Raw genomic sequence first — 69,982 nt, 5'->3', positions numbered from 1 at the left:
TTTATTAACTTGAAAATTAGAGAAGGCATTGATATACATGGAAAGTATGCGAATCAGCCAATAGAAATGGGATATATGGACTTAAAGCTTATTACTTTAATAGTATAGTTAGATGAGTTTGAATAAGCTTTTTGGTAGAACAAGTTTAGGTCTAGTATCATGTAATGTTTAGGGGTTGTTTCTTTTGTTAATAATGGTTTTCTGTTTTTTGCTAAAGTGTAATGTCCGATATTAAACTACTCCCATTTGTGATCCTAGATTGCAATCCTAATAATTAAGAAAAAAAAAAGAAGAAAAAATGGCATAAATGGGGCAAACGGATCGGTCCACCAATTGTGATTGCAATCCCATATTTTCTCCATAATGGCCACGTGTCACCATATCTTTGGATGTGCTTTTATTTTATTTTTTCTTTTTAATTCATAACAATTATTTATATATATATATTTTGGTTTTTGTTTTATAACTTATTATATTTGACTTTTTAAAAAAATCTAAAAACACAGTCTTACTTAGTTTTTTTTGTGAGCATTCTGGTATAAATTTCGTTAAAAATGGAGTTTGTTTAAAAAATCGTATTTTTTATATAAAATTTTAGTTTTAACCATTATTGAATTATCTTATTTGAACCACTAGTTTTATTGAATTTATTTAATAAAAAAAGGATGAGATTGGGTTGTTAATGGGAGTAAAAGATTGGAGTGAGTTAAATTTTGTAAATTGAAGAGAGAGAAATTAATTTTATAATGTGAGATTGAGATTGTGAGATTGTTGATAGGGGTAATCTTAATAGACCATGTGTAGTGGAACATTTTCCCACCTAAAAAGCCCTCACAGCCCCCGGGGCGTTTTGGAGGGGGGAACGTTTCCTACACAGCCGGGTGGGGGGAATGTGGGGGGAAATAGTGGAATGTGATTGATGGGTTTGTTTTTTTTCTTCTTTTTATAACAAAATATAATAATAAAATAATAATAATAGAGTAATGATTTGAAGAAACTTTATCTATCACACCTATTTTAGCCATAGAGCCCCTATGATGACGTGGCGTATATAACGTCCTCATATGGGCTCCATCCACTACACACGGTCTTAAACAAATTAATATATTGTAGAAACCGGTTGAACATTAATGACTAATCATAATAACCAAAACTTTGAACAGATATTTATTTAATTATAAATGCTATAATAATATAGAAAACCTTTGATCCTCAAGGACCATTTCTCTGCGTTTTATTATTTTGCTACATTTTAGTCATTTCACATTCAATGTCTTTACCGTTAAAAATTAAATAAAAATTCTGAATATTTAGGAAATATATTTGAATTGTCACATTTGTTGATAATATGTTTGATAAGAAGTAGACATTCTAAACAAACTTTGACATCCTGTAGTTTACTTTATGTGAAATGGAAGAAATCCTATGAACCAATAATTCTAATTAACAATATTATAATATAGGGATTTACATCAAATTAACTTGCTTTCAATTAAAGAAATAAATCAAAGTACTACCAGCACTTATCCGACCTCTGCTGGTTTGCACACACACCTAACCATAACCAACCAAAAATGACATCTTAGCAATCAAGCAGGTCACAACCCATATAAAAGCTTGCTCTATGATCTTATCTAGTCATCTCTCATCACTCATTTCTAGTAATTAACCAACAACGACGTATCGAACCAAGTTAATTAACCAACATGGAAACTTGGTTTCGAGCTTTAGTTCTAGTCATGTTTCTTTTCCCGTTGTTAGTTCAAGCTCGCATTCGTCACTACAAATTCAATGTGAGTAATCAGTTTCTCGAGCTTTCAACCTTTCCTTTATTACACAACTAACAAACAAAAAGTTTTCTAGTTATTATCGGATAAGTACACATATAAAAGCGACTGATTTGGTTATGAAGTGGCATGCCACTGAGCCTGAATATACTGTCGCTTAAAAAAATGTATGCTTGCATATATGCATGCATGCATGATAATGGCTTATTTTTATTATGTAATATATGTAGGTAGTTACAAAGAACGCCAATCGTTTATGCTCAAGCAAGCCCATTGTGACGGTTAATGGTGCATTTCCTGGACCGACACTTTACGCTAGAGAGGGTGATACCGTCCACGTAAAGGTTGTCAACCATGTCAAGTATAACGTCTCCATCCACTGGTACAATATACAAAATATTTACTAAATCATGCAATTCTAAGGTGATATATTTTACCTAAAAAGGAGACTTATTAGTTTCGATTTTGTTGGCAGGCATGGAATAAGACAACTGCGCACTGGTTGGGGGGACGGACCTGCATACATAACACAATGCCCAATCCAGCCTGGGCAAAACTATGTGTACAAGTTCACCATCACAGGACAACGCGGCACGCTATTATGGCATGCTCATATCCTATGGCTAAGAGCTACCGTCCATGGTGCAATAGTCATCTTGCCTAAACTTGGTGTTCCATATCCCTTTCCTAAGCCACATATGGAACAAGTTGTCATTTTAGGCAAGTATTTTTAATTAGTACTCCACTTAACTTCATTCAATTATTGTATGAATTAGTTACAGTTAGTTATAAATGATATGAAAGATGGTTCATGATTAATTTTGAGTACATTGTTGTCACGTATGTAGGTGAATGGTGGAAATCAGATACCGAAGCGGTGATCAATCAAGCATTGAAATCAGGGTTGGCACCAAACGTCTCGGATGCCCATACTATTAATGGTCATCCGGGACGAGCTCATGGTTGTCAAACACAAGGTAAGGAAGAAAACAATACTTAAAAACTATATATATATATATATATATTAAGGAATTATGTCTTGAATAACTAAAAATTACCAAGTTTTTTTATAGAGCTAACCAACTAATAATAATAATAATAACCATAGTAGTTAATAAACTCTTTTAACATAAACATGTGTATTTTTTTTTTCTTTTGCCATGCAGGAGGGTTTCAACTAAGTGTGGAAAAAGGAAAATCATACATGCTTCGTATAATTAACGCTGCACTCAATGAAGAACTGTTCTTTAAGATCGCTGGCCACAAGCTCACGGTGGTTGAAGTCGATGCAGTCTACGTGAAACCCTTTAAAACCGACACGATTGTCATAGCACCGGGTCAAACCACCAATGTCATCATCACCGCCAACAAGAAGCCCGGGAAGTACAAGATGATTGCCTCTCCATTCATGGACTCCCCCATTGCCGTCGACAACAAGACCGCCAGTGCAACCATCCACTATACTGGCTCCATTTCTCATTCTGCCACCCTAACCACCCCACCGCCACAAAATGCCACCGCTGTAGCCAACAGCTTTATAGATTCCCTCCGTAGTTTAAATTCAAAAAGATTTCCTGCCAAAGTGCCCATAAAAATTGATCATTCATTGTATTTCACAGTCGGGCTGGGTATCAACTCATGCCCGACTTGTAAAGTAGGCAATGGAAGTAGAGTTGTGGCAGGCATAAACAATGTTACTTTTGTTATGCCCACCACAGCTCTTCTCCAAGCCCATTACCTTAAAAAGAAAGGGGTCTTTACTACTGATTTCCCGGCTAATCCTCCCATTGTGTTCAATTACACCGGGACCCCACCCGCAAACTTGGCTACATCCAATGGGACTAAGCTCTATCGGCTAAAATACAACTCGACGGTTGAGTTGGTGCTTCAAGACACAAGTATCATTGCTGCTGAGAATCACCCGATTCATCTACACGGCTTCAATTTCTTTGGTGTTGGCAAGGGAATTGGCAACTATAACCCGAAGAAAGATACAAAGAAATTTAACCTTGTTGATCCGGTAGAGAGGAATACGATTGGTGTGCCTTCGGGTGGTTGGGTTGCTATTCGATTTCGAGCTGATAATCCGGGTGTGTGGTTCTTGCATTGTCATTTGGAAGTGCACACAACTTGGGGCTTAAAAATGGCCTTTTTGGTTGAAAATGGAAATGGACCAAATGAGTCACTTCTACCACCTCCAAAGGATCTTCCTAAATGTTAAAGAGGAAGATAAAACATTAAATGACTATAGGGATAATTTGTTTGTTGAAGATCTATAGTAAGTTTTTCAAGTGATCGATTTTTTTGTTGTTGTTACGCGGTGAATCTATATTCAATTTTCGATATATATTAATAGATAAATTCTTTTGTTTGTTATTTTTTGTCATTCTTTTGCTATGTCGTTAAAATCTTTTATTTGCTATTTTTTTTCATTCTTCTACTAGGTCGTTAAAAATAACAACAATTTGCAATGTCCTTAGGTTTATAGAGCGGTTGCGAGCCGTTGGAATTAACTCTGACACATTTGAAACCATATATCCCAACATGACTAATGTAACAATTTTATGTATCATGAGTAACCGAATGACATATGACCTACCGGTGTCAAGGTGTGTAAAATGATGTCTTTCAATGAGATGACGGACAAAGTTCTGTGGACAATGATGTATATAACCTAACATTAAAATGTGTTAGCAGTTAAACAAAAAAAATGTATGAGTTAAAACGGGTAGACTAAGTTTAAAAGGTTTAAACATTGTGTAAGTGTTTTAACAATTTAATTTGGGATTTTGGTCACAGTCCAATTCTTTAAACTCTTGTTTTGGACCCATTATAACATTATCCAGCCTACTTTAAAGAATAGTACACCATGTGACCATGGCCCATAATAAATCTGATCATTTTTAGTGACATATATATTGAAAGTTCTGTTTTTATAAAAAGGCAGAACTTTTAAGATTAGGTTTTATGGATACTTGTTAAAAATTATTCTTGCTGTTTAAACATCTTGATAAGGGTAGTAGGCACATAATATCTTATAAAGCAAACATGCCTTTTGAAGCTCTGCATCTGTATAAGGAAAGTGACTTTTTAACTCGAAGTGATCTCGATATATTGTAAACAAAGAGTTACGGAGACTGTAAACGCCATAAACAACCCGTTAGAAAGAGTCCGTGGCCAAGGCTCTAAGATCACATTTCGATAGTTAAATCGACGCAAAACGCCTCGTAATACTTTTTTTGTTATGTGTTACCTAGCACTTAGACGCATGTTATATGAAAAAGGAATTTGGAAATATAATGAATGGAATAAAACCATGGGTAGGGAATGATATGATATGTATTGTGATAATATTAGTATAGTGGAGGGAGGGGAATTCAATCCACTAATGACTTGTTGCAAATTGCAATGACGCTTCTTTAGTAGTGTCTGCCACCACAACAACCCTACCCATTCGGCAAACTGCATAAAACCAGAAACAACTTTTTCTTTTTCTTTATTTTATAATATAATAAAAGGAATGGAAAAGGAAGAGACACTCGTAGGTATTACTCTTGACAGTGCTGAAGCTTGGACAAGAACGCGAAAGTGGGAGGGAGCGGACTCAAAATGTATCAAAGGATTCATAAACGAGGAGGTCCGGGCTCAAAATTTTGTTCGAAAATGGGAAATTTACACTACGTATAAACATTTTCGGGCAAAAAAACAATTAAATTTACACTATTGTGCGAAAAAACATGTGGGGTCAGGCCACCCCTGGCCAGGCTACGCCCCTGCACTATGCATCGCTCAATCCTGAACTGTCATCTCATTTCTACCCTCAAGTACCCATAAAGTATAAAACCACTGGCAATACTTACACACAAGTATCTTAGAACTTTTTGTTTGTTTTTTTGTTCTCTAAATACAATAAATGCCAAAAATGAACCAACTTTATGTAGCAAATATTTGTCAAGAATGAAGTCATATACCCTACCCATGGCAGCGATGTTGCCATGTGATTTGAAAGCTATACACCTTTTCCATAATACTGTCTCGTCCTCTCTCATACCATCCAATTTAATGGTGTTAGATTAGGTGTGTGCAGAGTACTGAATTAGCTGATTTATAATCAAATTAATTTATGAAACCAAACCGTACCAAAAATTTCCTGTGGGCCGGTTATATGGTTAACAAGGTTTCCATTATTATACCCACCAAACCGAACCGATTTGTATTTTTATAATGCTATGCAACATAATGATATATACAAATGCTAGTTTTTGAAACCGTGTATTACATGAGATTTGTCAAATGATAAAATAAATAAGTTTCGTTACTTTAATTGTGATTATCAAAATACTTTTAATTTAAATTTAATGTAGATTCAATAGAATACAAACGGGGTTAAATAAAAGTACTAAAATAGCATGATATTAATGGAAATGTCGGATATTGATTTGCAAGAAATTAAACAAATGTATCAAAGTTGTATAGTTGGTCAAACTTCAGGTATGAAAATGAAACTTAATTCAATAATGACTAAAATCTACACTATTTTATGACCCAATTAACAAAATGGTTTTGACCCATGACCCATGGATAACTAGAATGAATGAGATAGAAGATTAGGAATTAGGAGAAATATAGACTTGACACCTAGGCTTCAACATTTTTTTTATTAGTATAGTAAGATAAGATATGTAATAACAATCACTGCTTGAAAATTCAGATACGGTGACACAGAATGTCACTGTATCCATTTCGTCACACATATCCCTTTCAGTCCAAGTGACACCAAAGCCGCCGCCACCATAGATACCATACGGTGACCTTGAAGTTTTGTGACCGTAGATCTTAAAAAAGCGTGACTAAAAGGTTTCAATATTTTTGCTGGAATCAAGCTTTCGTCTATTAAGTGTGACTAAACGTAGCAGCGGTCACATGAATCTATTTTCAATGTGACCGTTTCTACTGTATAGTCACAAACATTTATGTTTTAGCGACAACAATTTAATACAACAGTGACAAAGTTCAACATGATGTTCTTATAAGTGTGGCTGTTTCTTATATATAGTGACGTGAAAGCTTGTTATTGTCACATTGAATTAAAATTACATTGACAAAAGGTTTTAAGTAGTCACTTTAAGTGTGACTATTGTCTATCTTTGGTGACACATATTGTATATGCCCAAGTTTCAACTTTAAGTGTGGCTATTGTCTATCTTTTTTGACACATAACGTTTTTGCCCACTTTTAACTATAAATGTGACTAAAAACAAAATTCAATTAATATATTGTAATTCTAATTAAAAAATCATTAAATTGACATGAAACCCCTGGCTAATGGAAATCCAAATCATATCATATATTAATAATAATATATATCCATACATAAGATTGTTCATCACACTAAACATTGAAGTACAATATATATTATTCATCTGTAGGCCGTCTTTGTTGATCGATCATCCTTGTGTCAGGATCATCATGCAGATCTTCGTCCCTTAAACCAAGTTTTGCTTTTTTCTCTTCTTCTTTGGTGGCGGTGACTCTGGTGGTAGCTGGAGGAACAAAACATGGAAAAAAGTTAATATATATGAAACAGATTAAAACCAAAGTGGATCGAACTTACTGCATATATGATCAATGTAAATATAATTCACTGCATAATAATTCCCAGCCAAATGGAAACAAATAAACTGGATGTTCACTGCGCACATCATCAAATGAATTCACAGCCAAATGGATGCGGAATATACCAATACCGAAATAGAAAATAAATTAATTAAGCTCATTAAGTTACTTACTTATTCAAATATATGGAAACCAAAGAAGAACTGAGAGCAGAGAGGAAACCAAACCTGTAACTCGGGACATTTGATTAGTCTATTTGGCCAGGCAACAAAGCCACCTAATGCCTGTTCAACTGTTGTAGCTTCGTCTGTTGGAATTGGTAAAAATGCACAAGGTTTTTCAGCTGTATCAACAGAAACTTTCAGGTCATCCTTTTGAATTGGTATTTCATGAACTTTTATGACTTTTGTTTGATCCTGATGAATGTGGACTGTACCCATTGCCACAATATCCCTCATGCCCAGATGATACAGCTTACACTTGTACATATTCTAAAAAAATTAATGGCATATATATATATATATATATATATATATATATATATATATTAATTAGCATCATATATAAAGTCAAAGTCAATACTTTGGCCCGTTTGACTAACATTCAATTTCAATATAAAAATGGCAAGCAGTTGACCAGAATAAAGTCAACACAACACTGCAATATACGCTGAGTAGCAACTGGGTATTTGGGATGATTTGAATCCCAACAGTTTGTTATGTTCCTAGCAGATAACATGTAGCATAGATACGAATTGACGGATACTCTCAGATTGTGTACCTGTTTACAAATGTAACACGTACAAGAACCACATAGCCCGGTTGCATCCGAAGCCAAAACACCGGTCACGAATGCAGGCTGCCTCGTTAAGAGCTACCGAAACAGCTTGGCGTAACTGTATGTACATTAGCAACTTACAAACCCTTCATTAAAATTTGCACAACTACACTTATCCTACTGTAACTAACTTAAATGTAAAACTAACATAACAAAAAGTGGCAAAGTAAATAAACAAAAAAATTGCAGCAAACAATGGCAAAATAAATAAACAAAAAAATTGCCCATAAATTAAATGGGCCTCGAACTTGAGTGGCAAGCAATATGAAATCACAAGAGAATCAAAAGAAACTTAACCGAATCCACAACCACCAGTTTAACACCAAATGGAAACGTAACTTCATACAAAAAACAAATATTAAATCCAAAAAGCATAAAAAGCATACTATGTGGCGCCAAACAAACATAACAGATTATGTGGGATGGAGGCACGAGATGACGGAGGTGTGGTGATGTGTGAAGGTGATGTGAAGGTTAAGCCGTTACGGTAACTGAGAAGAGAGTTGGTGTATGGAATATGGATAAGGGTCTGTACTTACTTGGTTGCTTATTGTTTTCATCCTATGAAGGGACTGTACTTACTTCCATTTGAAAGATAGTCTTCATAGTTACTTCATAGCTCTCAACATCCACAAAATTAAAAACTTGAATAGGTCAATGACAAAGAGCAAAACAAGAGGAATGTATATCTTACAATTTCTCCAACTTTCAGTCTCAAACGTTTTTTTTATAAATACTTAGGTTAAATATAAAGACTACAATTTGCAACTTACCAAGTCAACTGGGAAATATGTATGCAGCTTCTTTTGGATTTCTTCTCCCTTGCCCATGGCTCAAACTCGTTCCTGGTTAACTCTTCAAACATTTAAATTTAATTAACTGAAGACACTATATCAGTAACAATATAGACACTTTGTAACTAGCTAAAGATAACTGTTTGTTAAAAATAAAACAAACACATAAAAGATAAGTTTGTAACCTGTTTGACCCCATATGAATCAGATCCAACACTCTGCAGTCTTTTGCCTCATTTCCATATATAAGAGCTGGTCAATAACTTTTAAGTTTCTGAACACGTTAAGTTTACAAGACTGTACGTGGTTATTACAGTTAAGATATTAAACTGAAAACTAAAATAACAACTTATGTATCTACAAACTAAATTACACTATATAAAATTAAACGCAATTAACATATATCTTAAATCATCATAAAACCCTAAATCTGAATACATGAAATAAAATAAATAAACTAGAAAGAACTGGCATACCACTGATGTCGAACCCACGGGTCAGCAGCATCAATGTCAAATCTGGCCAATTGCAACAAGTCTCGCTAGAAAGTGCATATGCACACATAAACAAACACAAAATTAACATGAATTATACCTAAAATCCCCAAAATTAACATATATTATATCTAAAATCCTCAAAATCAACATATAATATACCTAAAATCCCCAACATTAACATATATTATACCTAAAATCCCCAAATTAGTATGATTATACCTAAAATCTCCTAAATTAACATGTATTATGCCTAAAATCTCTTAAATTACATGTATTATGCCTAAATCACAAAAACTAACAAATATTACCTAGAATCCCGACTTACAAGAAATATGGTGACAGAAGCGGTGGTAAGCGGTGGTCGTCGAAATTAAGCGGCACCGAAGATGGTTGTGGTTTGGAGTGAAGAAAGTGGTGCTCGACGGTGGTGTTTGGCTGTGGTGGCGAGGTATAAGACAACGGTGGTGGGGGCTATGTGTACTGGTGGTGGCTATTCGGAGGTTCAGTGGTTAATCGGAGGGTTGAATGGTATGAGGATGAGATGGTAGAACTAGGGTTTGTAATGGTCAGGGAGTTTTGGTAGGCAAAAGGAAAATATCTGAGGGTTTTAGGAGGGACAGAGTGATCGACGGAAGGAAAAACCACCGCCCAAATTTTTAGAGGTCATTAGTCACACAAAAGAAGTTTAACCATGACCATAATAAACTAGTGTATGGTCACACCTAGTAACTCATGTAAGTGACCAAATCCAAAACCATTCAGTCACAAAAATAAAAAACTACAATGACGGTTGGTAACAACTGGCCACACACATCCAGTGTGGATATGTTACCTATGTTTTTGGTCACATGAATAAAAAATCAATCAATTCCATGGCAGTTGGTAATATTTGGTCACTCTTTTGTTTAGTGTGGCTAGCAACTAGCACGTTATTTTATTGAAGTGTGGCTAAAATGTGAGTTTATGGTCACGTTCTTTTTGAAAACATGACCAAAGGTATCGTAACGTGCTTTTATTGTCACACGAAATTGAAGTGTGTGTCTAAAAGATGTGTTTATGGTCACGTTCATTAAGAAAGCGTGACCAAAGGCCTCGTAACTGGGCTGTTTCGTCACACGAATGCTCAAATGTGTGGCTGAAACTAAGATTAGCCACAGATTTTTTCAAAAGTGTGACAAGACGGTTTTTGAAAAAGTGTGACTATAGCCTAGATCTGACATAGTGAATACCCTTTATGATTTTATTCCATGGTAAAAAATAAATAAATTTCAAATCTAGGCCCAAATTTCCAATTTTGTGGGTTGGCTATTTTTAGCAAGATTCAAATTCACAGTTTTACGACGCCCTATGACATGCATAGACTATACTCAAACATTGCTCTTTACTTTTTATATGCCCCTATTAAAGTCATGTAAGCCACAATCATCGTTTCCCCACCTTAATAATTGTAATCTTAGCAGGATAAATGAGTCACGTCAATTTATCAAAACCAGCCAAATCATTTTTTATGAATGGACCACACGTACAAGCCTAATATATATGTCACTATTCCACCACCTTTATTGACATTTTAACTACATATATGATAACTTTATCAAGTGTTGATGTGGTGGAATCCGGGTCAGGTCTTGTTGTCGGGTTTCTTTGAGTTTAACATTACCTAGCTTTGATACGAACTACGATATGTAAAAAAATTATTTAAAAGTGACCCTAGATAAGTATATACGCGCACACACACATATGTCATGCATACACTCATAGACATGTAAATATAAAACAAGTAACATAATAGTGTTGTTTGGTTGAAAAAGAGGGGGGGGGGGGGGGTTTCGGAGATGATGAGCGCCTCTTTATTTATGAGAAGTAAGTTTCTTTTATAAGAGTAAATTTAAATGGCCTGTAAGTTAGCCTGCCTGAAAAAACAAAGATGGGTGATAATTCAGTCGATGATCCCTTGGTAAAATATGTCATTGATCTATTTGAATTGTTTTGCTCACATACACTTTTTTTAAAATCCACCATCAAATATTACTAACCACCGGTAACTTCCTCATGGGACCATCGACAACATACTCCGTTGATGGTCTATAATTTGTAGTGTGCATTGTTTACATAATTATTATTTGTAGCTAGCATACGAGTAACAATTAGAACCGGAAACAAGGTCGCAAAAGTTTATAAATAAAATTTTGATGATGGTGAGATTGGCAGTGGGAGCTCCACGCCAAGTAAACATAAAGCCAAACAGCTCTCAATTGTTCACTCAATACCAAACATCCTTATTACCTCTTTTCATATACCTTTATGCTCATTTACAAACATAATAATTAATCAAAATGCAGGTTAATTAGAGTAAACATGCATTTTCCACCTAGTCAGCATGCTATAAAAGATACCAGCAACCTCAACTAAGACAAGGACGTCTCATTATAACCACTGCTAACAAAAGGTTATACTCTTTAGTGAGTGACGAGACAATACCCAATTTCACAACGGAAAAAAGAACGTAAACGCCTACATATGCACGCCTATGGGTTACTCGTTATGGTATGTTCACCTTTTGTATATGGAGTCAAAACCTTAATTTTGTAATAACCAATAGTTTTCGCTTTACTCATAAACAACGTTAAGACTTAAATCATATAAAGCTAATAAAATATAATTAATATTTAAAATAAACAAAAGTTATTGTTTTATGGCATTTTGTATTTATTCTTAACATTAACAAATTAGTGCGAGTTCGAGTTTAATTAAAACAACGATAAGTGGATTTTAAAAATAGGTTTTAGGGGTTAGAACAAGTTAATTTACACAAGAGATTAAGAAACTATATACTAATAACTGGAAAGTCAACATACTATATTTTCATGAAGTAAAATAACTAAAGTTTGACCATGATTCCAAATTAGATGGTCAACGGTAAATCAAAGGGTTGCGTGTTGCCGGTTTTGGTGATAGCCATGTGGTTTTGGTCAGCAGAACCGTAGTCTAAGGTGTCGGATGCTTTAGCTTAAAATAATAATACTAAAAATTGTGATCCTCATAATTTTGGCTTTTTAAATGTTCTGTTGTTAACTCATTTAAATGTTTGTTTAGCATATCTTTCTAGATCTCATCAAAATTGTTAGAATTAAAAAGATGTGATTTTATATATTGCCAAAAAAAATCTTAGAAGTAAATAAAAAAAAATAAAAGTTAGGTTGTCAAAAAGTGTGTTTCTTAATGTGAAACACAATGTTGGTGAAAGTTTCGTTAGGCCTTTACCATAATGAAGGATTGAATAACGAGAAACGCGTACTTTCACGTGGATTTGTACTAAAGTAAACTCATTCCATACACTATAAAGACTAACGTCATGTAATATATCGACAAAACTATGAATATACCTAAATGTCTGAAAGAAAATCAACTTTTTACATGGTCCCAAAGTGTTAATTTGTCCTGATTATTTCATCGAATTTTGACATGCATAAAGAAATAAAGTTTAGGTTAGAATTGTAAGTATTTAGAAAGTATAGTTTACAGTGAAAGTATTTGTTTGTATGAAAGGTCAATATGTCAAGATTGTAAATTAGAAACTGATTACATAGAACATAGGGATGTGTTGCTCTTTGAACGTCGTGTCGATGTGAACACATCGATATATAGATCGATCAATAGTAGAACCCTAATAAGCAATTATAGTTGCTATTGTTTTCCTTTTACAATTCATTGTTATTGTCTTATGGTTGAATCATGATCTCCTACGATCTACAAAAAGATCATTTTTTTTATCTAATAAAAAAAGTCATTTTTTTAGACAACTTATCTTGTCAAAGATCTGCCAATGACTTTGACTTTAGTTTAGGCTTAAATTTATCTGTTAATTAACTTACCATGACTTTAGGGATTACCAAAGACACGTATGGTCTTAATGTTGCTTTGATGTTGGCATGTTGTGCTATCGACACTTGATACAAACTAAAGACAAGTAGCATGGCTTGCAATACCTATGCCCAATACTATGCGCCAATCGTGCATTTCGACATGATAATCTTTTGTAAGCTGATAACATGTCGGAAATATATGTCGAACAAGGTAGTGTTTGTTATGGAGGAATGTAAGGTAGAATGTAATGGGTCATTTCAAATGAATGAAAAAAATAATCTTGTTTGGTTAATATGCATGAATAGAATGGGTCATTTCACAATGAATGAAACTCATTTCTTTTTTTAGAATTTTCATTCTTTTGGGTATGAGTGTTTTTTTTTCCATTGATTCAAGAAATAAAAGAGTCAAAAGAGTCAACAATCATTATTACTATTATATACTGTAATTATAATGATATTATAATTATTATTATTTTTCAATTATAGTTATTATATTATAATTATATAATTATTCATTATTGTTTTGTATATTATAATATAACTATTATTATACTAGAACTCTTACTACCTTATCAATATTATTTTTTTAAATTTAACGAGTTAACATTTCACAACGCACATATGTGATTCAACATTGTTACGATTATTTTTATTCGGTTTAATGATCTCGTTGCATCACGAGGGTCCTAAAAATTAGTTATTATGAATATTCATATTATTATTAATATTATTTATTTTTATTTTATTATTATTACTAATAATAATAATAATAATAAATGATTATAATTCCATTCTTACATGGTAACCAAACATGACAATTAAATGGTAATTATCTATTTCATTTCTTTGTCCATCCCTCGTCTATTCCATTACCTCATACTAAACATACCCTAGCTATTGATGCTTGTGTTGATGACGAGGCCGGTCTTTTGTATGAATGTATGTCTTACAACCCACCGTACGCTTATACGACTTGTTGTGTATGAAATATATGAATTAAAAAGAATAATCAAAATGTATTACACATGTGCTCCTATTTAGGAGTAAGCTAATATGATGAGATCGATCCATCTTTGACAATATGGCTGCTAGTTTTTTCAAAAAGAGTTGAAAATTTAATATTCACACCTGGTCGATCTCTATGTGATTTTGAATAATTGAATATTTTAAATTTAAGCTCAAATTGCTTTTCTTTTTTTCTTTTCTTTTTTTTTAACGGCTTTAAGCTCCAATTGGTGCCTTGTTCTTAGAATCTTTTTTATTAAATAATCATTTTCTCGAATAATGTTAGGAGGCGGTGTTGATGCTGTGAACTGTTACTTGATCAAGGAGTAATTAACTTAATTAGAACCATGTTAGGCTGAGGGGTCTGGGGCTTCAACGGGGGCGCTAGAGCCCCTCCGCTCGCGCCCCCAGGCGCTAACACCACACCATCGGGGCGCTAACGGGGCGCTGGCACGAAAAAACATGCAGGCGTGAGCCTGTTAGCGGGAGAAGAGAGAGATAAAGTTGCATAGGAAGTCGGAAAAGAGCCGTTGATGGTTTTGATTAAATTAAAAAAAAAATATTTTATTAAACTATAAATATATACCTTTATAAAATATACTTCATTTCACAATTATACACCTTTCCTCCTAAAATCCTCTCAAAACTAACACAAAAAAAATGTCGTGGTACTCGTCTGATTCCGACTGCTCCGAAGAGGATGATTTGCTTCTTCATGTAGGGGGAGTTTTGACCGCAACCGTGGTGGATCTCTTGCAAAATCAAGCCCATCAACCTCGAGTCCCGAGAGTTAGAGCACCACCTCGTGATCGTGATCGATTGGGTGCTAACGATACTTTGATTAGGCATTATTTTAGCCCTCAACTGGTATACGAGGAGTCGGATTTTCGAACTCGTTTCCGAATGAGCAGACAATTGTTCATGTATAGCAAGTGATTTAGAGGCACGGTATCCCTTTTTTCAACAAAGGGAGGATGCTAGGGGTCTCCCGGTTTTACCCCTCTTCAAAAATGCATGGCTGCTATCCGTCAATTAGCGTACGGCATCTCGTCGGACGCTTTGGATGAGTATTTACAGATGTCGAAAAGGGTTGCACGTGAATCCCTTCATTTTTTCTACCAAGGTAAAAAACATTAATTTTAGTTTTTATTAAATATTTATTACATTTTGTAATATATATTATATGTTTATAGATTATTTTATATACGTAGGAGTCATATCGATTTACTCTCGGAGATATCTGCGTAAACCTACAATGTATGACATCCAACGCATATATGAGGTGCACGCAGAAAAACATGGTTTTCCTGGGATGCTAGGTAGCATCGATTGTACGCATGTTGAATGGGCTATGTGTCCAACGGCCTGGCGAGGTCAGTTCCACCGTGGTGATCATGAAGGGCCGACCCTTATACTTGAGGCGGTGGTGTCACAGGATCTTTGGTTTTGGCATGCTTTTTTTGGTGTTGCTGGGTCAAATAACGACCTTAATGTTATCGATCAGTCACATTTGATCAACGACCTTATCGACGGGGTTGAACCACCTCAATCTTTTGTTGCAAATGGATAACTCTTCAAGTACGGGTACTATCTGGTCGATGGTATTTACAACGAATGGGCTTTGTTAGTTCAAGCTTTTACAGATCCAATCGCCGACAAACGGAAGTATTTTACGAAGAAGCAAGAGTCTGCTAGAAAAGATATTGAAAAAGCTTTTGGAGCTCTGAAAAAACAATATTATGTACTGGCGAACCCGATACGTTATTGGACTCGGGAGAGGATAACGGACGTCGTCTACACGTGTCTGATCCTACACAACATGACGTTAGAAGACGAGGGCAAAGCTATCTGCCAAAACTACCAAGGTGACATTCCGCCACAACCGTCCACAATCAGTGATCAACAAAGATTTCATAACATAGCAAATATCAAGAGCCGTGAGACACACGGGAATATTCGACATGAGTTGGTTGAACATTTGTGGGCGAGGCGACCCGATGATCTTGTATTAGATTAGTGTTATTATTAAGTATTATTGTTTGTTTAATTTTTAGTATGTTTTTTTTTGTAATTTGAATTTTAGATATTAATGTGTTTTTTTTATTAATGTGTGTTTTTTTAATAATTTATGAGTTTTTTTAATAATACGTTGTTTGAATATATTTATAAAAAAATAAAAAAAAAATTTCGCTGGAGCCCCTGTTGGAGCCCCTCCACATCAGGGGTCAGGGCTCCAACGGGGGCTCCAACAACCCCCTTATCCAGTTTCTCTCTCTGCCACACGTCATAATATTATTGGTTAGAGCCCCCACTAAAGCCCCCATTAGAGCCACCCACACCCCTCAGCCTTATGTCGTACTATAAGATTTAATTAATGTAAAATTATGGGATTAAAGCAGACCCCACCCTCCGCATAAATAGAAACAGACGAATTCAATATGTCATTATGATGTAGTAATGTTTTAGGAATTAATTCATATGCTTATTCTTTCATTTAAACATTCATTACTTGTTAGAAATTTTGGTCATCCACTAATTCACACTCACATGGCATTATATGTTGTCCCAGTACATATGCATATGCGTGTATACATATACTGAGAGAGACACAAAGGTTTTGAATTCTGATTAGCGTCACGTAGGCATCACATCGTGATACCACATAGGCAATGGATTTTAACTAATCAACTCAAAGAACACTTGTAATGGAAAGGGATTAGTTAACCCATATTAGAAAAAGCTAATTGGTTGAAATGGGGGTAGACCCCACAAAATGAGCTCTCTTGAGTGTGAATGGTTTGGCGAGAGAGGAGCCGCCTCCTAGGTTGTTATGGCAACTGAGGTTGGATTGTGGTAAGGTGGCAGGGAGTGGCTAGATTTAGTTTTAAGAAAAAAAGTATTCACAATTTCTACGCATGTTACTTGTATATGTACTCGTTAATCTTGAAGTTAGTAACGTGTTGTGTATATTTATTACTGTGTAACGAATTTTTGCTGTTTTTAGTGGATGTATATGTGAGAACAAGTTTTAAGTGCGAGAATGCATGCAGGAAATATATATATATATATATATATATATATATATATATATATATATATGTAAAACTATATAAACATTATTAAATAACATACTGAAGAAACATAAAATCCCCCTATAGTGTAATTGCTTAGTCTAAGGGTGATGATTCGGTATTTCCCATGGATTAAATATTCTTTGGCACAAATGAGCAGTTCAACAACAAAACAAAACACTGTGAATCCTCTCATAACCACCATCTGACATGAGAATCAGTACCGATATATAGACAATACTTTTCCAGAGAGTAATAATAAGTAAAAGTCTCCCTCCTTTACCATTTGGAGGTAGTTTGATATTTATAGCCATTGGAGATGAGAGATAGGGTATGACCACCTGTCTTGTCAGGTTATCCACCAATCAGGATCCTTGGATGTGCATTAAGGATAGTCGGTGAACATCATGGTCGTCTGATGTTGACATGCCGTACTATGTAATATTGTTTGACTATGTGTTGCCAATTCCCCATTGGCTATGTGTTCTTTACGATGAATATACCTCCTTTTTGCACCATGCTCATGGAGATCTTTGGCGCTCTCATTCCCGATGTGTCAGTGAATGTTTGGCGCCTGGAGATATAACATCTAGCGTCATGACTTTTGCGGCTTTGCATGGCGCATGACCCAATAGCCAACGGAGGTACGCTATGCTTATGGGTGGGTTTAGTACCGTTACATACGTGCATTTAGGAAAAAAAAACAAATATATGTTACCTACATGTGCATACATACACACACAATACCAAATAATATCCATATGCTTCTCGTCGGTAAATATGTCAAATCTTGTAACATATGAGATATGAAAGCAGAGAGATATATAATCAAGTATAAACGATGGCTTATTTTCTTGTGTAAACCCGAGACATGTTATTTTATCTAAACATGAAGAGTCATAATGCACTAAAATCTAATTCAACTCGTATCGTTTAAGAAAATGTCGAACCAAAATGACTAGTTTGATAAAGATTTGACGTCTAAATCAATAAAAATGAATAATGCACCTCTAGTCTAAGATCGAATATTGGTACAATAATATAAGAGACAGTTTAAATTATTAAAGATGGTCGATTTCATGGGGTCCACGCCACCACTATTATTTGATTCGGACTTATTCGCAGTAGTAGTCTTGTCATTTATTAACCGATCACGATTCATTGGTCAAATTGTTGAACCAATATATTTAAATACGAATGTTTAAGGTAACAGGGTCACAAATCTGGTTACAAGAATTGTATTTTAAGTTTACGAATAAATATTAGTTCTATTACTAACAAGGTATCTTTATATGGATGGATATACGTACATATATTCTATTGAACTAGACGGGACATAATTTATGAAAGAAAATATGGTAAATGCGTATTTTATTTATAGTGTAAGGATTTAAAATTAAAAAAAAAAAGAGTAAAAGAAACCATGTTTCTCCAATATAATAAATATATGGTACTGCAGTTATGATTGCAATTCAACAAGTGATATTACCACGTGAGAAGGCTTTTACAATATGTACGTTATGTTTCGACCACTTATATTTTACGACCAATAACTTGATTATAAATAAAGCTTTATCGAGATGAAAATAAAAATTAAAAATATAACAACACCATACTCAGAATTCTATAAACTTGGGTTATGTTACTTTAACGGTTGGACTCCATAAATATACCTAGATTAATTTTTCGGCTTATATTAACTGTTGTAAAGTAGTTTAACTTAATAAAACAAAATATTAATAATCAAATTTAATCTATAAAAGTTTTTAAAATTTAAACAAAGTGTAGCAACTCCATTGTTTTTATTGGAAATTTAGTTATAGCTAGGTAGGATATTATGTTGATTTATGAATATTAAGAAGAAGAAAGATAAAGTTGTGGAGCCGTTTAGAATGGTTTATGATTGATTGTGTTATAAAGAAAGAAGCATATATCCAGCATACAGCTAGCTATGACATGATCCACTATAATATATACATCAATTCTCTCTCTCTCTCTTTAGATTTTAACTCCAAACAGTAGTAATAAGTCTTTGATCCAATCAGGTTACACACACACAAAGTCACAAACATACATACAGTGAATCCGACTGCTTCTCAGTTTCACACTCAATAAAATAATAGTAATAATAATAATAATAATCCAAGAAATAAAAAGGTTGAAATTGGTTTCTATATATGTCCATATCCACCTTCTTTCTTTTCTCTCTCTGCTAAGTGAACACTCTCACCAGTACTACCTGCTTGCTTCATCCACATACATACAACACAGGTCACATATATATCAACTGTACCTTCTAACATCTGGGATAGCTTTTCAGATGAAGACTTGATATATGTAAAAGCTAAAAAGTACTGTTTGTTTCTTTTGTTTGTTTAGTTTTTTTTTAAATACTCACTAGCTGCCATTGATTTCTGGGTCATTTGTTTTTGTTAATTCTTGACAGATCTGTTTAGAAAAAAGGAGTAAGCTAGTTAAATATTTATCAAAGCTAGAAAATGTCGGCAGCTCAGAAGCAAGCAGAAGACTCCATCATTTCATCAAATGATCATGAATCAGAAGGTAAAGAAGTGAATAATATTCAAGATGAAGAAGAAGACCACTCACTTTTCTCCATGAAAAATATTCTTTGGCATGGTGGTTCTTCTTGGGATGCTTGGTTTAGTTGTTCTTCAAATCAAGTAATTAGTTAATAATTATTACATTAGACAAAAACAATTAATCCCATCCTTTATTAATTAATAATATCATGAATCTTGAATGTATGTATGTATGTAGGTTGCTCAAGTGCTGTTAACACTGCCATACTCATTCTCCCAACTAGGCATGCTCTCAGGAATTGTGCTCCAAGTATTCTATGGTCTTCTTGGCAGCTGGACAGCTTATCTCATCAGTGTGCTTTACATTGAGTACAGAAGCAGAAAAGAAAAAGAAGGTGTCAGCTTCAAGAACCATGTCATTCAGGTAAGTAATTCCATCATTATTTTTTTTATTTATGTTAAAAAATGATAATATATACATACCCAAATATTAATTAAAAAAAATGGTATTTTGAATGAAGTGGTTTGAAGTTCTTGATGGATTATTGGGACCTTACTGGAAAGCAATAGGTTTGGCGTTCAACTGCACTTTTCTTCTATTTGGATCTGTCATACAACTTATAGCTTGTGCAAGGTTTGTTTTTTTAGTTCTTCCAAATTATACAAATATATATACAGTTCAATTCATGTTTAAAACTGACACTTTTGTTGTGTATATATATATATATATATATAAACTTGGTGCAGTAATATATACTACATAAATGACCATTTGGACAAAAGGACTTGGACATACATATTTGGAGCATGTTGTGCAACCACTGTGTTTATTCCTTCTTTCCACAACTACAGAATTTGGTCTTTTCTTGGTCTTGGGATGACCACTTATACTGCATGGTACATGACTATTGCAGCCCTAATTCATAGACAGGTATGCTATTTTTAGAAACAAAATTCAAGATTTCACATTTCATTCATTAAGTAGTACTGTGTAACAAGCCGTCCCCGCACAGTTGGCCGTTTATTATTAGCAAAACTAAGTCGGTTAAAAATTACAGGTTGAAGGGGTTCAACATTCTGGTCCCAAGAAACTGGTTCTTTATTTCACCGGAGCTACCAATATACTTTACACGTTCGGTGGACACGCTGTCACTGTGTAAGTAAACTTCCATTTGCAGCTTTAGCAACCTCTAAAGGTCTTAATACACGGATATATGTATTAATTTATATAATAAATCAAATGCTTTTTAATTTTTTTTATCTATAATTAAAGAAAAGGTGAACGACGGTGTCTATTATATTATTTATATTATATATTCATATTTATACTATATGATATGATATGATTGATTAACAAGTATATATTAATAACTAAATCTTTTAATCATTAACGAATTAAGTTATAATATAAAGACGTGCACATGGGAGTTTTAATAATAGATCTCATTTTATGGAGGTGAGGGTATTATGGTCATTTACTTTTTTTTGTATGATCCAATGCCCATACCCCCAAAATCTTTACATGTTCTTGGCATTTGAATCATAGATTTGCTTGTCTCACAAAATGACCCCTCTACAAACTATAAATACTTTACTTTTGTCTATATATAGTTATTGTTATTATTTTAATAAATAAATTTATTTTTTTGTTATAGGGAAATTATGCACGCTATGTGGAAACCCCGAAAGTTCAAGTATATTTACTTACTTGCCACTCTGTATGTTTTCACATTAACTCTTCCGTCTGCTACCGCGGTTTATTGGGCGTTTGGTGATGCGCTTCTTACCCACTCCAATGCATTCTCCCTATTACCCAAGACCCGTTGGCGTGACACCGCAGTCATTCTAATGCTTATTCATCAGGTCAGACAATGCATTAAAAGTGAGCAGTCCATTCTAGGGCTTTTTTTAGAAATAACTTGCTATTGGTTAAAAACACAATTCGTACATTTATCACTACTAAATATTTTTATATTTATGTTTGTATACTACACAAAGCGAATGATTTATATGGTTTTTTTCTTTACAAATAATAGTTTATTACATTTGGATTTGCGTGTACACCGTTGTATTTTGTGTGGGAGAAAGTGATCGGAATGCACGACACAAAGAGCATATTTTTACGGGCACTAGCAAGGCTACCGGTTGTGATACCAATTTGGTTCTTGGCTATAATATTTCCTTTCTTCGGGCCCATCAATTCGGCAGTGGGTGCGCTCTTGGTTAGCTTCACGGTCTACATCATTCCTGCTCTTGCACATATGCTAACCTATAGAACGGCCTCTGCTCGTCAGGTTGGTTACATACATAAATACATACACATATACTAAGTGTTATTTTATTTTTCATGACATCAAAGTGTGTTAGGTTTCACATGAAGTGTAATTATGATTTGCATTTACTTTCATTCTTTAGTGGGCATGTCAAAGGCCATAAAGTGGCAGTGGTGGTATGGTAACCAAAATTCTGATAGGGACATGACTCTATACATATAATAATACACTGTGTATATTATTTTTAAATAGTTACATTTATAACATTATAAAAGTGGTTATGTATCAAGATATAAAATAATTTATTTAAATGGAAATAAGATATAGAATGTTAGTATTTAATTTGGTTACAAAGAAAGAAAATGGTACAATTGCATTTAAAGCTAGAGATATGGAAATATTGGTAACAGAAGGACTATATATCTTTAAAGCTAGAGATATGGAAATATTGGTAGCAAGTCTTTTTCCATTTAGTTATATACTGCCATACTTTGGGTGTTCTATTATGTCTGAAATGAGCTGGCCAAGTGTTGACATACCAATATCACAGTCCTTCAACTACACTTAAGTAGCAAAAGTAGCCCCTCAACTATATTCGATTACTCAATGTTTGAAACTTTTGTACGCAGAATGCGGCAGAGAAACCTCCTCGCCTCCTACCAAGTTGGTCAGCCATGTACGTGATCAACATGTTTATAGTCGTCTGGGTTCTAGTGGTCGGGTTTGGATTTGGTGGATGGGCCAGTATGACCAACTTTATCAGACAAATTGACACGTTCGGGCTATTTGCCAAGTGCTACCAATGTAAACCTGCAAAGCCGCCTTTGGTACACCATTGAGTTGAGTCAATATCACAAGGATCCGGTTTTTCTCTATCGATCCATATTGTATTGTATATGGGAGCATCAAAGATTACCCACCCCTACATGTGATGTGTGTTGGCTTGCTTCTTTTATCGATTTTTGGTTTATATTTTCTTGTAATATGTTAGTAGATTGAAAAAAAGAAAAACTAGTGTGAATTGTGATGATTCCTTGGCTAGAAAAGCTTAGGCTCATTTGAAACCACATATGCTTAGTACTTTATCCCACCTTTGTTGGTTAGCTATCAATTGAATATATTAATTAAGGTGCTTGTTGCTATTAATGTAATCATTACTTTCCATGTCTCCGAAGTGAAATATTTATTTTTATATGTATTCTCATATGGACCCAAAACATCTTTATCTATACACATTCTACATTTATTATCATACAAGTTCTAAATTATAAACTGTAATGATTTATTATCATACAAGTTCTAAATTATAGCAGTAAATTAACTTTGCACTTGTAATGATTTGAACTTATTACCTTACATTTGGAGTGACAAACGCTCTCCAAGACTAACTCAATCCGACTGTTTTTCGAAGATGATAGAAAATAACAATATTATACGTTACAAAATTTTGTTCCAGAATAAATTAACAAGTATGTATATATGATAGCACAAAATATGAGAAGGAAGGGTGGGCATGTAGACCAAGTTAATAAATGCGATATGGAAAGGAAAATAAGTCTTAAATTTTGACCTTGATCTAATTCTAAATGTGGAGCCCAGCCCAAGTTGTCACATGGGTGCACGTTTGATCAGCTCCTTGTCACGTGCCATGCTTCTCTTATCTGTTTGGTGACTGACTGACTGACTGACTGTTGTTGGATATGTGAATGGAATATTCACACCTTAATTTCTTTTTGCTCTTAATTTGCTTCACTTTCCTTTGTCAGTCTTCTAATTGTCGTACTATAATTCAATAATCAGTTTTTTACTTTGTTTGAACAAAATATATATCCCTATAATACAAGAAATCAAACAACTTATAATATTATATACGCGTAAAACGTATCTTAAATATAATATTATTATGTGCATTAGTTAAATCAAGTTAAGCTTGATGTAGCACAAATCGATTGATTCATTAAGAAACAGACCAATCTATGTTATACTTTTACCTATAACGTGTCAGGTAAATAAAGTTATAAATTTAACCAAAGCTGAAATTGTGTTGTATATGTAAAATAAAAAAGACATGAGGTGTATCAAATGCTTATACACAACCTTCCAAACTACTTTATTTAAAAATAAAAAATAAAAATTATTGTTTTATAATACTTTTTGTTGAAAATTTGTGTGTGGTATTTGCTATGGGTAGGATAAAAAAATCTTATTGGGTCAACCAATTTGTTCTCACATATTATACTTCATTTCAATTCATACATGTTTAACACCTATCCCATCCCTTACTCCTACAATGTATAATCTATGCATGTTTATCCAAATTAACAACAGAAACAAGAAACAAAACAACACAACACAAAAAAACATAATAAGCCATATAGTATTAATATGAGATTTTTAGCAGGCTTAGTGTTGGGGTTTCTTATTGGGTCAGTGCATCAATAATTGGGCCACAACCCAAGTACAGAGTCCTGCATAGAGGAGGTGAGCATAGAGGTGAACAAAAAACCCGAACCCCGAACCGGACCCGAAATAAAAACCCGGAACCGGTTTTTCTAAAACCCGGGTTTTTAATACCCGAACCCGAAGCCGACCCTACCCGTAGGGTACGGATAGGTATGACTTTCAGTCTTGAAACCCGAACCCGTATCCAATCTAAACCCGATAATACCCGAAACCCGGTTCTAGGTATACCCGAAACCCGAAACCCGGTTTAAACTATACCCGAAACCCGGTTCTAGTTATACCCGAAACCCGGGTTTTTTGCATACCTGAACCGGATTTTTTGCATGATAGGATATTAGTGTTTGTGCACATGTTTTTGTGTGGCTGTCCACAGGTCTATAGTCGTTCTCCAACGGATCTATTTTGAAGCACGTATATGATATAAATACTTGATAAGAGCATCACCTTTTGATATACCAAACAACAACTTAAAACACATAAAATATATGTTGTTTATGTATGTTTGAATGAACTTTGAAGTTTGTATGCAAAAAAATGGAGTTAGGATAAAAAAAATGAAGCAGACCCGTTAATAGAAGAAAACTGTAGAAAATGGGTATTTTTTAATACTCGGAAAATAGGGTATTCAAAACCCATAAAACGGGTCTTCAAATACCCGGGTATTGAAGACCCGGTTCAATACCCTACCCGAACCCGGTACACAGGGTATGGTTTTTCAGGCCAATACCCGACCCGAACCCGACCCAATTATTGTTAATACTTGATTTTTCAATACCCGATCATACTTGAACCCGGTTCCATACCCGAACCCGGTTTTTCATAATACCCGATTTGTGCACCTCTAGGTGAGCAAATCGGTTTCTTTTAGGAACCGCATAGGAACCAGTTATGGGTTTGGTAAACAAAATCAAGAACCGAGCCGGGTGGGAACCGGTTCCGGGTATGGTCAGCTTTTTAACCGGGTTTTGGCCGGATTGGGACAAGGTTTTGACCAAGTAGAGGTGGAACCGGTTCTGTTCTGGGTCCAGCCGCCCAGGTACAGTTTCTCTGAGAAACTTAAACCTGGATCGTACCTGTAGCCATGGGGCATCCAAATCTCAGAGACAGCCCTGAAACATACACATACATCCTTTCCCAAGTTGTTCACTTTATTGAGCCAGTCGCTGGAATATGTGAATTATTACTTAGAAGCTGCAATAATCTCAATGTTTTCAAGATTGCCAACATCTGGTGTTTCCAACAGCATCTAGTTTCACTCAAGCAAAGGAAGTCTTCTGGTTAAAAGAAAAAAAACATAGCATAAAGAAAGGCTACAAGAGAAAACAAATAGAACTTGTTGTATAGATAAGCAGTTTCTTCATACAAACACTTATTAAAAGTGTGATTTCTACTACAGTAGGAGTATAAGCTATCTAAATAAGCAACCCTTGCACCCCTGCATTTAGTTTGCCTATGACAAAATCCATATGCCATCAATACATATTGTATCAACCAAACACCATGAAACCAGACAATAGTTAGATAGCATACAGTTCACCAACTTAACCAAACAACCATGCACAACTCACAATCCAAGATGGTTTGATCATCATATACACACTACAAACATATCAGGTTATTAAATGCCAAAAATGCTGAGAAATTTTTGCATGACGTTATTGCTCCATTGAATGTCATTATGAAGCAAACTTGTCATTGGCTGAGTAGCTTCATGATCTTGTTCTTCGGTTACTTGCATTTCTTGATGTTTAATCTCACAAGATTCTTGATTTTCATTTAAGGATGATATCTCGGGTCTTGGATTCAAATCAGAGGCATTTGCAATATCATCTTTCGATTCTAACTGAGATCGATTCAATTGGTTTATTCAGTACCAAATTAAAAACTATAACATTTTAAAAAGTCATTCTTTTCTTGTAATCGACAAATTTAACATAATGTACAGCTTTCACTGCAGAAGATGCAAGTTATTACAACATATTTCTCGACTTGTGAGATATTGCCCCTTAAATATTAATAGAAAGAGATCACTCAATATTGAATGTAACCGGAGACTGCTGCATTCGAGGGTGATTTTGTACAGTTATATTATTAAACTAACATAAAGACGGGAACAAAATAATCTTTTTGGTTCGAAAAGAATGCAAGAAGCTTCGGCTGAGCGGTTCAAGAATCATTAACCGCCCTTTTGGGCCTTTTCTTGATTAAAACCAATCATAAATTCTAATCTTACAGCAATATGATGACTTTACTACCAAGGATTAACAACTACTAGTTGTGATTAAGGCATTAAGCTAATGATCAACACATGGCTTATAAAACAAACCTCAAAACATATTATTGATACCAAGAAACAACACTGAAACAAAGAGACAAGAAAAAGCCTTCATCTATTATTATTACTATTATTCTGAACTCTCATGAAACTAAACTAGCCGAAAAGAAAGATAACATTTAAGCATTTACCTCAGGCAATGTAAGATCCTGAGTCATATCAGGTCCCGCAGCCACAACAGCGGCTCCATTCATGGGCTCAGGTTCATCCTCTAGACCTTCATCGACCGAAAGTGGACTCAAACCAGGTACTAAAACAGGCACCACTTCATCGGACACCAATTCTTCCTCCATACATATTGCATACTCTTCCGGTTCTTGAGACGGTTCAACAAACTGGATTTCTTGATTTGTTGCGGGGTCGGTTTCCAATATTATCCTAGCATCGGGGTTTTCCCAATCCTCGCATAAAGTAATAATCTTTTCGGTTTGAAAGCAGCATTCAAGAACACGATCAGGACCGGGCTGCCACACGAATTTATCGTCGCTTTCTTGCATTATGAGCTTGAATTTGATGCATTGTCCTACAGGTATGTCCTAATTAAGCGAAACCAATATCATGATTAATTAATTAATTAATAATATTCTTGTTAATTAAAGTTGTGAAAATAATTTGAAAACTTACAATATCTGCAGTCCATATATGACCATCGGACCAAGTTAACGAGATGGCATTGTTTGGATCCCATGAACCCAAGATAGGATGATCTCCGGTTATTAGAAAGTTCTGTCCAAACGAGCATTCTCTCTGTAACCGAAACTGCACGCGAACTGTTTGTGTTTCTGCTTCAACTGAAACATTGACATCTTGAATTAAACAAAAAAAGGATATGTTGAATTTTTTAAACAACAGTGGTAAAACTAAAAACAAGGATTCGCTTACACGTATATCCGTTTGGCGATTCTTGTATCAGCAGCTCGTGATCATCGACCTCTGCCTGCATATATTTAATTTCACCGGTAAATTAACGGGTTATGCTATAGCTACACCACCCGCCATTTGATTGCACACCATAAAAAACGCTAAACAAACGTATTGACCAAAAAAAGTAAAACTTTGAAAATTATTGGCTAGACGGCAAGGGGATCAGACTATTGTCTATTGGTCAATATCTAAACGACGACCATTCTGACCATAGACGGGCAAAGTAAACTTTTGGTGTATCAAATATTTGAGAGTGTGGGAATATTAAATGTTAATTATTAAACAAAATCTTCCAACTTTTAATACCTGAGCGTGTGCGTGAGATGATGATGAGAGAAGAAGACCTTGGGCTTGGGCTTGGGCTTGGGTGGGTGATGAAGAGATTGAGAGCTTGAAATCAACAGCAAGTACTACTTTGTTGTTTTTGTGATGTTTGAAAGAATGATGAACAAGGGGGTGTGATTTGAATTTGAAATTACATATGTTGTTGTTATTATTATTATAAGAAATCAGTGAAGAAGAAGATGAACCACCCATCATCATCATCATCACTGCTGCTTCCATTAGTTTTCCTCCAATCTAATGGGATTGTACTGTACGTGTGTGTATGTATAGATGGAGTGTCTGTACTGTAGGGAGTAACGGATCAAGTAACAGGTGGGTGGTTGGAATCTCGAGCCTTATTTTTTTATTTTTATTTTTATTTTTATTTTTTTGCCAACCATGTGATTTCTTTCGGAATTTGTAAAATTAGTAGCGTATACCTTTAACATAACTACAAAATCATTAATTCAAAACACGACTCGATAACATTTTTTTTGTTTGAGTTAAAACACTACATATATCTTCAGGAGTGAACGTTGTTAACTCCTCCGGGTATACTTTAATGTCCAGGGCGTTAAAACTGAGTTGGCAAAGGTTAGTGAGTTGCATAACACTCCCTTCATGGATTAAGGGGTGTTAAATGCAACGTGGGTTAAAATGTTACCGAACTTTAAAATTCTCTACACACGCAAAATCATTTAAGAATCAATTTTACATTAAATAAAGAGAAGTAAATAGAGGTTAAACAATTTCCTTATGGTTAGTTGGAGTGAAATGAGGTAAAGTATGTGATGTGCCTACGTAAAGTTAAGGAGCGTAAATGCATACGCTATGGTCTTAATTTGTCAAAGATTATGTGATTGATTGGTAAGACCAAGTAATCGAATTGGTTCCAGGTATGGTTAACAAAAGTCAAAACTAGGTCAAGTAGGAACCGGTTCCGGGTATAGTCGGGTATTTGACCGGGTTTTCCAGGTTTTTCTCTGGTTTTAAGTAGGATCTGGTCGGGTTTTGACTTGGTAAAGGTGAAACCTAATTCATATCCTGACTGGTTTGCTGTTTTATTTGAACATATCCTGTTTTTATGTGTACAGTGTATATGTATGTAATATATATACATGTGTTTTGGACGTGTTGGCTTATTGCGTGTTTTCCTCTAAACCCGCGTTCTAATCCAACACACATAATACAACAACGTAGAAACATCATTCCATTAACAAATTACCAATATGTGAGAAGTTCCCACTAACAAGCATTACAAAAATTCTCCCATACACCATCCAAAACACTAGTAAACTGAATTTCATTCAGATAAAGGTCTTCAAATCTATTAATAGAATCACGACTTACAAATGGTCGGGAAATTATTCATAAATGGATAGTCATTTGCTTTCCTGCACTCAAGGCGACTCTATGCTTTTGACAAACTTCTTAGCCTGTCCAACACAAAAAATTATTTACTAAGTCACTTATGCATTACGACAATGGTGTTTAGCAAAGTCTTATTATCAACGCCGACCTGTTCAAGGGTTAGAAACATGATAACATTCCAAGAACCTAACCGTCCAAAATTTGGAATGAACCCCTTGTAGAATGCCAAAGGTCCCTGGTACGACAGTGAACATTTCTTTCAGGTTAAACTATCATTTTATATCTAATAGCTCCTATAAATTGGACAAAAAAACTTACGTCATTTTTTAAAGTCTTGACAAAACAATCAATTGTGCTGGTGTAACTTGGATCTCCCATCATTCTTGATTTAACCTGCAAAAAACAAAACTTTGTAAAAAGCCCATTTCATTTAAAAAATACCTTTCATTCAACCATTACCCAACCCGCCCATTTTACTACTACTTAACATAAAACATAAAATTAGTATCAATGTATTACATTCATGAACGCGTACAAAACTAACATATAACTAATGGTTGCATATTAAATTAATAAATACCACATCAACAGGGGACCCGATGCAAACTGCAAAAAACCCAGCTCCTAATCCAGCTAACAAATGGGTAAGAACGTTGTCTGTGAACCCGGGGATCTTCAGAATTGACTGCATTCACGAGATATATTTAAATATTCAATATATAGAGACATAACTTTGGTTATGTAAATATTTCTTAATATATTACCTGCTTCACTTGATCATAACTGGCTAACTCAGCAGCGTTTATTATAGCATTACGCGCAACATTTGGCCCAATGCCAGTCCATAAAGCTTTAACCCCTTCCTGATATAAACAAACTGCTTAGAAATTGGTCCGTTTATTTAAAAAAAACTAGAAAATAAACAACTTACAAATAGATGGATATGTGATAAGGTCTAAGGATCAGAGACATCTACCTGTCTGACTATTGTTGAATAAGCGTTTAATGCTCCAGTGTAACGCCTGGGCACACCAGCTGCCAGTTTTCCTTCAGCTTGTAGGCGGACCTTTACAAGATCAGTAGGGTTTGCTACTGCAATTGCAAGAGCACCTGCACATATACAAACAAACGACAAATAACTCTCAATATATACTAACTATGATTGAGTCGAAAACTGAATATTGTTTGGTCATTAGTGTAATGATAATCTCACCGGTTGTGAGGCCAGCAAGTATTTTAGTGGTCAAAGGAACATCTCCAACAAAGTTATCACCGACATAAAAGTTCTTAATCTGTTAGCAACAAAAAAGAGCGAGCATTCTTAAATTCAATGATCATATAATATATATATATATATACACAGAATTATATAAAAAAAATACCGGTTCATAGAGACCGATTCTTAAACCTCCATACAAACATTGGCGATGTAAACCGGGTACAATTCCTTTCCACAAAGAAGCAAGGCCTTCTTCCTTAGCAATAGTTGCTACGGTACCCAACATTCCCCTGTACTTGGGTAAAGCCATTCCATCTCCCGCGATCCCTTTCTTCTGCAGCTGAAGCCTCACTTTCGCAGTGTCCAATGGAATTGTGCAGATCTAACCAACACCAAATTATAGGTGAGTTAACTAAACCCTAGATTATGATATTAACAACCTCTGAAATAATAATAATAATAATAATAATTAATAATAATAACTTAGTAGTAGACCTAAATCTGACCTTAATGTATAACTTAATCGAAAACCAGATCAGACTAGTCAAATAGAATATTAAACAGTAACATTGATCTAAAAATTCAACTACTAGAATTTACATGGCATGCAGATGAATCCTAAACAATCAGAATAATAAAGAAAGCAGCTGATGAATCGTAAAGTGGAAAACGTACTTCCAATTCAATCGATCATCTTAAACAATTCTAAAGGAAGGAAGGATATGGAGTTACCTCAGCGAAGCAAGCAGCAAAGGCACTGCTAGCAAAAGTACCGGCGAAAGATATGTCCGATTTTGAGTTACCACCACCCACCATTCTATTCTTGTGTTGTGCTGAAAACAGATGCACAACACAAAGAAGAAGGAATCGAATGAGTAGGGTTTTTGCAGTTTTATTTTATGCTTATGCACAAGGAGGGGGCAAATCGGTAAGAAGAAATACAACTAAACAAACTAATTTTTTTTTAAATTATATTATCTAGGAGTCAAATGGAGGTGGTTTCATGTGACCCATAGAAATGGTGAGAGACCAGACGGATGATTAGCTTTTACAAGTTACATTCTTAAACTGAATAAGTTTTATGTATTCCCACGATTTAGCCTTCGATTGAGTGTTCACAGGCATTAACCTTAGATGCGAGATTTTCTCATATTAAAAGACAAGTGTATCCTGATGTGATAAATTTAACCCCGATAATTGATTTATTTGAAAATTTTTGTTGGCCTTTCGTGAAAAAGGAGTCAGTTGGATTAGAATAACAATGCCACGTGTCTCTCATACTTGGACGGCGGCACATCTTGGTATTAAAAATGATTTTGTATGATTTAACAACTTTTCTAGTCAGCTCACACTAATAATCTAATATTATTATTTTGGCAGACATATTCTCTCCCTCCAACTTTATATCAACTAAGAATTATTATTATTCTTCGTTAAATTTTACTTACATTTTATTATTTATATCTTTGAGGATTTCAACAACTTGATGAGTAGCTAGCATTATCATACCTAAAATCAATTAACAACATATCATTCAATAATCATGCATAATCTAACAAAAGTATTGAAACCAGAACTACTCATTATGTTTACAAAAAATAATCGGTATGTTTTCATATAGATGTGCACAAACTGATTTAAAACTCAAAATCAATTTGGGTTAAAACGCGCTCGAATTGAAATTGGTTTCTTGACCATGTTATGATCGGTTTCAGTTTGGTTAACCGGTTTTAATAGAGAAAATTGCAAACCGGTTTCAAACCTATGGTTTCAATTAGAGGTGGCAATTTGTATGAGTTGGGTTGGATTAGAGTGATGGGTCAAGATGAGTTTGGGTCTGGATGGGTATAGGTTATGATGGATTTTTTTAAACAAAGGTTAGGATGGATAAAGGTTAAGATGAGTTAAGTTAATCCATCATGACTCATGTAAAAGTTAAAATACAAAAGGTTTCAAAAACACCTCAAAATATTAAAATAAAAATTAATAAAAAAATAATAACTCAAAATATAAATAAAAAACAAAAAATGTTTCCCCCGTCATCCTGGCTCATAAAAAAACGAGAAATTTCGGTTTAGCTTAAAGGTTTAGTTTAGCTCTTAGGTTTCGGTCTTTCCAGGTACTTTGTTTTATTTTGGTTAGTTTTTTCTTTTTCATTTCAGTTCAGATTTTGTTAATATTTTACGTTTTGGTCGGTTTTTTGGTTTCAATGTTGTTTCGTTTTAGTCGGTTTTTTCGGTTTCATTTCGCTTTTTTTTGTTTCGTTTTGGTCAGTTTTCCGGTTTCATATCTCGGTTTTTTGTATCGTTTTGGTCGTTTTTCTTTTTCGGTTCAGTTTTTTTGTTTCGTTTTAGTCGGTTCGGTGTTTTTATTCGTTTTGGTCAGCTTTACAATTGCATTTAGCTTTTTTTTTTTGTTTCCTTTTGGTCAGTTTTTCAGTTTCATTTCATTTCTTTTTTTTTTCATTTATTTATCTCATATATAATTTACTATAAAACGATTACAATAGAGTGGCAGGCAAACGGGCAAAACAAGCTGCGCCACAACCCCCTTTTGAATAGCAAAGCCAATCCTGCTAAAAACGAAGCTTTGGGACCTAAGAGCTGAAGAGGTTCCGTATACGACACGCTGAACCCTACTCAAAAAATTCACAGCCTCTGGGGCCAAAAAACAAATGTATAGTTTTGTTTCGTTTCGGTTTTTTTGTTTCGTTTTGGTTGTTTTTCTATTTCGGTTCAATTTCGTTTCGTTTTGGTCAGCTTTTCGGTTTCATGTCGTTTTTTTTGTTTCATTTTGGTCGTTTTTCTATTTCGATTTAGTTTCGTTTCTTTTTGGTCGATTCGGTGTTTTTGTTTAGTTTTGGTCAGCTTTTCAGTTGCATTTCACTTTTTTTTGTTTCGTTTTGGTCAGTTTTTTGGTTTTATTTCGGTTTTTTTGTTTCGTTTTGGTCGTTTTTCTATTTCGGTTCAGTTTCGTTTTTTTTGTTACGTTTTGGTCAGTTTTTCGGTTTCATATCGTTTTTTTTGTTTCGTTTTTCTATTTCGATTAAGTTTCGTTTCGGTTTTTTCGTTTCGTTTTGTTCGATTCGGTGTTTTTGTTTAGTTTTGGTCAGCTTTTTGGTTGCATTTCGTTTTTTTTTTTCGTTTTGATCAGTTTTTCGGTTTCATTTCGGTTTTTTTGTTTTGTTTTGGTCGTTTTTCTATCTCAGTTCAGTTTTGTTTCGTTTTTTTTGTTTCGTTTTGGTCAGCTTTTCGGTTTCATATCGTTTTTTTTTGTTACGTCTTGGTCGTTTTTTTATTTCGATTTAGTTTCGTTTCGGTAGATTCGTTGTTTTTGTTAGTTTTGGTCAGCGTTTTGGTTGCATTTCGTTTTTTTATTTCGCTTTGGTCAATTTTTCGGTTTCATTTCAGTTTTTTTGTTTCGTTTTGGTCGTTTTTTTCTATTTCGGTTCAGTTTCATTTTGGTTTTTTGGTTTCGTTTTTGTCGGTTCGGGGTTTTTGTTTCGTTTTGGTCGTTTTTTGTGTTTCGGGTGAGTTTTGTTTCGCACGTGATAGTTTGGATATTTTGAATTAGATAAATTTTGGATAAATTGGGTATTTTGTTTTGACCCATTTTAACCTATAAATGAAACTTGCTTGTATATTTTCAACCCATCTTAATCTCTTTGAAGAATTTTTTTGATCTATCCTGAGTCCTGACCCATTTAAGTTTTAAAGTTTATCGATCTTGACCCAAAACAACCCATTTGAGTTGGGTTTGCCGCCCTTAGTTTCAATCGGTTTCAAACTAGTTTCTACATAATTAACTTCAAACCGGTTTGATTTCGGTTAGATTTTCGAGTCGGTTCCAGTTTATTTGCCCATCTCTATTTCCATATAACCAACAAAAAAAACATATGAGCTCCTCGAATTGATTGTCTTAAACACTCGTGACTTTCCTATGAAGCTTCCCAAAATATTGTCGCCTGTCAAATCCATCATATTTTAGGAATCCATATTTAAAATCGGTAGAACAGGAGTCAAATGATCCAAATTCCAAGGAAGTAAAGACCAAGTGTAAAGATTGTTTGTTGCATGCAAAATGCTAAAATAGTTTCATTAACATTGGTGTGTGCGTGTTCCACTGGTAGAATGCCAAGTTTCATGGCACCTATGAGACAAGAATCACAATAACATGATTTAAGAAGAAGCATAGTGCTCAAGCATTTCATTAAATAGGTGGTCTGCAATGCTGCGTCTCTAAGTTGCACACTTTTTCCATATAACTCGAATAAAAAATGTACAGTCAGAACTTTATTAAATTATCGAGAACCCACATATTTCATATAACTCAAATGAAAACGCTAAATAAAAAGTTCTTAAATTATTGAAAAATTACACTAAGGAATCATAATTTGTAACCAATTTGTGATCAAATTTCACCATAACCACACCAAAAAAGTAATTTGTCTGTCAGACAAACATGAAACCATGCCAAAAACCCATTAGATGTGTTGTCAACGATCCTCTACTGAGCCATGCTCATGATCACAATGCTCGGTTAATCACACTTTGGTTGCATGGTTTTGGCTCATCTACCAGACATAAGAATCTGTCTTGATAGGAACCAAAAATACAAAGGTACAAGCCTATAGAACACCCGCCACCTACGTTGGATGACTATAACACATATTCTAATCGTTTCTCTATCTAAACTAGTTGCAGTAATAACATCACATACTTTAAACCTCAACTATTTTAAATTTACATAGAAAAATATATATACCTCTAACTATTGTCATGTTCCAAAGTCATTTCTTAGACTCTTATAAAACTCGAAATCTTCTAAAGCTTTCGTCAAAATTACCGAAGTGACCGGTATACTGAAAGAAGTTGATATTTATTGTAATTTACTCTTTTATGTATGATCAAACAGTTGTTTCAATTCAAAAAATCCATCTTCCATTTCTCAACTCATATATTCCATAACACCAAAACCTCCATTTTTCACACAAAAAAACAAATGGAGAAGCTAAAGAATTAGTCAACTGAGTTTATCTTCTCCAAAATCCACTTCTTTACTCTCTTTATAATTTCCTCATCAAATCTTATATACAACTTCTTCAACTTCACATTTCCCTTAATCAAGCTTGAATCAACATATGCTTCATATCTCTCATATGCCACCGGGACCGTAAGAGCCAAAATAATGCCTGTCAAGAAACAAAATTACGTACAAGATATTAATTACCAGAAATTATCCAACCCACTTGACCCGCCCATTTTGCCACCTTTTGCATTGCAAGATAAGAGCAACTTACTTGTGTAACACAATGTACGGAAATCAGTTATGCTTCCAATAACTGAACTTAGAAGCAAATATGCAGCTACTTTAGCAAACATTTTTGGGTCTCTACCAAGTGCGATATCATGGGATACGGAAAGAAACGTGTTTGTTCTGTCACGAATAATAGCTGCAATCTCACTTATGGTTTCTTCGGAAAACTGAAAGTGTGGTATTGGCGGTGTAGGTCTGTTTGGCATCATGTTTACGAATTAGTATATATCGTTATATGAACCAAATCCTGATAAAGAGCCATATACTATTACCGTCACCAAGTCAAGGTCAAGCGGACTCATTTTCAAGTTGCAACTCTAAGATTGGTATGAATCTAGTGACATATTTTCATATAAAATTTTACCCTTGTAGCTTTTAGGGAAAAGTTGTACAGAAGTAAAAGCGAACTTTATGTTCTTTGACCATGTCAAAATTTGCAGTTGAACATTGGTCCGTTTGACCTGAAAAGTCAACAGGATAACTCGAAGCTTAGGGGTGTGTGGAGTACATAATTATCATTACCTGTTGAGAATTTGTGCTGACTTGGCCCATAGGAAAAGAATTGTAAGCAGGAGTAAGAGAACATTGGAGACGTATGATAGAAACGTGTAACCGGATCTTTCAAACATCAGCCACAAAGCTAAAGTAATTATCAAAATTGCCATTGTAAAATTTTTATCCCTCCACAGAATGACATCTGCAACTGATCAAATGCATACAACACTTCATATAACTTTCAAAAAAATCTGAACTAAACTTTCCACAAACACAAAATCGATTCATATTTTGATCAAATGCTAAAGTGAATGATTGGATAATCAATACTTTGATCTGATGCAATATATTAGTTGCTCAATATCACTCAAATCACTTTCTAATCACACATCCAAACACCCCTAAAACTCGTGAAGATAAAAATGAGATCTTGACCAATAATATCGAAAACGGATGAATCTTTTGACCTCTAAAGCCAACCCAATTACATACCATATTCAAATTTTACATACATTATCTGTACAACAACAAAATTAATCTACTTTTGACCAAAACTGAGGCTGAAAACAACCCAGAAGTCAAAATGTTTATTTTTTTCAATTTTTTTAAGATCAAAATGAGATCTTTATCAATCAACAACAAAAACCCACAAATTTAAACATCAAAATAGTGAAATCAGAAATGCTTACAGAGTCCTCCACCAAGAAGATGATGAACACTTGCTTGCCTGTTAAACAATAATCGATCTGATGAACTCATCAAGATTCGTTCTGCAGATGAATCAAAGATTTCAGATTGAATCAAATTGAAACACAAAATATTTAAAAAAAAAGATAGATAAATAAATCAGCTTCTTTCTTATCTATGTGTTCACCTTTGTGGGGTTTTAGAGGTGTATTGAATCCAGCCTAAAAGATGAAATGGTTAAGTAATGTTTGGCTTTTTCTTTTTATGAAATGAAATGATGAGAGAGATGGAGTTTCAAGTAAAGACATTAATCTCTTGAGTGCCCGATAGACAATACCAAAGTCTTTTCTACCATAAATAATATATCAAAATTTAAATATTCAGCATTTATTACAAGGGCTGTTCACGAACCGAACGCAGACATGCTCATACTTGATTTGGTTTGAAAGCGAACTGAATCGAGCGGATTGAATTTAAAGAAACGAGCGATATCTTTATGCTTGAACTTGGTTTGGTTTTGAAACCGAGCGGCTTGGTTCGGTTTGGTTTTGCTTGATTCGTACATAGTTTCCAATTTTAAATTTATAAAACTTCAAAATATCATTAATTCAAGACTTTTAACTCTAAATTATCTAAACTTTCACATTTAAAATGTATAAAACTCAAAGTTGACAACAAAACATATATAAACGAGCGGCTATGATTTAAAATTGAACTTTGAATTCAACACAAAAGAGGGAAAATTTAAAAACTTTAAAAAATAGTATACTTTTATATATATACATAAAGTTTATATATAAAACTAATAAATAAAAAATAATTCGAGCAAAACGAACCGAACCAAACCAAACCGAGCCGAACGGCTCACTTCCAAACTGAGCCTAAATCGAACGACCATTTTTCGAGCAATATTCGAGCGAACGACGAACGAGCGGCGAGCAGTTTGGACAGCCCTATTTATGACTGCTTTTCAAGAAATAATGATTCAGAAGCAGGATGTACAAAAAACTCGTGACTCAAAGCAAGAAATCGTGGCTCGTTTGATAAAAACTTGAATAAAACTAATTAAAGAACTTGATTTGAAAGGACATTTGCCGAGTTTGCTCATTTTTGTAACCGAGCCAAACCCATCCCAAGCTCGGCTTGGTTCGGTCGGCTCGTTGGCTCGATCTTATGCTCGTTTAACTTCAAAATCGACCTAGAGCATAGCTGAGCTGCCTCGTTTAATTTTGAGCTTGCTCGATCTTAGTCCTCTCTTCATATAGGTTTTTGGATGAAAATTTTGAAACCCTTTTTTTATTATGAAGTTTAGGTTTGCTACTATTTACTAACACAAAATCGTGAAAAAAAAGAGTACATGATTCAAAATTTATAAACATGTATGACAAGTACATATATATTTGGAACCGCATATATGTTGATGAAGAGCGAAACTAGACCCACACCAAACAAGATTTGCAACGTAATAACATACAGACACAAGAATTGCAAAACAAACTAACTAAAACACGAAAATACACAACTGTTTTACTCTAACTCATGCAACCTCGCTAGGTTTTTAATCCAAAAAATTTGATTTAAACTTAACATGTAGTGGAGTTTTTAAATAACTAGTTGGTAATGTATAAAAATATGTATATTTTGATTGAATATTTGGGAAAAACCAAGTTAGTTGGGATATTTTAATACAAATTTTTAAATAAAACTCACTAACTAAATAACTCGTATTTTATTCTCCACTAACTAGTTTCACGGTAAGTATAAAACTTGAAGTATATTATGAAACCAAATAACATCATTTTATGTTTTATTATTTTAGTGAGTTAACAAAATAATTATATTAAAACTTTAAACAAAAATTAATTTCACAAATTTTATATATGAAATAACGTAATTATCTAAAATGCATAGCATCCTACATACGAAATGTCATCTTACGAAATCGAAACTTAAGTTAATACTCTATACTAAGTCTAATAATTCATCGAGAGTAACAATAAAAATTAACAATAAATATTGTTTAATACTTTAACTTCAACTTTTCCACATATAATTTATAAAACGAATTATTTGATTTCTCACATACATTTATTGATTTACATGTTACTCATATACCTTTTCACATGTAAACCTCAATCTTTTCATGACAACTAAACTTGAGGATTTATTTATCACCTTTTATAGATCTTAGCTTATTTATTTCATTTAACCTAAGCTTAGTTCAAATCATCAAATAGCTAAATAATTTTTAACATGCCCTTAATTTTGACAGTTTGTCACATACTGGATCTCTATCCTTTTCATTTTCATTTTCAGTAATAAAAGTTCAGTAATTTCGGTTTCTATCAACTGAACTACATACAGAAGAACTTTGTAATGTGAATCAACATGAACATAGTATTCACAAGTGACAACCACCAACCAGTCAAATATAATTAGTTTGGCCCAATTTATTATCAGAACAGAGCAACTTTTGATCTACAACCCTACACTCAAAAATAACCAAAACAATGTCAGATGGGATCGGACAAAAATTAACCAACACGACAACAAACCGTGTTCGAATTCGAGTGAAACAATCATGAAACTGAAATTTAATTAATCACCCGGACAGACTCAATCAATCCACCTTACTCACATATTGTTTCCAAGTAAATATGTATGTTCTTAGGTGAAGGTGGCAGAGGCAACAAAATTTCGCATCTGCTTCTGTGTATCTTCCACCTCTGCAAGATAATCAAAATTTGTAAAACAAGCAAATAAGCTGAATAAAAACATAAATGTAAATAATATGTCCTCTTACCTTGACAATATTTGATAACTAATTCGGTCCCCACCTTCACACAATCTATTTATTCAAAAAAACTAAAAAGGACTTAAATAACCAAAATAACTCCTAGTTGACAATTATATAAAAACAAACTTTGCAATGTGCAATAAATTCTTACAGCTTTTTCATATGGATCATGTTTCTCTGAAATTAGGGGGGATAGATCTTTTCATTCCTGCATATATCAATATTAGCACCATGCTAGAATTAGTTTAGAATATCACATAATACTGAATTTGCACAAAATGATAATAAACGGAATAAAACTTGATCTTGACCAAGAAGCCATTCTCATTTTTTAACTAAGGGGCCGTTTGGTAATTTCTTAATGAGTTCATTAAGATGCTACTTCTGAATCAGTCAGAGGTAGAGTGTGTTCGGTTAAACCTCTTAATGACTCATGGAGCCTCTTAATGGTTAAGTTTTAGAGACATGCTGAACGATTCAGAGGCTACCTCTTAATCAGTCAGACCTCTTATTGATTCAGCACTAGATTGCCAAACAACCCCTAAACATACATACCATTCTCATTTGTACAAATGCTTTTCAATTTCACTATGCATAGCCACCATATCAGAATCCAAAAACCAGTTTTTGCCAAACACTCGAAACTGGTTGTCTCAGATTCAAGTCATTATTAGACGCAACAAGATGTATGTGTTGAAACAGGCCAGATTGACCCGTAATCACTTTTGTCCATTTTCAATGCCGTTTTCATTTACACAGTAATAAAAAAGAAATTACAGGTTTTCGTTGAACATGCACAATACAATAGTGCATCTACACTTTCTTTTTTGGATAATTACATCCCTTAACTGTTAAAACCTAACATTAAAGGCAATTAACTTTATTGAACATAAAGAAATTATTTTTTGCATGCTAAATTCATCAATTTCCAAGAATAACCAAAATTTTATGTTATTAAGTCCCTAAGAATTTTAAAAAAGTCCATGGATTTATTTGTGAGCGACTTTTAACTCGGTCAACCCATTTGACATGTTCACATTTTGGATTGGTGGTATGAGTATGAGTAAATAAACAAAAGCAGACAAGCTGGTAAATGAAAAGGTGAATACCTCTTTACAGCTTCATTGCCTTGCAAAGCCGCAAGTTGGGCAAGATGAGATATTGAACCGTAATTCCTTTGAGACATCACCTTTTTGTCAAATATAGCATCAGATAACACAACCGCTGACGCTCCCGCATCAATATATGCACTCACTGAATCTATATACACATATAAAAATAGTATCAACATATGTCGTTTCTTGATTCACAAAAATGAGTACGTAACAAGAAAGAGAATATGGCATCACATACCGGTTGTTATTCCTTGAGAAGCAACCATAGGAATATGAGGAAAAGGCTTCTTTAGCGTTGCTATGTACCCAACACCACCGATTGCTGAAACAGGATATACCTATCACAACGATATGCATACAACATCAATGTAATAAAATTAAAATAAACTAAACAAAGGAGCGAGCCTCACCTTCACGATTTTGGCACCGCTATTATATGTTGACAATATCTGTAAATTCACAAAGCATTTGCATCAGCCAAATACTAACATTCGGTGTTGGGATAATTATATACTGATTAAACACAAATCAGATCAGGCTAATCAAACATGAATTCTTTGTAACAAACTAACAATGAATAAAATGCAATAAAGTAAATATAAATGGTTTCTTTGCTTACTTCTGTTGGTGTCATGACACCAGGTATGTATAGCAAGTCATCACTGTCTTGATCCAGAATGCCCTGCAAAAGGATTTACATTATTAAAGAAAGATATAAAATTTTTTAAACCCTTTTAAATTTTTCCTATTCCGTCAATTTTATAGTTTCATTAGTTCGAATCAAGTTTTCAGAATACTAAAAGTTTGTTTACATGTTCATTATATCTCACTTCAAACTTCTTTCTCTAAAACTTTACAACTTATTATACGTTTGTCTAAAAACTACTAATTTGTTTACAAAATATTATTTAAAGCCTTCAAACTTGTTTCTTAATGATATTTTTAAAGTGAAGAAATAAATAATGCCCGATGTTCGATCAAAAAATGCTCGATTCGATTTTGGTTCGTTTCGTTTTTCGCTCGGTTCGAATTTCAGCCGTTCGGTTCGGTGGTAAACGAGCCAAGAAACGAGCAAGCCTTCGCTCGTTTCGGCTCGAATCGTGAACAGCCCTAGTCGCCTCGCCTCCTCAGTCACAACAACAACAACAAAAAAACTGACTTTGTACAAACATGTATATGGTTTAGTTATACATAAAAAAACCGATGATAAAAAGTAAGAGTATTTATCATGCCTTTACAAAAGCAGGGCTCATGATGAATTTTGCTCCAGCAATTTTGGCATTTTCAGCATCCTTAGTGTTCAAAACAGTGCCAACCTGTCAAATGTGAAATATTGAAATATTTGAATGTAGAAACTGAAATATGTTTATTTCTGTAAAGCACTTACTCCTAGAGTTGTGGTTGGAAAATCTTGCACCAATTGATGTAAAACCTGTTAAAGAAATGGAAACATATCATCAGCTGGCTTTTAAGATCATCATGATAACAAAGGAAGTAGTAGTAAGTTGTGATGAATGATGATAAATAAAAAAGCAAGCGACCTACCTCAAAGACACCTGGGGTAGAAACCACAATCTCCAACTGCAAGCAAATCAACAAACAAATTAACATTTTAGCTTCTATGTCAAAACGATTGATATCCCTTATATTGGCGGCCACATAGTTGAGTATATATAAGCTAGCCACATACTATGTATATACTAAATATATTCTCTTTCAATTGATGATAGCATAACGATAATAATAATTAATTTTTCAAGGACAGGACGGTCACTTGACAATGTGTAGTGGGCGACAAGTTGAATGTTTTTTTGGCAATAAGGAGCTACAACACCTCCCAACCCCCGCGCCTCCTGTGGGTGGGGCGTGTTGGGGGCGATATAGATTTGTCGCCGGCTGAGTGAATGAAAATAATGATAAAATAAGTGTGGGGTGGGTGGGGGGCGATTTTTGTGCTACAAACCACGGGACCCTAAAATAAAAATAGTCTCTGACGTGAAGCAGCGTGTCAAAAATCCCCCATTTTGTAGCCTGACATACATACTTACTTACTTACTTACTTACTTACTTACTTACTTACCACAGTGATTCCACCAGTAATTGCAGCTCGTGCAGCTTCCAAGGCCACATCCGCACTTAATACACACACAGAGACATATAATTAATTAAACAACCATAACCAGATCACTATTATTATTATTATTATTAATGAAGTGGAATTGCAAATACCTTTGAGCGCGAAGACAAGCAATGACGCCAGAATTAAGGATGTTACTTAAGGTGGTTATTGTTGTTGCACTGGATGATGATGATGATGACCGAGAGTTGTAACACCGGAGGCCAACTGCCCGACTGCTTGCCGCCGGTCTTGGCGTTGGCGGTGGCGGTTGTACAAAACTCAAAGAAGAAGAAGATGACGTGGCAAGTGACATTATCTAAATATACATCCCAGAATTATTATTCGTAATAATAATTTAAATATATTGAGAAAAGATCCAATACATTAATGCTTATCCATGAAATCACATCCAAACATCTCAGAATCGTCAATACATATCCAATCAATCATTGCTTCACCGAAAAAACAGTTTTGGATGGTTAATCGATCAATTTTCACTTTTTTTCACAAAGACGGTTTTTGAGCGTTTAAGGTTTTGTGAGCGTTTTAGGTTTTTGCCTTTGAGCGTCTCGCGTACCTACCGTACGTTAAGCATTAGCGTACAGTAACTGCACTCTAAATATATATATAAAAGATTTTATCTTATAGATATTTCCAAACAATCAGTAAAGTGCTAAGCCGAGCCAATGCTAGCTTGAACTTGACTCAAACGCCAATACAAGCTGACATGACTAGGCTTCAAATTTAACTCGAGCTGGCTCGCTCGATTGAATTTAGCTTGACATTGCAACTTATTTGTTTTAAGGGTCAATAATATTATTATATTTATTTACCTTTTAATTATTGTATTTTATACTTATACGTTTGTAATTATAAACATAGGTTTCGTAATTATCATATAAATCGTGTGATTATTTATATGAGTGTGTAATTATGTTTGTGCATAATTATTAATCAAGGTTGCGTAATTATTTATATAAGTTGCGTGATTATGTAATTTTTTGTGTGTATAGGTTATGGATTTACAACCATGCCGCCACATTTTGTTTAAATGAAATCAAGGGACAACATTCTTTTGTACGCTTTGTATGATAGGGAGACTTTGTGCAATAATATGCCCCTATCTATACTATATATATAGCTAAACTAAACCAGAAAAAAAAATTAATAAGGAATGCTACATAAACATTTTGTTTTTTTTATTTTTCATTTATTTTTTTATAATTCTTTATTATTATGATTATTATTTAAGGGGTTTTATCTGCCTTACAAAATGATGTGATGTAGGTGATCAATGGTACATAGTAAGATGGAGGAATATAATCAAGTGCCGGGAAAAGGATTCTTCAGTTCCCTACTTTTTTGGAGGTTCCTTTTGAACTTCAGTTATACTTTTGCAGAATTAGTAGCCTGCTATGTTTCTTGCTTCTTGACTATAAGATTACTTTCAGACCAACATGTAACTCAAGCTGAAAAATAAGCTATGACAAGATATTATGATGAATCAGCATAGTGCAGTAGTATCTTGATACAAATGTGTTCCTGCGTGTTGCAGACTTACAGTACATATGAATACTGAAATACCTTGAGCTATATTGATTCATGTTTTGAAGCCTCCACCTTTAAACTTGTGCAACATGTTTAGACCATTTAGTTATTATCTCCACTGATGCGTCACGTTAAATGCACAAGATCATTTATGCAATATTCAAACCTGATACTATTTTCTAGTTTATTATAACCTTTTTCATACATTACGCATTCACTGTCATCTTTACAATAACACCATGATGATGTAAAATTTTCGATAAATTGAGGATGAAGAACTAGAAATTGGTTTACTGATATTGTATAATTAGAATCAAATAATCGTTTGTAATAAAATATATGCACAAATCCATTTTGTTGCAGTGGCTTGTGTATATGAATACCAAGCGATTTCCCATGAATTGTGGCTGATAGTTTGTTGGACTTTTGCAGTCTTTACTTATGGCAGATGAAAGAATATTTAGCAGTCTTGGCAATAAAAACAGCGTACCGGTTGTGAAACTAAGGGTGCTATCCTTTGTGCCACTTGCTATGGATCAGGATTATATGTTGACTCTTTATTGGAAAGTCAAGGTATCACAGTCAAAGGCAAAACTTAAATTCTTTTACTTTTTGCCTCACCAGTGATCTTTGATCCTTGTATTTTACGAGTAATATCTGATTTTAAAGATCATGAACTTCACTTACCTGTTTTTGTGCATAGATTATATGTGGTTAGGCGAAAACCTCAAACCTAAACCTTAACCTCGTTAAGCGGTAAACATCTGTAGGCAAAACCGTTATCCAAAAGAGTATTTTGTGGAAGCTTTAGGATTGAGTGCAACAAAATGAGTTTGAGCTGCACAGCTTTTTTTACTTCATACACAACAATTATATGTTTTTGGACAAATTTACCCTCACACCATTAAATTATGAGTTAGTGTCATTAACTCACAAAAGAAGCTGAAAACATAATTTGAAAACTGAGGTATGATTTCAAATGCCCAACAATTTTACAAATCACATGTCTCAAACCGGACCCATCTAGACTGTTAACGGGAGGTCCAACCATAATACAACAAGTTTATTCAAACAACAAAATCTCAGATAAGCAGGTTTGGATTTAGAACTGAAATAGCGCATCTGGTTCGTATCCCAAAGCTTCAAGATGAGCAGCCATGGCCTTGTTCATCGGTGGCGGGCCACACCTTAGGATCTGCAGATTCATTGGTTTCTTGTTTAGATTTCGCCTTTTTCTTTAATTTAAAAAATTAAATATGGGAATCTCAACCTCTTTACTTATGAATGTCTTATTCTAACGGGTCAAACAGGTACAATAAATAAAAACATTGTTCAAAAGAAAACGAGTCAGCCAATCATGAAAGCATACCTTAATATCAAAAGCAGGCGCAGGAAAATGTTCTTCGATCATTTCCTTGGTTACAAAGCCGACGCCGCCAGTCCATCCCACCGGTGGCTTCAAATGTACAAAAACAGACCGTAATCATCCTAAACTTTTTATAGGTGAAAAAAATACAATGTTTTTCATTAATCATTTTCTATGAACATACCTCATTTAATGCATAGTAAACTTTAAAGCGGCCAGCGTATTTGGTAGCAAGTGTGTCCAATTCTTCCTGTAAATCAGTCAGTGAGTTAATTAAATGAAAACAAGAGCAAATGATGATAATTAAACAATCTTAAGTACTTGCCTTAAGAAGGATGTCATCAACTGTGACATTAGCATAGATGAGATCCAACTTGGTCTTGTCTGATTCGTCTTCTAGAATCGCTCTGGCAACCTAGGATTAAACACAAACAATAAATCGATTCTAAATCTTGTATAATAAAAAGTTTAATCTATTTGGCCTATTTTTAAAGAAAAATATTCAGTTTAAAAATAAATCAACACCTGAAACATTGGAGTGATGCCTGATCCTCCAGCAATCATTCCAAATGCTCTAACATCACCAGGTCGATACTTGAATTGCCCCTGGAAATAACAAACTTAGCAGTAAGTTTTACTTCTAACATTAGCAGTAACTGCAAACACTAAATTAGCTAGAAATATCATTAGTAGTATCCTAACAAATTCAAATGCAAACTGTTTTCACAAGTTAATTAATTAAGCTTATTATTTTAATTAATTAATCCATTATTTTTGTTCACAACTTAAACCAAATTATGTGAAAATGGGCCAATAAAATAAAATTGTCTAACCTTAGGTCCTTTCACAGCCAAATAGTCACCTTCCTTCATCTCTCTGAAGTGGTGAGACATACGACCTTGCGGATACATCTATTCAACATTTACATGAATATAATTCATGCATACATGTATCAGATCAACTAAAAGGTTGAATAATTTTGAATATGTGCCTACCTTAATAACCAACTCAAAATATCCAACATCGGTATCCAAAGTCGTTGGGGTGTATGGTTTAATAACCTCTTGACCTTGGCTATCCGTACCCCTAAAACATTTTTTTTTTCATTTTAGTGTGTATATATTGAGGCGACGTTTATTATAAAGTTTGAAGAGTGATATATAAACATTACCGGCAACTAAGATGTTGTCCAATAGGAAGTCCCAAGACTGAAGTAGGTTTAGGAAGTTCAAATCTGAATTTAGCGACGTTGTGGCTAAGCTGCGTGCGTTTCACAAGCTTGAATTCCTTGAAGTTATCAGGATCTATGCAGCCTAAGACACAACAAACCATGCATGTTATAAATTAAACTAACTATAGCTTTTGAGTTTTGATTGATATATATATATATATATATATATAGGAGTTGATTGATGATGAACCTTTAGGCTTCTTGGAGAAAAATAAGAATGCAACAATGGAAGCAGCAAAAACAGTACTGACAATTGGGAGCTCGTTGGCTTCCAAAAACTCCATTGCTCACCAAAGACTATAATCTAGCTTGTATGGAAAAATATATATTAGATCACTAAAGATAAGTTGTTGGTATGATTAAATACGAATGCAATGTACCTGCAGAGGGCGAGTGAATGAAGATGTTGATTAGATTAAGCATCCAAGAGTCAATATATATACACGCTTAAAATGAAGATAAATGTGTTTATTGTACTATTAAATGGTTTAGAATATTAGCTCTACATAAAAAAGACAATGGGTTTGAGTGTTTTTGTTTACAATTTAGGTTAAAATTAAGATCATGTAATTAAAAGTTCTTGTTTAAAAATTAGAAGATTAAAATGAATATAAAATCATTTATAAATTTTTAAATGGTGGTATTATAAAACTTTTGGAAATATACATAGGATATTAATTTCAACTAAAGTTAGATGATTTACAAATGATATAATTGTTTGTATTGACATAAAGTAAATATATTTTGATGAATCAGTTAAAAATAATTATCAAATGTATTATCTGTTAAGTGTAGTTACATTTTTACTAGTTAATCATTAAAAGGTTTATAAAGAATCCAATTTTATTCTAATACAAAAAATATGCATTACAAACTAATTATAAGTTACAGTTACAATGCAACTTTTAATAAACAGCATAACTTTTTTTTTAACGGCCAACAAACTGAGAATTGTTTAGGCATTTCATACGAGGTGATCCAATGGTAACATGTCACCGTCAGTTGGCCCACACCAGTCGTACGAATCCTTAAGCGCCTTCAAGATATTTTTAGTTGCGGAAAAAACCCACTGATGGTAAAACGCGGAGGCTCTCAGGATCAAACCGAAAATCACAAAGATCCCGGTCTTCCTTATGTGTTCCCGAGTCTCATTTAACGAGAGGAGGGGAGGGAAGGGGAATTATGACAAGAAAGAAAGCTATGGGAAGGAAAATATGTGATTTTATTTCGTGTTCCTTAGTTTAATTAAAATGAAAGGAAAAGAAGAGAAATTAAACATTTTAAGTGTTTCCGAGTTAAGAAGAAAAGAAAAGACATATACATTTTTCTATTATACCCTTTAAGTTAGCTATTACATAGAGTTAGATATAAGGGTAATTTAGAAATTGATAAAAGTTATAATTAGACATAAATATTTTCTCTCATAATTTTTTCAATTTGGGATGCTGATAATATTTTAAAATTTTTTAGTCTTTTCCCTTCCCTCTATTTCTTAAAAAATCTCTTAAACATTATTTTTTTATATTTTCCTCTATTTTCCTTTCCCTTCTCTCATTAAATGAAACTCAGGAACACATTGTTATTGAGCCACTAATGTCTCCCCAAAATACTGTATACAGAATCAAACATGAGTCACCATTAAAAAGAACCTATTTTCTACCGGAATTGCAAATGCAAGAAGAATCTGTGTGCACTATCCATGGAGTGGAGTGACTATTCTGAATCTCCTCTTCTCTATCTCCCCCTTTTTTACCTTCGGCTATTACCGGCCCAACATTGGATTTGTTTCAAAACAATACAACCAAGGTGGCGTTCATTCAATCAAAGCGCAGCTAAGCTAATATGCGCCGGAGAAAGCCGGGTGCCGTAGGTAAGCTCTATTCGGCCCGGAGCATTGATTCCCCATAACGAATAGACTAGCTCTATCTCTCAATTACTTATCCTGTGCTCGAGAAGGCCCCTCAGTTCCACTGCACCATAATGAAAATGACGTGTTACTCAACTAATTGATAATATTATATAATCTACTCAAATATAAATAATAAATAAATAAACATTCTAACAACCTCTTGATTGGAAGGTAGCGAAAACCAATGAATCGAAACGCCATCCACGTTTGACAAAACTTCATTATTAGCAATTAAGTGTCTTCTTTGCAACACCAACCGCAATCGTGGATTTATTTGAAAATGTCTTTTGTTAATTTTTAGTTTTTAACAGTTCTTGCTTTATACATAACTAGGTTTTGACCCGTGTCAAAAATATAGAAATTGTCGACCATACACATATATATAACTTTAAACGATAAGATATTTTTAATATGTTTTTTGAGACGTCAACATGATAATTTGTACCATAACCGGGCCTGTTTACTATATTTTAATTTGTATCTCAAATGCAACTTAGTGTTATGTTAAAAATAATATACCTTATAATACACATAAGATAAAAAAAGGACATGTAAAACGAGAAATTACTTATTGCATATTTGCATGCCAAACATAAGGTCATGCATACTAATATACTATTCGAATGAATAACACGTGACGTTCTTATATATAATGGAGTATTGAAGTGAGCAATAACGTTTTTTTCTGCAGTGATAACTGCTCTACCTCTTAACCTCTATGGTTTTAATTGTAGGAGACTAGAGGATACTTATGAAGAGTTGTGTTATTTGAAGATAATGGTATTGCTCGGGTCATGCATGCCATACATACATGTGATAAGGTTCAGTAGTACATGCCTTATTTACCCATGTATTGAGTTTTGTTTAAATGACTACTCTATCTTGTTTTTCTACTGGTTTGTTATGGACTATGTCTAAGAGAAATAGCATGTCCAAGTTTTTAAAATTTATTTAGAGGTATTGAACTATTAATAAAATTTGTGGGATAAAATGCCATTTTTTTAATGTCAAACAAAAGACTTATGAGTTTAGCAAGCAGACAAAATAAAATTAGTTTGTACTACTTTATAAATGAGTGTTATGGAAAAATGACTAGCAAACCAACAAAAGCCAGTTGTTTGTTTAAAGTGAGTTTAGCTTCTAAACACAACTAACAAAGTATGACCCTTGTGACATTTATATTTGTTGTCAAACATATATAAATCCAACATAAAATTTTCAAGTTTGTTCATTTGAAATTTGCATTGAAAGTAGGGTCGTCGAAATCACTCGTAGCTCGAACTTACTCGTCGTTCGTTTGGAAAACTGCTCGGAAAATGCTTGCTCGCTTTTTTGCCCGATTTTAAACGAGCCGCTCTGCTCGTTTCGGTTTGTAAACCAGCCAAGCAAAGAGCAAAGGTTTGCTCTGTTTAGTTCGGCTCAAATATTTTTAAATTATTTATATATTTATATACAAACATATATATAAATACATAGACAACACACACATATATATGGTTTATATTAAATACAAGTGAAATTAACGCGTTAATTATGAAAATCAAGTAGTTTAATTATATATCAATTAAGTAATTATGTAATTACAACATAGAGTAATTATATAATTACTCTATGATGAAATTACATGATTATTCTACTTGTATATATAATTAAAATACTTGAGTATCACAATTAGCACGTTAATTTCATTTTTACGTTAACTTTCTCCCGTAAATATAAGTATACAATTTTTTAACCCTTTTAAAATTTTCCTATCTGTTAATTTTATAGTTTCATTTGTTTGCTTCAAATTTTCAGAATACTAGAAGCTCGTTTACATGTTTACTATATCTCACTTCAAACTTTTTTCTCATAAAAATTTACAACCTATTACACGTGTATTTATAACCTTTAAACTTGTTTCTTATTGACAATTTTAAAATGGAAAAGAAATAAATAATGGTAGAAAATCGCTCGATGTTAGTTAAAAATTGCTCGATTCGATTTTGGCTCGTTTCGATTTTCGTTCGGTTTGAATTCCAGTTGTTCGGTTCGGTTCAGTTGTAAACAAGCCAAACAACGATCAAGTCTTCGCTCGGTTCGGCTCGACTCGGCTCATGAAAAACCCTAATTGAAAGAGTGAAAGACAGGTCCGTATATGGGCTGTGTGAGCTGCTCAGCCTTGGCCAGAATTAAAAGGAGCGCCACATATTTTAATCCATATTTGGTTTCTAAGCCCACTTAACCAATATCTTTGGCAGGCCCATAGTGGACAACATTCATGAAAAATTGAAAACTATTCGTATCAACACGCTCGTAGTCGTAAACTCGTAAATGCATTTTCTATGTGAACGGTTGGTCACATGATTTTATTCAAAGGCTTTCGAACCAAAAGATCCGGTCGGTAAGTTTCACGCTTACAGTTCTTTTCTAAATCATCAGTAAACTTCTCCTAAACAATAAACCCAGGGCCGTATTATAGGTAAACAATTGACATAAAATTAAGAATTAGAATTTAGAAAAATAATAAGAAGATAATAAATCTGAATACAAACTAACTATAATATTTATTATATTCAACAACACTATTAAATTTTATTTCCAAAATAACACTTTTGTTTTGTTGAGTTCAACCAAGTTCCAAAACAAGCCCTTTGACCTTGACCTTGAACATGATTCAGTAGGGCAGAACCAAATATCTAACTACAAAGGACAAGAGCCCACTTTCAACATACAAATGAACCATGGTTTAAGTGGAATAACAGGCACTCAAATCACAAATTCAATGGCTTCCACATCAACAAACATGTCTTTTCATAAAAGCATATTAAAAAGTTAAAACTGTTAATTCAAAGTAAGTCATCACAATTCACAATTTAGAAAAACAGTCCAACAATCATCTCCCCTAAATCTTGAGTCAACTTATTAATAAAAACAATTAACATTTAAAAATTAAAATTCTCGCCTGATAGTTAACGATGCAGATTTCCAACAAGAAATAGCATAGATTATTCTTCCTTTCCATCCTTGTAACAGCCAGTCATTATCAACATCTATCATGAAATCTTTATGATACAACCCGACTTTCTCTTTCGCCAGTTTTATGATACTGCTCGAAAATGGAACCGAAACAAACCCTGCTCGTAAATTACGAACGTGCCACTGCTTATAAGTCTCAGGCCTTTCAATTCTCTCCCACCCTTCACATGCTATCACATTCAAAGCTTCTCTACCAAACACTTCCCCTTCTAGCAGCTTTCTTTCGGACCGTTCACGTGGCACATTCGTTTCCAGCATATCAAACAATGCTGAAAAATGAAATAACGCTTCCTTGAACCGTGTCAGAAAAAACGGGGCGTTATATGACCCGTTAAGAATCCCGTGAATAAATATATTCGGGCTTATTTTCTTTATCAAATCAAGAACCACATTCCTTGCACTGTCCACTCCTACTGTCTCATCAAGCAAGTTTTTCGATCGGTACATACAATTAACCACCAAGAACTCGTCTTTTTCAATCTTTAGATCCTCAACATTCACATTCTCCCATCTTTTCGCAATCGGGTTATACTCAAATGGCACATTGAATTTGGCAGCATACTCTTTTACCCGTGCGCCTGTTTCTTCAATCGTTTCTGCAGGTCTGAACCCGGGCTGTGGAAACTCAATCCCGGTTATCCTGACTCGTGGTGGCCCACCTTCTCGTTGTGAAATGCGTTGAATCAAAGTGGGCCATTGGAACCCGTAGAGAATACCAAAATCGACAATATGTATCCTCGTCGCGTTTTTTGACATGTCCATTATCGTCCTGTTTGAAGCAAAATTCGAAATCTTTCTAAATGGGGATGAACCAATGTATAGATAGTATGCTCTAAGGTAATCCGCAGCGGATACTCTCTTGCTGACTAGACCTCTATGAATTTGACTACCCGTGCCAGCTAAGCGGGCCTCCAGCCCGTTAGCAAAACAATGGGCTAACCTCTGATTCCCATCACCAAAAGGCGAGGCGTGCTGTCGAATCTGTTTCAAAAGCTCAGTTGCATTCCTTCTGTCATCAGCAGCAACCGCTTGCGCACACGTGACCAAAAGCGTCCTTAAATCTATCACTTCTTTTTTACTTTTCGGTTTCTTATCACGCGTTTTCCCTCTACCTCTTACTAAACTTTTCGGAACATTATCTTTGTGTTTATCTTTACTCGTTTCAGTCCTTAAAGTGTTGCGAAGCAACCGTAACGCCACCTCACCTTTCCCCATACTACACAAAAGTATCAAATCAATTTCTTTCGACCTCAGCGTCGAATCTTGAAAAATCGCAGCTTGTTTAATACTCCTTTGATAACCTTCATCTTCATCTTTAAATTGACCTTCCACATAACAACTTTTTCTCACCTTTGCCCCTACTGGCACTTCACAAACTCCACCGTTGAAATCGGTTAACAGATTATTATCACTCGGAAGCAACTTATTCGCTTCCTCGAACCCCTTATTAAACTTCATCATCATCTGATTCTTATCATAAATACTTTCAGGAGAATCCAACAAATTCATTTCATAATTAAATACATCATTAGATTTATTATTTCCACTGCTTGATGAACTTACAGACATAGATGGTACATTATGTGATTCATCAGCATACATATTAATATTAATATTATGATCTAATGAACAACTATCTTGTGGGCTTTGAATATACTGATCAACAGAGAACAAACCTTCATGATCATAAGATGGTGATGGAGGATACTTCTTACCAAGAACATCATAAAATGATTTCTCAGCAGCTTGAAGATCTAGTGATTCATAAAGCATACAAGATCTATCTTCCATGTCTTCTTCCATCAGCACTTGACTTATATATCCCAGTATTGCATCTGACAGGTCACAATCTTCATGTAGCTCATTGTTCGTATTCGAACGAGCAACCGGAGCCGAAGAACTGGTTTGATGATCGAATCGAATGCCCGTAAAGTTGCGAGAGTTAACCGGGTCGAATAACCCAATTCGAGGATCCATTTAGTAATGTAACAGTGAGTTAAGATTGAAAAGAGATTAATGATTCAAGAAACTAGAGAGATGTGTTGAGTTGAGGAAAGTGTATTTCAGCATTGACCACCATCATTGTTTGTGCAAATTTATGTGGTCCCTGATGACGTGGATAGACAAGTCAACTGTTGGAGAAAACCTCGGATCACGACGTTAAACTAAAATGGGAAAAAATAATAATGAGGAAAAGCTATTGTTTACATAGACAATAATAATTCATTTGTGACAGAAGGTCACATTCACATTAGTTAAAGACTTTTTTATCAAGGAAAAACTAGTTTTCTTTTCTACCGACAAACAAAGAAAGTGTATATATAAATTATTACTAGATTAGTGTATCTTTAAGTTCACAACATGTTCTTGTCATTCACTTGGTTTTTTTTATTCTTGTATATTGTCGGTCACACTCCTTCACACTTTCTTTTAATGTTACTGAAACATGTGCTTTGTCGAATCAGCTCCGTTTCTACTTCAACGCCTAAGTTGATTTCTTGAAGAGTCTCATTCTCGCACGCAACCCCTAAAGGTGTACACCTGTCCACTTATTTTTTGCCATTTGATGTGGAGCAAGTCGAGTCCGTTTGCTAAACTTGGTCACATACGTACTCTATGAGTCACGACCACCATTTTATTTCAGTCACAAAAAAAAAAGAATCTTATTTTAGCTTTTCTAGTTTCGTTAGATTTTTAACAAATCTTGTAGCCTAATCTTAAAGTTTCAAAGTTAGAAGATTTTTTCTTTTTAACTCCTTTTATTTAACTTATAAAAGTTAGACCCAAGATTATTATTACATAAAAAATACAAATAAATGGGTCACTTATTTTGTGTCATGAAATTGTCCACAGTTTGACCGATTTTTTGTCGTGACCAATTATCCCCTAGGACCCAATACATGCGTTTAGCAGTTAGCACGTAATCTTTGACTATATATCATTTTGTCTTGACCTAATATCCAACACCACCAAACCCATCCATTTCATCACTTTTAATTCACTTCTCTAATCAAATGGTCCAAGTAATAGTTCGATGGCTTTTGCACGAAATTTGTATCGCATATTAGATGGTGGATTCATATTTTATTGAATATGTATATATGTAACAAGATCTGGTGGGTAAAAATAAGAAGTGCTAAAGTGTAAACGATGTTAAACTAGCATAAAGTCAGTCAGTGTACGAAGATGACATTCACAACCTGTTTTCTATCTCTATTTATATAATTTAACAGAAAACATATTATTCCCTAGAACTTGGTTATTTTCTAAAAACTCTCATCTTATTCTTTGTCATATTCTCGTAAGATTATTTTATTATTTTTCTCTTTTTCATACACAAATAATAATTTATAGAGCTTTGGGTCTTAAGGCTGTGAAGAAACACTAACCGGACCCCGGTCAGATTACTGGTAACCTGGGGGTTAGATAGATGTTTCCCACGAGGGGTTAGACCCAGAGAAGATGGTTCTTCTGATAACCTGCAAAACAGACACCGTGAGCTTGTCACTGAGAAGGGGGGGTTCCTCCTTGTGACCACCCTCCGGCGTGAGAATCAGACTAGATTGCTCTTTAAATATAAGTGTATATTAAGAGATTGCTAGAGCAGATATCAGGTATAATATGATGATACAAGATAAGATGAGATGATCATACCATTTGGGGTATTTATAGCCGAAGGTAGGTTTCCAAGGAGGTGTGGCCGGCTGCAACAGTATTCCTGTTCCACCAACAGTGGCCTACGCACGTGCCCTGCTGGTAGTTGGTGGGTAGGCAGCGGCTGATAGTGACCAGGCCTGCTGTGTACTTTTCCTTTTCCACCAACTGCCGGCTATGCACGTGGTATGGCAGTAGTTGGTGAGTAGGCAGCGGCTAATAGCGACATACAGTACAGGAGCATGCTGCTCGCCATACTGTTGTCAATAAGCTGTCGTATCTTTAGTCAGATCTTTTGCCCATACCTCGTCAGGTACAGTACAGAAGATCTTCCCGTATCGTACGGACTGGCTTATTTGGGCGGGAGTATTCCCCCTCCCGCCCTTGTGCGGGATTGTTCCCGGCTTTGCTCATTCCTTCAGGTGACACTGAGTGATTGAGAGCTAAGTGCCTTGTGCGTGTAGCCTTGCTGCGCGGGTGGCCTTCCCTGATGGCTTGTATCCGAGGCTGCGGGGACAGGCGGAGTCCTTCACCATTGGGAGGCATTTCCTGCGGGAACAGCTTGCGTACTGCGCGTAAGGACGTCACGTCTCTGAGCATGGTTGGTCCTGCGGATCCAGTTGGTTTCTGCGCAGACATTCCTCTTCAAGGTGAGTCTTGCGGGTCCAACTGGGCTCTGCTGGGACCTACCTCTTCAGGCTGGAAAATAATTATGCATGATTCGCTGAACCGTGTTCGGAAAATCCACAGGTGTACGGCTAGGAAATTACCAAATGTATTAAAAGTAAAAAAGATATACACATGTTGATTCTTTAAACAAGTTTTTTCGTATTTAGCAAACTTTGTCTGATTCTACTCTCAACACAACCTGACCCATAACATCTGACCAAACCTCATATTTATTTCTGTGATCCATGATTCGACCCTCATGTTTGAAAAAGTGGCCGATTCATGCAAATGGGTCGCTTTTCATGACCCTAGGTTAGTTGGACCAAACGCCTGATGTATATCACAATCTGAACAGAAATAAAAGTTCACGTATCAATTATGTAGCGGGCCCAAGTGTTTTTTGAATTCCTTTTCATCACCCTATTTAAAATAGTCTTAAATCCATACCACAAAAAAAAAATAATAATAATAATAATAATAATAATAATAATAATAATAATAATAATAATAAAAATTAAAAGATCAAAAACAAATAAGGATACACAAAGTTTAGATAAAAATTAAATTTGCTAATCCATATATATAAATGCTATGATTAACCACCAAGAGGTGGTTAAAAACATTGATGTTAACCATTTCCCTTTAAAAAGCGCCACTTAATTTTCAATAGTTTTTCATTCACATTCTTGAAGAAGCAATTTACAAGCTAATAAATACACTCTTATCAACAATTTACCATCTCATGGATTTTTAATCCAAAGTTGAAATTACCCGAAATCATCTATCTTGAATTAATCACTCAAACACGTTTATTTGTGAGGTTCTTCTCTCATATAAAATCAATGGTTTTAAAATGCTTTGACGATATTTGAGATTAGTCATTTCTTAGTTTAGTATCTCTACTATCGACATAACTTAATAAAAGAATATGAGATTTTGTGTAATGTGTCACATCAAGCATGTATCTAGTTTTATTTTAAAATGATTAAAATAATACACTTACTGATAAATAAACTATTTATGATATTGTTTTATGTAGTATGTTAATTTAAGCATGTTTTTGTGTTGTGGTATGTACTAATTGTAATTAATCTGAATTTGAAACTTAGCATGTAACAACATATGGTTAATTATCATTCCTAGAGCTGAAGTCATTTAGATTAATATGTTATTTAGTTAATTTGTTTGTTGGTAATTTTGGGTATGATCTCTATAAATAAAAAATATATATTGTTACGGAAATTTTAGACCTATATAAATACTTCTATATGGATTGTGTGGTTTATCAACTTGATTATAACTTCAAAAAAAAAAAAAAAAAAAGAACTAGTGAATATTCACAAACTAATTAATGTACCTCACCCTATATGAATCATAAACCTACTACATGCAAACTAAACTTAAATGAGATCTTAAAACAGATTCCCAACCTTAACAGGCAACCCAACATTCTGATAAACTCTAATCTCACCATCCAACCCTGCGGTCACAATCACCAAACCCCACGCCGTCGAGTGGGTATTGTTGTTAGGAGTCGCACCAACGGACAGCAACGAAACATCATCAGGCTCACTGACACCTGTGTCAGTATTAGAAGGCTGCTCCGAGTCCTCACTCGTACCCTTTTTAGGAACTGGTGGCAGCTGTGATGATTTCTTAGCTTGCACATTATCGTCTGCAGAAAGTGGACCGGACCGTTTAGAGTCACATTTGAGTTGCGGTCCGTTGTCAAATCCTTGATGTTTGTTGCTTCCATGCCACGGCACCGCAACAGTAACGTCTGTACATATAAAGTGCTCATAAGAAGTAGTGGTCACATATTTGGGTTTAGCAGTACCACCACTGTTTTTCGGTTTTTCATGTTTCCAAATGAATACTTGTGAATCTTCACTAGCACAAATTACATACTTCCCATCTGCACTATATTAAGCTGAAAATTGACTACTTGTATTTTTATAACCTGTAACATAAGAATATATTAATACGTATTCAACATAACGACGCTTTTCATGAATGGAGCAAAATGCAACACCTATGAGTTTCTCAACGACATGTATCCCGTCTATGATTCTAATTCGAGAATCAGCAGATGTAATCACCACTTCAGACGGGTTCAAAGGAGAAAACTACATGTCACAAGATTAGGTGGATTAATAACTATAAACTATAGCAAGTTAATAAAATGTAGCATCAAAGTTAGTGTCACCTGAAAACTAGTTAGCTTTTTCGGATCCACTACCACTTTAGTATGCAACTCAATTTGATCCTTTTGTTCTAGCTTGCTATCTAAATGATCAAGACACATGATAAATTTGTTACAAGATTAATTTGAAACAATTTTATTATATGCTTGATGAAATAATGAGTCATTCATACCTTCAGCACTATACGACTTACAACAGCCATTGTGTAATCCAACAATCGCACCCTTGAATAGTTATGATTAGTTAACGACTTGAAATACACATATACATTGGCAAATTAGGTAATAATGTGGTATCTTAAGGATTGACATACTTGGCCATTAGGATAATAACCTACAGCAGTTATCATGTCATTAAGATCGTTCCAGTTGACAACTTTTCGGCTTGGTATGCTCCATATCCTAACCTTTTTGTCTAACGAGCCGCTTATGAAGTAATCATCATTCGTTGGATTGAACTGTATACAAGTCACTGCCATAAATATATGCTTGATAATCAGGGACACTTTCTTGAAATTACTAGATCATCATAAACTAAAGAATATATGTATACAAGTTATGTGTATACCATAATCGCTATGCGCAAACTGTTTCAAACAGTTCTTGGTTTCGATATCCCATAATCTTACAGTTTTGTCCATTGAAGATGAAAGCAGCAGCTGCCCATAAAGATCTTAAGTTTCTGTTTAAAATTGTATATATATATATATATATATATATATATATATATATATATATATTTATATAAAATCATAAAGCAGGATGGGAAACTAATTAACCTTAGATCTTGACCAAGATAGGTCCAAAACATCATCTTGGTGGCCATTGAATGTGCAGACAGGTTTTTCCGAAAGGCCAAACATACTTTCAGGCACCCTTACATACTCGGGAACATCCGGTTTCTTTTTATTATTCTTTGATTTTTTCTTCTTGTCTGCGGTTGAACCATCGGGTAAAGGTGGCCTGTTATCAGGGGTCCCTGAACCAGCCTTGTCATCTCCTGACCGCAACGACTGAACATCGCATTCTTGCACTTCCCAGACATGAATAACTTTATCTTCGCCACCGGATGCTAGATATTGTCCATCAGAACTAAATCTCATTGTCCAAATCGACCCGTCGTGGGCCTCGATTTTCTGACATAGATGCAATGCCGAGAATTCCTTAAACGGTTTTCTATAAGCTTTAGCTTTAAACCATCCTGAACTCTCGTTCTTTTCGGTAGAAGTTGTCGGTTCTACACTTGTTTTGTGTCGTCCACTCGTTTGTGAAGACAATGGTATAGCAGCCGTTGTGGTGGTAGTAATAGTAGCAGTAGAGTCAGTAGTTACACTTTCGTCCTTTTGATCTTTTTCTGTTATTTCTTTTTTCTCTTTTTCTGTTTTTTCGTTTTCTTTTGTTTTTTCTGTTTTATCTTTTTTCTCTTTTTCTGTTTTTGATATGCTCATTGAACCTCTTAGGTTCTTTAAGAATGAAGCTCCTTTCTTCTTACTATATCTAAAGCTCTTGCTAAGATAAGAGTTACTCATGGCTAACTTGCCATTGATACCCTCATTTCTCTTGCGACTCGCTCTACGCATTAATTCTTTCACAACCGGTGAATGCCCAACCGTATTCTCAAACTCATCCATTGTGAGTTGCTTTCCGGTTTGTAGATCACTAACCTTATTCCACATTCCCTCATCATTAAACTCTTTCACTACGAATTCCTTTCCTGTATCTAGATTCTTGATCAAGAAGAAAGAATCCAATTCTGCACTAGAGGTAGCACGCGGGTCATTGTTGTTCTTGTTATTGGGGTAGATCCCATGGAACCTTTTGGTAGCTTAGTGTTCGGGGTGTAAACTCTAAGAACGTTGGCATATTGACATGATAGTCCGACGGATGGTGTTACAAGTTCCGATGATGTCCTAGTAAGGCGTTGTTTTGATGCTGATCCAATCATATCCTCTTTTCGTAGTTTTGTGTTGAAGGAGCTTGTATCTATATCACTATCTGATCTAGAACGGACTAACAAGGTAGGCACTGACAAAACCTGAGCCTGAATTTCAGCCTGAACCTGAACATGAGGTTGTTTTGGTTTTGGTTCAGGTTCAGGCTGAGGTTCTCGCTCTTGTTGAGGTTGATGCTTAGGCTTAGCCTCAACCTCAGTTTTAGCATGTGGTTGAGGCTGAGTCTGAGGCTGAGCTTTAGTTTCATCGCCTGACTGCAACTCAGGCTCAGCCTGTCTTGATTCCTCCACACTAGGTGGACATTCTTTTACCGATGAATCCACCACATTCGGTTTTTCATTAGATTCGGTCGTGTCTATAGGAGTAACAACAGGTTTTATCGAATCTACTCTTTTCGTATACACTTTATTAAGTGTGTTGTTAGTTGTGCTAGATAACCTAGCAAAATCTTTATTGCTATTCAACCCCATGCCTTGTAGGAGCCGCCTTCGCCTGTCACACTCGGGTGCCACCATCCACATGTCATATTGACCCATAGAGAGCATGGCATTTTGCGGTTCCTTGATCGAATTCGAGGCAAGGTTGTAAGAGAAAGACACACGACTATCGTTGCCGCCACCATCGTCACCAGGTAACGGCATGTCAAGAGGGACAACAACCGAGAGACGGTTGGTGCTTTCGAAGAATTCATCATCGTCCACATTGAAGTCATCTAAGTCGTCCCAATTCATCGTCACGGTTCTCCCCGGTCTCCGCTCCATTTTCACACATTTCTCAAAAGACAAAACCTTGGATTTGGATTAGAAAACTTGTGTATGTTTTTGTGTTTGGGTAAAAAAAATGTTTTTGTTCTTAGAGGAATGAGAGGATACGAAAAAAGGGAGGGAAGTGGAAGAGAGAAAATAAAGGGGGTACATATACATATACATGCATGATGATCTTGTTTATATTGTGGCTGGCTTAAAATCATCCATAAAAAATATAAAATTATCACATTGTGGTTACTAGCATATTAATGTTAATTATAATGATATCAAAATAAGTTAGTATGCTAATTTCATAGATGGTTGTAGTTTGAACAGCCCAAGTACTAATAACAAATTCATCACATAGATAAAAGTAGCTAGAAAACATGAATCACTCAAAATTGATACAAAATCAATTTATGAATAAAGCTAGCATCGAATAAATACTATCATTATGAAATCATATCACACAACTTCATATATTCATTCCACCGGAATCATAACTTCATTAGTCCTAAACGCTGGCAACGTCCACGGCGGATTATACCTCGCCAACCCAAACTCTCCGGTAACTTTAAACCCATCTCTCTCCAAATCCTTCTTCAACTTGTCCACCTTCTCCTTCACCACCGTCTCACTCGCCACTCCGCTAAACCCCACCACTCCATACTTCCTCTCCCCCTCTTCCTTTATCACCACCCTCTCATCCACTGGCACCGGCGCATCCTCCGCCTTCTTGTACTTCTCCGGTAGTATAAACTGCATCGTCACTTTTTCACCACTTTCCTTCATAATGTTAAGTAGAGGGTTATAGATAATTATCAGGTTTGTATTAATTATTTTAATTGTTTTTATTATTTTATCAGAGTCCTAGTTATAGTCTAAACATGTTTATATTTAGGGTCGTTGAGTCCTAGTTATAGCTAGTCTAAACGTGTTTATATTTAGGGTCGTCTCATGGGTAAGCTAAATCAGGCTAAAGCTTTAGTTTTATAGGTGCTCATCTAAAATAGGAGTTTGTAACTTTATATTATGAGTTTTTGAAATAGTTTTTTTTTTTAAATAATTGGTAGCTTAGTGATGGGCAACAATCTAAGGAGGAATGTCTCATATCCATCATCATTACATATCATCCAGTTTTCTTAATTCTTATATACTCTCAAATGCTATACGCATAAAAAAAAGTAAAACAAACATAGAAAAAAAACATTTTAGTTGGCTAAAATACGGTGAGCGACCTGTTTATATTAAGCTATATGTAACGCGTCATAATAATTGTTACAACCAAGTTTTAAGTTATTTTCTTGATTATCAGAACTAGAAATTTTATTTCAAAATAAATCGTTTTACTCAAATACATTTATATCAACTCACCCCACCACCATGAGTTATCACAGGTGCAGTCATATCTATCTTTTCCACTTTGGTTATTGAAGAAACGTGGATCTACTCACTGGTAGCAGATCTACTTTCCTCGGGTATGATTAAACTGTTTTACCGATGGTTCCTCTGAATCCGTGTTCTTCCACCTACAAAATGAACAACGCCGTTACTTACCCCTCAGAAAGGGACAGAGGGGTCCTCTTTGGGGTAACCCTCCGGCGTGAGAATCAGTATCTTTGTGGAGAAGATAATAATGTGTGAGTCAGTGAATCTCAAGAGTATTGCTGAATCGCTGAATACTCTTGATTGTGTGACTGTGTGTTTTCTGTAACTGACTGTGAGTGAATATAATTCAATATGATTGAATGTGATATCACTGCTTGTAACTGTCAATGATTGAGTGTGAATGTGTCATCAAAGTGGAGTTGATGCTGTATTTATAGTGCTAGGGTTACCACCGGCTGGGCTCACCTCGTTGGCTTCCTCCAATCGCACTGCGCCACGTGTCCTCTGGGACACCTGGCGCTTTCTCGTTGGTTGTAATCACGTGGTAACACATGTGTCATGCTGAGTTGTCGACCTTTCATTCGGCAGCTATCAACATCAGCATATTCTTTCTCCTTAAAAAGATACCTTCTGGAAGGTTGTCTGATGTGCACAATCAAGGTTGCCCTAATCCTGATTTGGATAAGGACGAGGTTGATTATGTGCACGTATGATATGCGCTCACCCTGAGGATGCGCGGGGTCTTCTCTTTATTCTCACGCGCAGATATTTCATGCGCAGATGTGATATGCACGAGCATGTGATATGCGCCGCGCGCTGATGCGCTGCGCGCATATGTGATGCGCGAGCATATGTGTGCCTGGGCATATGATGCCTGAGCATGTTTTGTATGCGCCATGCGCATAGGTTTTGGCTTTGTGCCTTCATAATGTCTTTATCTTGTGGGTTGACCCGCCTTGCTTGGTGTTGAGGCGGGTACATACCTCTTCAAGCCCCCCCAGTCTAATGTGTGTCTTATCTCGCGCGAGCGCGGTAAGATGGATATTAGACTTACTGATTTTTGTCTTTTAATGGGGTTTTGTCGTTTTCCTGGTTGCTTCCATCGTTGCGCGAAGTTCTATCCATTTGGTTGAAAACGAAGGGTCCAAACACGTGGTTAGTTGGTGGTGACGTGCGCCGTAAACATGTCAGACGTTTCGTGTGCTCGAGGTGCTACAGTTGCCTTTCACGTCCCCTCACACAGCTGTCTTGAACACGTGTCGCGCTCGCATTGGTTAGCACCTGCGAGTGGGGGCGCGTCTCTGCTCCGTGGCAGGTCGGTTACAATCTTATGTCCCCTCAACAGTGTTAGGGACACGTGTCGCGCCCTCGTTGGCTTGGACCCGCGAGTGGGGGCGCGTGAAATCCGATCAGCTGCCACATTTCTCTCTCCTGGGCCTATAAAAGGAGGCCCTTAGGAAATTTTTATCTTCATCTTCATTGTTGATAATTTTCTTGTTTCTGCCTTTCATATTCTGAATTGAGTGTTTTCATCCTTTCGATTTCTTGATTATCTGCTGCTGCAGTTGTATGTCTGATAGTTCAGACTCGTCTAGCCCCTCAATCACCTCTGTTGCCTCTCGAAGACGCCGTGTGAAATCTGTGGTGATGTCGACATTGAAGCAAAAGGGGAAGGGGAAGAAGGTTGTTGAGACCACATCGGAGGAAGTAGGGAGGACCAAGGCCACCAAAAGGTGGAATGAAATCCCCTGCAAATTGAAGCAGGCAGATCTCGACAACCTCATCACCTCTCAGGGCTTTCCCACCCTGTTTGGCTGCATGTTGCCTAGGTCCGGGCAAACGGCGGCGGACCCGCCTGCCGGCTATATATCCCTATATAGCCACTTTTTCACCCACTGCAACCTTCGTCTCCCGATGACAAGGTTTGTGGGTGCACTGCTGAAGTTCTATGGGATTCATATATCCCAAGTCCATCCGTTTGGACTCGTGCGCGTGACTCACTTTGAGTTCATGTGCAAATCCCAGCGCGAGGAACCCACTCCTCGGCGCTTTCAGTATTTTTATAAGGCCAAGATCCAAGACAATTGGATCTCTTTTATTCCTCGCAGTCAGAAGGTGAAGTGCTCCACTGTTTCATTCAAGAGCCTTCATGACTGGTCTGAGAGGTTTTTTTACATTAGGGCCGGTGTGATCCCCATCCGTATGACCATGCGCTCTATCACTTCTGCGCCTGCGGATGAGGGTGTCCTCAAGAACCCAACTGGCGCCTGGGTTAAGAAACTGACCGCCGAACCATCCCCCGCGAAGAAAATTTGCGAGGAGGCGCTGGTTGGGGTCGGCATGAGTAAGCTTTGGGCGGATAGCGCGCTTGAGCCCGTTATCCAAGTCGACGGGTTGTGTAAGTTAATTTCATTGGTTTATTTATTTTTTCTGCGCGAACATAATTCTTTTGCTGATATCACTTGATTTGTTTTTGCGCAGTCACCAAGGATTATGTCCTTGCCGCTTATGATGAACAAGTGGAGGGTGGCTCCGTCGCGCTTGGCGCTGGGGAAGTTGGTTTCCCAGATCGGTTCGATGACATGTTCATCCCAGTGGATCTGGAATTTGACTTTGACAGTGACGCGCCTGGTAAGCCTTCGCACTTATGCTCATTCCTATAGAATATCCAAGTTTATTAACAGTTCTGTTGGTTGTTTTTGTAGATGCGCTTGAAAACTACGAGCTAGAGCTCGCGGAAGACGAGGAGGAGGAAGAGGAGGCGCCCCTACTAAAGCGCAAAGCTAAGGGGAAATCTGGCGCAGGGGCCAGTAAGAAACAGAAGAAAGATGACACCCCTGTCGCTCATCCCCATGCTCAAACGAAGGGACCTAAGGAAACCCAGGTGTTTACCACAAAGGTTTCTTTAGCTTCTCTGCCTGTGAGAGTGGGCAGACCTCCTGTCCACTTGAGGTATGGTGGCATCGCCTCCTCCTTTCGCGCGGCTGAAGAGAGAAGCAGTGCCGCGCCTGCAACAGGTATACTTTATTTATCTTCATCTGGCTGAATTGTTATTAAACCTTTGCTCCTTTAAATGTTTGCAGAGGCAGCGACGGTAACAGATCAGCCGCAGGCGCCACAAGGTGCCACGGCTGCGCCGGGGACTCCATCGAAGTCCCCTGTTCTACCCTCTGAAAAGGGTAGAATGGATTTTATGGCGATGTTCGATGCGCGAACAGAATTGCGCCAAGGTAAGTTTTGCACATATGTCTTCTGAATTTTTCCCTTTGGAGTCAGTCATAAACCATTTTTCCCTGTTTATTTGTTCATAGGAGTTGTAGCTGGCGCAACAGTTGCTGGTGATACTCCTGGCGCCGCTGCCGGCGCCGCTGGTTCTGGTCCTGCTCCTGCTAGTGCTGAGTCTCCCCTTATTGGGATTACCAAAGAGCAGGAAACCGTATTGCGCGCCGAACTGGCGGCGTCGAGACCTCCCTCGCCTCCTCCTGCACGCATCCCTCCCCGCGAGGCTGGTTTGGAGCCTTCCAGGTCGCAGGAGAAGAGGCCTGTTGAAGAAGATGAGGAGGACGAGGGGGTTCAAGTTGAAGACTCCTTGGGAGACCGCGCCAGCCCTGCGATGCCGCAAGTGTTCGCAGCGCAGACTTCTGGTGGGGCTGGCGCTGACTTTCCTGCTTCATCCCCGCAGGTATGTATTGATTTGTTGGTCCGCTGCGCGTACCTCCATATAAGTATGTTTTATGACTTAGAACTTTTCTTGTGTTTTGCAGGAAGGTGACCACGTTTACCGCCCGAGATGGAATATTAATGAAGAGAGTTCCTTTCAATCCATGGGCGTATGCGAGGACTTCTGGGCTCATGCCGTGCCTCCTACTGAAAGGAGGTATCAGGAGCACCCGCGCGGACTTGCTGAACGACCATGTTTTCGCTGGGTCGGCTTTCTTCGCTGCTTCCCAAGAGCTTCGTCGTGATTATATTAAAGTACGCGACGCTCTTGTGGAAGCCCAGCGAGAGGCTAAGGTGGCCGCCTGGAACCTGTCTGATGCTCGCGCGCGAGCTGAGAAACTCCAGGCGGAGCTCAGTGAAAACCGAGCAAGTGCCAACACCGCATACATCAAGCGCGGGCATGAGCTCCAAGCTGCGCGGGAGAAGCAGCAGTTGGCGGAGGCCGAAGTTGCCAAGTACGCGCGCAGAGTGCGTGTCTTGGAACAGCAGGCCGAGGCGCGTGACCAAGCTATCGTCCAGAGTATCACTGAGAAATCATCACTGGAGAGCGAGGTTGCGCGCCTGAAAAGGGATTTGGCGGCCGCGCAGGCCGATAGAGATGAGGCCTTGGCGACGGCGGCGTCTAGCCAGGAAGCACTTGGTGTTGCGCAGGCGGAGAAAGAAAAAATTTTGGCGGCAGCAGCGTCTGATAAGGAGGAACTAAAAAAGACTAAGGAAACTGTTGAGTTATTAAACTCTCAGGTTCCTGCCCTCGAGACGTCTGTTGCTGGCCTCGCGCAGGATCGCCAATGGCTGGTGTCACAGGGCATGGCTCGCTGCGCTTTGGCGATGAAATATTCCGCCGAGTTTCAAGCCCTTGTGATGGACTGCAATGCCGGCGCGCGTTTGGTGGGCCGAGCTGAAGGGTTTACGGATGGGTATGAGTATGGCATGTTGAGGAAGAACCCATCCGAGTACCCTTACAAGAGCGATGCGGCCTGCGCGGACATGGCCGCGGTGGGGGAAAAGTATATGAATACTCCCATCCCCATCCTTATGCAGGTACCTTGATCTTAATGAGTTTTACTTGACTAACTTTTCTAAGTGTTTTGTACTCATTACTTTTCTAATGATTTACAGATAGCTGCGCTTGCTGACCAGCCCGACCTCGGCGCGCTAAAGAAGTTGCTTGATGATTGCGAGAGGGCTGGTGGCGATGATGGTGGCGCGGGGGATGTTGCCCCTGCCAGCGGCTCTGGCGCGACGAAAGAATCTGCTCCTGACACCGTTGTGATCGAAGACTCCAATGAGGAGGAAGAACTTGACTATGGTCAGTTCGGGGATGAGGAGCAGACCGCGCCAGATGCTGCGGGAGATGATGAGGGTGATGAAGCGGCTGACGTCGACGTGGAGACTTGAGAAGCCCTTCATCAAATTTTGTATATTTATTTTATTTTATTTTTTTTTTGTTTTTGTACTTGTAATTTGTAACTCATCATACTTGTAAATTTCAATGCAATGGAATGAAACTTGTTTTCTCCTTCTTTCATCTTGTGCATTTCCATTCATCTCTTCATGTTTGCTTGTATAGATATAAGATATGGTTGCACGTTAAAATAAGAACAAGGTTGTAAGGAAATTATTCACTTAACCATAGTCCTATTTTGTAAGTGGTTTCGCAGTATCTCGTTTATGCTGACATGCGCGATAACTTTTCACAATTCCTTTTTCGCGCGTCATAGTCGCGCTGTTTTTACATGGAAGTATGAGTTTTAGCCATTACATGTCAGCATGTGTTAGTCAGATATCCACTTTGATTCCTCGCGCGATCTCGACCTGAGACCTTAACAACTATGTTATGGCATGCACTTTGCCTTAGTCGTTTAAGGAGTTTTATGATCAAGCTGCGCGGGATGTAAGATGGATGTTTGTGAGTGTTTTGAGCTAAGGCTCTTTGTTTTGGGCTAAGGCCCTGACGTGTTTAGAGTTAAGACTCATTAACGTGTTTGAGCTAAGGCTCGTAGGTTTGGGCTAAGACCCTGATGTTTTAGAGTTAAGACTCGTTAACGCGTTTGAGCTAAGGCTCGCGCATGTATGTTTTACTTCGTTTTATTTTGTTTTGAAGTCAATATAGTGTTGTCATATTGCTCCAAATTAATAAAGGAAGCGTGAAACATGTATGCAAAGGTTTATAGAACAAATATTGAAAGATAGCGCGACAAATATTGAAAGATAGCGCGAATCATCATTCATGATGGCTTAAAAGCCTTGATTACAAATTTGAACTTTTTACATGAAGCATTTTCTAAGTTGTGCCGCGTTCCACGCGCGCGGTATCTTTTTTCCATTCAAATCTTTTAAAGTGTACGCGCCTTTCCCCAAATCTTCTGAAATTTGATAAGGTCCCTCCCAATTGGGGGACATTTTTCCTGGGGGTATTGCGCGACTAGCTTCATTGTTTCGAAGGACAAAATCATTTTTCTTGAAGTGGCACTCTTTAACGCGCTGATTATAATATTTTTCCAGCTTTTTCTTGTATCTGGCTTCATTAATGATAGCCGATTCTCTGCGCCCTTCAAGCAAGTTAAGGTCCAATCTTCTTTCGCGCTCGTTATCAGTTTTGCTCATCATGAGTACCCTATGGGATGGGCATCCAATTTCTGCTGGGATCATAGCCTCTGTCCCATAGGTTAGGCTGAACGGGGATTCGCCATTGCTAGTTTTGCTTAATGTCCTGTGCGCCCACAGGACATTAGGTAACTCTTCGACCCAAGAATGGGATTCTCCCTCCAACCTTTTCTTCAGCCCATTTAGCAAACTTTGATTCGCGCGCTCCACTTGGCCATTCCCCTGAGGGTGGTAGACGGACGTGAAGATTTGGTTGATGTGCAATTCTTTGAGCCAGCTTGATATCTTCCTGTCAGTGAATTGTTTGCCATTGTCGCTCACAATTTCCATAGGAAGGCCAAAACGGCAAATGATGTGGCTCCAAATAAATTGCTTCATCGCCTCAGCTGTGATTTTTGCTAGTGGCTTGGCCTCAACCCATTTTGTGAAATAGTCTATCGCCACTACCAAAAATTTCACTCGCCCTTGCGCTTGCGGCAGGGGCCCCACAATATCAATGGCCCATTTGTGGAAAGG

General features: G+C 35.9%; 8 protein-coding genes and 2 pseudogenes across 9 annotated transcripts; 2 read left to right on the top strand and 8 right to left on the bottom strand.

Moving 5' to 3' along the window:
- The first annotated feature begins 1,477 nt into the window (after positions 1-1,477).
- LOC143592116 (laccase-4-like) lies at positions 1,478-4,335 on the top strand. Its single transcript, XM_077072115.1, has 5 exons — positions 1,478-1,793; positions 2,018-2,169; positions 2,263-2,507; positions 2,636-2,764; positions 2,954-4,335. The coding sequence occupies exons 1-5, from the start codon at positions 1,707-1,709 to the stop codon at positions 4,006-4,008; spliced, it is 1,668 nt and encodes a 555-aa protein (XP_076928230.1). The 5' UTR covers positions 1,478-1,706; the 3' UTR covers positions 4,009-4,335.
- A 15,193-nt stretch (positions 4,336-19,528) lies between these two features.
- Positions 19,529-23,435, top strand: LOC143592105 (auxin transporter-like protein 2). Of its 2 annotated transcripts, none has more exons than XM_077072105.1 (9): positions 19,529-19,827; positions 19,923-20,157; positions 20,255-20,440; positions 20,538-20,650; positions 20,764-20,947; positions 21,075-21,172; positions 21,672-21,879; positions 22,053-22,310; positions 22,919-23,435. In XM_077072105.1, the coding sequence occupies exons 2-9, from the start codon at positions 19,975-19,977 to the stop codon at positions 23,126-23,128; spliced, it is 1,440 nt and encodes a 479-aa protein (XP_076928220.1). In that variant the 5' UTR covers positions 19,529-19,827; positions 19,923-19,974; the 3' UTR covers positions 23,129-23,435. The 2 variants fall into 2 exon arrangements, with proteins under 2 accessions (XP_076928220.1, XP_076928221.1); XM_077072106.1 differs by having other exon boundaries at positions 19,529-19,836; positions 19,933-20,157.
- A 2,666-nt stretch (positions 23,436-26,101) lies between these two features.
- LOC143592115 (uncharacterized) lies at positions 26,102-28,627 on the bottom strand. The gene is made up of 5 exons (XM_077072114.1): positions 28,318-28,627; positions 27,970-28,024; positions 27,712-27,878; positions 27,219-27,623; positions 26,102-26,595 (listed from the first exon to the last, which is right to left on the bottom strand). Exons 1-5 carry the CDS (start codon positions 28,573-28,575, stop codon positions 26,371-26,373), a joined length of 1,110 nt encoding a protein of 369 aa, XP_076928229.1. The 5' UTR covers positions 28,576-28,627; the 3' UTR covers positions 26,102-26,370.
- A 982-nt stretch (positions 28,628-29,609) lies between these two features.
- Positions 29,610-31,817, bottom strand: LOC143592113 (mitochondrial uncoupling protein 1-like). The gene is made up of 9 exons (XM_077072113.1): positions 31,658-31,817; positions 31,089-31,307; positions 30,920-30,998; positions 30,683-30,816; positions 30,471-30,569; positions 30,287-30,391; positions 30,025-30,099; positions 29,855-29,941; positions 29,610-29,771 (listed from the first exon to the last, which is right to left on the bottom strand). Exons 1-9 carry the CDS (start codon positions 31,739-31,741, stop codon positions 29,736-29,738), a joined length of 918 nt encoding a protein of 305 aa, XP_076928228.1. The 5' UTR covers positions 31,742-31,817; the 3' UTR covers positions 29,610-29,735.
- Positions 31,818-35,830: 4,013 nt separating this feature from the next.
- On the bottom strand, positions 35,831-37,744 carry LOC143592112 (reticulon-like protein B12). The gene is made up of 5 exons (XM_077072112.1): positions 37,611-37,744; positions 37,426-37,506; positions 36,764-36,944; positions 36,225-36,436; positions 35,831-36,116 (listed from the first exon to the last, which is right to left on the bottom strand). The coding sequence occupies exons 2-5, from the start codon at positions 37,493-37,495 to the stop codon at positions 35,944-35,946; spliced, it is 636 nt and encodes a 211-aa protein (XP_076928227.1). The 5' UTR covers positions 37,496-37,506; positions 37,611-37,744; the 3' UTR covers positions 35,831-35,943.
- A 3,465-nt stretch (positions 37,745-41,209) lies between these two features.
- Positions 41,210-43,794, bottom strand: LOC143592111 (uncharacterized). The gene is made up of 9 exons (XM_077072111.1): positions 43,565-43,794; positions 43,416-43,470; positions 42,881-42,916; positions 42,723-42,767; positions 42,568-42,651; positions 41,955-42,017; positions 41,746-41,784; positions 41,574-41,673; positions 41,210-41,480 (listed from the first exon to the last, which is right to left on the bottom strand). The coding sequence occupies exons 1-9, from the start codon at positions 43,765-43,767 to the stop codon at positions 41,254-41,256; spliced, it is 852 nt and encodes a 283-aa protein (XP_076928226.1). The 5' UTR covers positions 43,768-43,794; the 3' UTR covers positions 41,210-41,253.
- A 2,257-nt stretch (positions 43,795-46,051) lies between these two features.
- Positions 46,052-48,051, bottom strand: LOC143592110 (NADH--cytochrome b5 reductase 1-like). The gene is made up of 10 exons (XM_077072110.1): positions 47,980-48,051; positions 47,790-47,903; positions 47,540-47,681; positions 47,364-47,454; positions 47,202-47,279; positions 46,894-46,974; positions 46,690-46,783; positions 46,553-46,614; positions 46,372-46,458; positions 46,052-46,197 (listed from the first exon to the last, which is right to left on the bottom strand). Exons 2-10 carry the CDS (start codon positions 47,881-47,883, stop codon positions 46,105-46,107), a joined length of 822 nt encoding a protein of 273 aa, XP_076928225.1. The 5' UTR covers positions 47,884-47,903; positions 47,980-48,051; the 3' UTR covers positions 46,052-46,104.
- A 4,054-nt stretch (positions 48,052-52,105) lies between these two features.
- Positions 52,106-54,523, bottom strand: LOC143592104 (scarecrow-like protein 9 pseudogene; annotated as a pseudogene).
- Positions 54,524-58,050: 3,527 nt separating this feature from the next.
- Positions 58,051-61,808, bottom strand: LOC143592109 (uncharacterized; annotated as a pseudogene).
- A 290-nt stretch (positions 61,809-62,098) lies between these two features.
- Positions 62,099-63,175, bottom strand: LOC143592108 (heme-binding-like protein At3g10130, chloroplastic). Its single transcript, XM_077072109.1, has 2 exons — positions 63,125-63,175; positions 62,099-62,536 (listed from the first exon to the last, which is right to left on the bottom strand). The coding sequence occupies exons 1-2, from the start codon at positions 63,155-63,157 to the stop codon at positions 62,234-62,236; spliced, it is 336 nt and encodes a 111-aa protein (XP_076928224.1). The 5' UTR covers positions 63,158-63,175; the 3' UTR covers positions 62,099-62,233.
- Positions 63,176-69,982: the final 6,807 nt, after the last annotated feature.

This window comes from Bidens hawaiensis, unplaced genomic scaffold (assembly GCF_021521415.1).
Source record: "Bidens hawaiensis isolate Kalapana, Puna unplaced genomic scaffold, B.hawaiensis_p1.1 tig00040534_1, whole genome shotgun sequence".
NCBI classification, from domain to species: Eukaryota; Viridiplantae; Streptophyta; class Magnoliopsida; order Asterales; family Asteraceae; genus Bidens; species Bidens hawaiensis.
This window is presented reverse-complemented; position numbering and strand designations above follow the sequence as displayed.

What these genes read in the sequence shown, in the direction of transcription:
- LOC143592116 (XM_077072115.1), top strand. Translation starts at nt 1,707, where the DNA reads ATGGAAACTTGGTTTCGAGCTTTAGTTCTAGTCATGTTTCTTTTCCCG. An exon ending in TTCGTCACTACAAATTCAAT is followed by an intron (nt 1,794 to 2,017) that starts GTGAGTAATCAG and finishes TAATATATGTAG; the next exon opens with GTAGTTACAAAGAACGCCAA. An exon ending in TCATGGTTGTCAAACACAAG is followed by an intron (nt 2,765 to 2,953) that starts GTAAGGAAGAAA and finishes TTTGCCATGCAG; the next exon opens with GAGGGTTTCAACTAAGTGTG.
- LOC143592105 (XM_077072105.1), top strand. Translation starts at nt 19,975, where the DNA reads ATGTCGGCAGCTCAGAAGCAAGCAGAAGACTCCATCATTTCATCAAAT. An exon ending in GGTGGACACGCTGTCACTGT is followed by an intron (nt 21,173 to 21,671) that starts GTAAGTAAACTT and finishes TTTTTGTTATAG; the next exon opens with GGAAATTATGCACGCTATGT. An exon ending in TTCTAATGCTTATTCATCAG is followed by an intron (nt 21,880 to 22,052) that starts GTCAGACAATGC and finishes TACAAATAATAG; the next exon opens with TTTATTACATTTGGATTTGC.
- LOC143592115 (XM_077072114.1), bottom strand. Translation starts at nt 28,575, where the DNA reads ATGGAAGCAGCAGTGATGATGATGATGATGGGTGGTTCATCTTCTTCT. An exon ending in CATCTCACGCACACGCTCAG is followed by an intron (nt 28,025 to 28,317) that starts GTATTAAAAGTT and finishes AAATATATGCAG; the next exon opens with GCAGAGGTCGATGATCACGA. An exon ending in ATCGCCAAACGGATATACGT is followed by an intron (nt 27,879 to 27,969) that starts GTAAGCGAATCC and finishes TCAATGTTTCAG; the next exon opens with TTGAAGCAGAAACACAAACA.
- LOC143592113 (XM_077072113.1), bottom strand. Translation starts at nt 31,741, where the DNA reads ATGGTGGGTGGTGGTAACTCAAAATCGGACATATCTTTCGCCGGTACT. An exon ending in TTGCTGCTTGCTTCGCTGAG is followed by an intron (nt 31,308 to 31,657) that starts GTAACTCCATAT and finishes GGTGTTGGTTAG; the next exon opens with ATCTGCACAATTCCATTGGA. An exon ending in ATTCAACAATAGTCAGACAG is followed by an intron (nt 30,570 to 30,682) that starts GTAGATGTCTCT and finishes TGTTTATATCAG; the next exon opens with GAAGGGGTTAAAGCTTTATG.
- LOC143592112 (XM_077072112.1), bottom strand. Translation starts at nt 37,495, where the DNA reads ATGAGTTCATCAGATCGATTATTGTTTAACAGGCAAGCAAGTGTTCAT. An exon ending in TCTTCTTGGTGGAGGACTCT is followed by an intron (nt 36,945 to 37,425) that starts GTAAGCATTTCT and finishes GCATTTGATCAG; the next exon opens with TTGCAGATGTCATTCTGTGG. An exon ending in CCGTACATTGTGTTACACAA is followed by an intron (nt 36,117 to 36,224) that starts GTAAGTTGCTCT and finishes GTTTCTTGACAG; the next exon opens with GCATTATTTTGGCTCTTACG.
- LOC143592111 (XM_077072111.1), bottom strand. Translation starts at nt 43,767, where the DNA reads ATGTCACTTGCCACGTCATCTTCTTCTTCTTTGAGTTTTGTACAACCG. An exon ending in GCTTGTCTTCGCGCTCAAAG is followed by an intron (nt 43,471 to 43,564) that starts GTATTTGCAATT and finishes GTGTGTATTAAG; the next exon opens with TGCGGATGTGGCCTTGGAAG. An exon ending in TGAGCCCTGCTTTTGTAAAG is followed by an intron (nt 42,018 to 42,567) that starts GCATGATAAATA and finishes ATCCTTTTGCAG; the next exon opens with GGCATTCTGGATCAAGACAG.
- LOC143592110 (XM_077072110.1), bottom strand. Translation starts at nt 47,883, where the DNA reads ATGGAGTTTTTGGAAGCCAACGAGCTCCCAATTGTCAGTACTGTTTTT. An exon ending in GCATCACTCCAATGTTTCAG is followed by an intron (nt 46,784 to 46,893) that starts GTGTTGATTTAT and finishes GTTTAATCCTAG; the next exon opens with GTTGCCAGAGCGATTCTAGA. An exon ending in CGCCTGCTTTTGATATTAAG is followed by an intron (nt 46,198 to 46,371) that starts GTATGCTTTCAT and finishes ATGAATCTGCAG; the next exon opens with ATCCTAAGGTGTGGCCCGCC.
- LOC143592108 (XM_077072109.1), bottom strand. Translation starts at nt 63,157, where the DNA reads ATGACTGCACCTGTGATAACTCATGGTGGTGGG. An exon ending in TGATAACTCATGGTGGTGGG is followed by an intron (nt 62,537 to 63,124) that starts GTGAGTTGATAT and finishes AACATTATGAAG; the next exon opens with GAAAGTGGTGAAAAAGTGAC.